The 71,833-nt window shown below is 41.3% G+C and overlaps 1 protein-coding gene across 8 annotated transcripts; it reads left to right on the top strand.

The window, feature by feature from the left end:
- The first annotated feature begins 21,675 nt into the window (after positions 1 to 21,675).
- On the top strand, positions 21,676 to 65,263 carry Zfx (zinc finger protein X-linked). Of its 8 annotated transcripts, none has more exons than XM_038316055.2 (10): positions 21,762 to 21,941; positions 30,437 to 30,504; positions 34,166 to 34,240; positions 41,993 to 42,081; positions 43,924 to 44,493; positions 56,909 to 57,058; positions 57,399 to 57,542; positions 57,924 to 58,073; positions 58,932 to 59,072; positions 59,808 to 65,263. In XM_038316055.2, the coding sequence occupies exons 4-10, from the start codon at positions 42,021 to 42,023 to the stop codon at positions 60,989 to 60,991; spliced, it is 2,400 nt and encodes a 799-aa protein (XP_038171983.1). In that variant the 5' UTR covers positions 21,762 to 21,941; positions 30,437 to 30,504; positions 34,166 to 34,240; positions 41,993 to 42,020; the 3' UTR covers positions 60,992 to 65,263. The 8 variants fall into 8 exon arrangements, with proteins under 8 accessions (XP_038171990.1, XP_038171983.1, XP_038171986.1 ...); XM_038316057.2 differs by lacking the exon at positions 21,762 to 21,941 and adding an exon at positions 23,798 to 24,074; XM_038316062.2 differs by lacking the exon at positions 56,909 to 57,058 and having other exon boundaries at positions 21,676 to 21,941.
- The last annotated feature ends 6,570 nt before the right edge of the window (positions 65,264 to 71,833 follow it).

Genomic DNA, 71,833 nt, shown 5'->3' with positions numbered 1-71,833 from the left:
TATTTATAGCAACTTTATTCATAAAAAATTAGAATCAATGCCAAGCGTGGTAGCATATGCCTATAAACCCAATTTTAGGGAGGCTAGGGCTGGCTAATCAAGGCCAACCTGAACTACATAATGAGTTCAAAGCTAGCCTGAGCTACTTACCAAGACCATTAAAAAACCCAACAGAATTATGGACAATCATGTCTTGTTGGCCAGGAACTCTCTGTGTAGAGTAGGCTGGCCTCCAACTCACAGAGATCTACCTGCCTCTACCTCCTGAGTGCTGGGTTTAAAGGCATGAGCCACCATGTTCTGTAACATGGATAAATTTTAAATGCATTCTGTCAGGGTAAGAAGCCAGACATAAAAGAGTTAAAATAATTGTAAGTTTCCTTATATGTGACATTTTGAAAAAAAAAAAGAGAGGACACTACAGGAATGTGTGTTCATTTCCTAGTGCTCCGTAACCAAGCACCACCACAGACTGAACAACATAGGTGTGTTCTCATGCACTTCTGGAGGGTGGAAGTCCAGGATCTGCTTTGTTAGGCTTAAGGCAAGGTATAGGCAGGGGCTTGCCTTTGCTAGCTCGGAGGCCATCTGCATTCCTTAGCTGAGTCCTTCCACAACTTACAAGACCCTCTGGTACCCAGCCTCACATCTCACTTCCTCCTTCCCCTTCTCAAGTCTTATTTTTTTAAGGATTTGTGTCATTATATTTAGGGCCTACATGGAAAGATAGCACCGGATGACTTTTTTTCTCAATGTCCTCCACATCCTGTAAAGTTCTTTTGCCATATAAGGCAACTCTCCCAGGTTTCTGATAATAGAGTGTGGGTATCTCTGTGGGCCATCATTCAATCTAAAACGGGAATGAAACAGACCAGTGGTTACTAGGGCTTGGGAAATAAGGAAGAGTTGAAGCTATCATGGACTTTACTAGAACAATGGCTGATACATGACAAGTGTCAAAACCCAGAGAAAGGCACACCAGACAACTAAAACAGAGCAAATGTTACTGCCTGAAATTTAAAACACAAAACAACAGGAACAAAAGACCCAAGCAGGCCATCCCTGATTCCAGGACAAAATGCAGAGTTCAATGAAAGAACAGGAAAATAGTATCATAGGAGGAATAAGTTGAAGAGACCTGCTGTCCCGTGTGGGGAGTGCAATAGCTAAATACGCTACTAAGAGAGGGAGGGGGTCGAGAGCTCACTCTGCTTCTTACAAGATGCCCAAGAAATATGGTGTGGAGGTATACCCTTGTAATTCTAGCACTCAAGAAGTGGAGGCAGGAGGATAAGACCTTTAAGGTCATCCTCAGTACAAGTTTGAAACCAGCTTGGGGTATGGGAGGTCCTGTCATCTTGTCTAAAAAAAAAAAAAAAAAAAAGACAGCACAAAGGAAGGAAGAGGGAAGTAGGGAAGTAGATTCTACAGAAGCTGAGTTTCAGGCAATGGCAGAGGATGGGAGGCCATTTCCTTCCTCCTCTACCTTTGGACAGAAGTCCGAATGTGTGCTTGGCAGACAATGGTACTCAACCCTGACCACTCCCACTCTAGCCTGGTTTTGAGGTGGATTCCACACCAGGAGAGACAAGACAAGCCAGGAAACCTAGGGCCTGACAGCCCTCTCAAGGCCCATCCTGTAAAGCGAATGTGTCCCTCTGGAAGAGGCGGGCCACTGTTTCTCTGCCCTCTACCCAGTTTAAGCGTGGTGATCCAGAGGAGAGAGATAGCCCAAGAGGAGAGAGATAGCCCAAGAGAATGAAAAGCTTTACCATTTGGTTTTCAAGGCCTGCATTGTGAAACAAAGCATGGTCATTAGGGAAAAGATGGTCATCTTGGCGAAGAGCAGTTAAAAGAGGGCCTGAAGCTCCACGGTGTTCGTAGTGCCAAGTGAAATGATATACCTTCTAGAAGGTTAAAAGAGATAATGTAGGAGAGACAGCAAAGAACTCTCCTGGCATAGGAGCAAGCTTCAAAGTTGGTCAATATTGCTGTCCCCAAAAAGGAGACTGCTCGGATTGTGGCATTTATGCTTCGTGATGTATCAAAAATAGAGCAATCAGCTACAAATTAGCTGAGCCTACCGCCTGGGGTTGAGCCCACCAGCTGGGGTTGAGCCCACCGGCTGGGGGTGATACCATTTCTGGTAGGGCAAGCTAGATGGGTCAGAGAGAACCTAGCTGTAATGCGGGTGCTTCTGGAGACTGTGATGTGTGTCCAGGGTTGTAGCCTCTGAGGAAGACATCAAAGGGCTCCGTCCTGTGCAGGAATCTCAGACTCACTGAACTAAGCCAGTCAAATGACCAAACAGCGGGCTGTGGGAGGTAGGGGAGAGTCAGCATCCAGATTTGCTCCAATATCTCTAAAACATCCGGTTGTCAACAACAAAGCACAAGATACACAAACAAAACAGAACAGGACCCACATGGGGGGAAAAGCCAGTCACTAGAAATTGCCTTTGTGGGTCGTCTTAGTCTGTTTTCTTTTCTTATAATGAAACACCAGAAAGTAGATAATTTACAAAGAGCAAAAGTTGTTTGGCTCCTAGTTCTAGAAGGTGGGAAGTTCAAGACCATGAAGCATCTGGTAAGGGCCTTCTTGCTGTACAATCCTATTGTAGAGAGCCTCTCAGGATGAGACATAAACAGGCGTCAGCTGAAGCCTTCCTAACTCTTCTTACCCTGATGACTTTACCTAACGCTGGTTTACCCGCAACATGCATTTAGGCATTACATTTCCAGGACAGAAGCACATTGGCAAGGCAGGTCCCCGAGAAGCAGCTTTTTCTGCTGCCTTACAGGATGGTTTCCCCTTGTAATAAAAAAATTGTTAGCAAATGTAGCTGTGTGTAGGCAGTCAGGTCTCCCTGGAATGTTAAATCTTTCATTCTGGAGAGACCACCTTCTGAAGCTCAGGGCGCTCTTCTTTGTAAACTACCATTGCTGCTCTGAGCCGGAACAACAAGTGCCCCTAGCTATGCTGGTGCCGGCTCTGTGTCTCCACATCATCGCTCATCTCTTTCACCATCATCTCCCCTCTGCCTCTGAAGGCTGCAGCTCCTCCAGGTTTGGCCTTAGGCAAAGTATTCACAGGATGAGGGACTCCTTGTGCCCGGCCCAACATTCCTGGGTCTCTGTGGCACAGGTGAGGCAGCTAAGCAGCCCCAGGCCACATGAGGGAAGGGGTTCTGGTCCTTTCCAGGCTCCCATTATCTCTGTAGCAGCAGCTGCTGGCAGGTAAGTGTGTGTGACTCACCGGTGACAAGAATCCATGCTTGGTGGGGTGGGAGAGAAGCCTAACTCTGCAGGTTCCCAGAACCCCGTGCTGCTCAGAGCAGCAGCTACCTGGGGCCTCTCTGTGGGAGCTGGCTACAAGGACACACCCACCCTCAGGCCCAGACCTGGACCCTCTGCGTTCCAAGAGGCACGTTTACAGTGGCCCAGGACTGTGTGAGCATCGAAGTGTGTGGCCATCTGCTCCAGAGACTTTCCCTTCCTGATCCTTGTTTTTCTATCCAGCCAGTTATCTCCCGGTAAAATCTCCAAGGGCCTTGCAGACCAAATCGTGGACTGCTTTCTCTTTCTCTCTCTCTCTCTCTCTCTCTCTCTCTCTCTCTCTCTCTCTCTCTCTCTCTCTCTCTCTCTCTCTCTCTCTCTCATCTCCTTCTCTCTCTGTCGATTTTCATGTGAAATTCCCCCTAACATGGTGGTACTATCGAAAACCGCTCCGTTGCCAGGCACCTAGGAGTCTTATATGTCACTTCAGACTTCATTGGAATTTTAATTTTGCTCTGTCAGACTCCTACTGTGTCCTTGGCTTGCCTCACCTTTGCCAGAATTACAAAACTTTCCACAGTTCTGCCAGCTGCTTCTTCCTGTTTTGTTCTCAATTTGGGGGTGTTTATTTCTTTTGCTTAATGTCTGGATGCTAAGAGAAATAAATAAGCAGAAGACATTTGTGGTTCATTCAAGACAGGGCACCATCCAAATTTTTTCTATATGATACTCTCTGACTAAGAATTCTTATGTCTTATAATTAGTGACTTTTTTGCCTTAAAGTGTAATGTTAAATTATCACTTACTTTAGCCTTGTTTTTTTTTTTTTTTTTTTTTTTTTTTTTTTTTTTTTTTTTTTTTTGACCTGCTATGTGTAGTCTTTAGCTGTCCTGGAACACTATGTATATGTAAGACCAGGCTAACCTCCCACTCACAGAGATCCATCATCCACTTGTCTCTGCTTCTTGGATGAAAGGTATGTGCCAATCACGCCTGGCTTTACATGCTGGGCTTTATTTTAGCATATATGTTTTGACTATATCAGGTGCAGGGATGGAGGAGTCTTTCTTTAAAACCTAGTTTAATTTTCAAGAACTGATTGGGCCAAAGTTGTTAAGTGAAGGGTCGTTACGTAAGTTAGTTAAATATTATGCTATGCTGTGCACACTGTGTGAAGGCATGCTGTCACCTGTGTAGCTTCTGTAGTGTGCCTGCCAGTGGATTCCTTGTTAGCCGAATGTGACAAGATAAAAGGGAATGTGTTTTAAAACTTATTTATTTTTGAGATGAAGTATCACTGTATCTCCCCACTGATCTCAAACTCCAATTCCAGAAGGGCCAGGTGACTCAGCAGTTAAGAGCACTAATTACTCTTCTGGAGGTCCTGAGTTCAATTCCCAGCAACCAAACTCCGATTCCTTTGAGTGGTATTATATTCATGTGCTGCCTGGCCCAAGACTGTTTTCTAGCATTTGATGAACATTTTATGCCGCTATCTTGAATAGTAAGATCGCAGCCTACTGTTTTTTAAATGTCATTTGAAAATATCACCTCTCAGGGCTGGACAGACAGATCAGCAGTTAAGAGCACTGGCTGCTCTTTCAGAGGACCTGGGTTCAATTCTCAGCACCCACATGGTGACTTAAAACTGTCTATAACTCCAGTTCTAGGGAATCTGACAAGACCACACAGACATACATGCAGGTTAAACAACAATGTACATAAAAAATGAATCATTAAAAATACTTTATAAAGGGCTGGGGAGATGGCTCAGAGGTTAAGAGCATTGGCTGTTTTTCCAGAGGCCCTGGGTTCAATTCCCAGCAAACACATGGTTGCTCACAACCTGTAATTAGATCTGGTGCCCTCTTCATGCCTGAAGGCAAACATGCAGAACTTTATAAAAATAGTACCTCTCAAGGATTTAAACTAATGAAAAGCAAATAAGAAAAAAAGTAGATTTATATTCTGGTCAAAAAATAATTTATCTTGAGGCTGGAGAGATGGCTTAGCAGTTCAGAGCACTTATTGTTCTTGTAGGGGACCCAGGTTCAGTTCCCAACATGCACATCGTAGCTCACGAGCAGCCATACCTCCATTTCTAGGGAATCTGCTACTTATTCTGATCTCCACAGGCCCCAGACACACATGTAGTGTACATAAACACATTCAGACAAGAGACAACATGAAATAAATATTTTAAAAATTACCTTAAATGATATTTTTTTCTAGTGGTCTATTTTTTATTCTAGTTTATACAAATAGTGTATAGTAGATTGGGGTTTTGTTTTGTTTTGGCTTTTGTTTTTTGTGCAAACCGCAAACTCTGCATTGCTTTGTCTGATGTCAAAGAGCTCTTCAGATCTCCAACTCCTTCCAGCTTTGTTGATTGTGATACACTTCTTTCTCTTGGGCTGGTTCCACTCCCTGTTAGCAGCTTTCCTGGGTAGGTGCCCCACAGCTTTGGCGTCTCCAACATCTTGGGGGTCTCCAAGGCAATCCAGGCTTCACCTTCATAGCTTCATGCAATGGCTTTTCTGGGCCTCATGCAGGGGCAGCCCTGACACACACATGATCTCAGTGACTTCCCTTAGTTGCTGGGGAAGATTCCATAGCCCTTTTCTTCTGGTCTTGACTCTAAAGCCAGAGCCACAAGGCTAAACCCTCCAAGTTCTGCTGCCTGCTGAGGCTGGAACATTACCCGCTAGTTCGATTACATCTTCCCCAGCTTCACTTTCTGGTTTTGATGCCTTCCTTCACTGCTTAAACTTTCCTTAAATTCCTTTTCACTAAGACTTAAAGGGAATATAATATAATAAAAGGGATTTTCTTAGGTGAGTGGGGGTCTTGCCCTGACGTCACCATTCCCTTTATTCCATTTAGCATCAGGATTTTCATTAAATGCTTTTTGTCCTCAGGCAATGGACTTAGCGCCAGTACACTTCCTGGTGCTCCTTTTCTCCTCAAACTGTACATTTTGAGATTTTTTTGGTCCAGCTTGCTCCTTTTCATTGTAGACCTGCATGAGAGGGACCACTAATAACTATATGATCCTGCCAACACTAGCCTGTCTTGAAATCTCTTCTGCCAGTGATACTCATCCAAAACTCTTCAGTTTATCCTCAGGCAGAGTTTTAGGACAAGGGCAAACAGCAGCCACATTTTCTGCCAGAATATCACAAGAATGGTCTCTAAGTCACTTAACTAACACTCTTCCCCTCTGAAGCCTCTTGAGCTGGGTCCTCCTAATCTGCATTGCTCTCAACACCACTGTCTTCCACACTCCTGCTAGGATGGCCCATTAAGCAGCACTGAATGCATTCAACTGTGTTCCTAATACAAAGTCCCAATGTTCACGTTCCACCAACAAGCAGTGTGTCAGGCCTGTCACAGCAATACCCTTCTCTCTGGTCCCAACTTCTGTCTTAGTCAGTGTTCTTTTGCTGTGAAAAGACACCATGACCATGGCAACTCTTTTTTCTTTCTTTCTTCTTTTTTTTTGGTTTTTCGAGACAGGGTTTCCCTGTAGTTTCTAGAGCCTGTCCTGGAACTAGCTCTATGTAGACCAGGCTGGCCTCGAACTCAGAGAGGCGCCTGCCTCTGCCTCCTGAGTGCTGGGATTAAAGGCGTCCGCCACCACCGCCCGGCATGGCAACTCTTATAAAAGGAAGAATTTAGTTGGGGGCTTGCTTAAAAAGTTTCAGAGGCTTAGTCCATTATCATCATGGCAGGAAGCATGGTGGCATGCAGGCAGACATGGTGCTGGAGAGGTAGCTCAGAGCTACAAGCTACATCCAGATCCTTAGGGAGGGAGGGAGGGAGGGAGGGAGAGAGAGAGAGAGAGCGAGAGCGAGAGAGAGAGAGAGAGAGAGGGAGAGAGGGAGAGGAGGGGGGGAGAGAGGGAGGGAGAGAGGGAGAGATTGGGCCTGGCATGGGCTTTTTGTTTTTGTTTTTCAAGATAGGGTTTCTTTGTAACCTTGGCTGTCCTGGAACAGCTCACTCTGTAGACCAGGCTGGCGTCTTAAGTCACAGAGATCCACCTTCCTCTGCCTCTCAAGTACTTTTAGAAAGTCAAAGCCCACCCCCCAGTGACCCACTTCTCCAACAAGTTCACATCTCCCACTCCTTATAATCCTTTCAAACAGCTCCAATCCTGATGACCCCGTGGGGGCCATTCTTATCCAGACCACCATACAAGATATCACTATGTGTTCCTGGATGGCCTGGCACTCTCTCTGTAGTCCAGGCTGGCCTCAAACTCACAGAGCTCTGTCTGCCTCTGCCTCCTGAGCTCTAGGATTAAAGGCCTGTGCTACTACTCCTGGATGGATTTTTTTTAAAACTAGTCTTTCACTACAGGTGGTTTAATTAGGTCTTGTGCCAAGTACAACCTCTGGTTCAAAGAAATAAATCATATTTGGTATGAACAATATGCAAACAATCTTGGCCTCCCTTGCTGGGCTCTCTTCCTTTTCTCCGCGCCCAACCCCCCCCCCGCCCCCCGCCTTCCTCTGCCCTGTTCTCTCTTTTCTTCCCCCCAACAGGATCTGGATGGCCTCAAACTACTGGGTTAAAGCTCTATTTCTGCTCCAGATTCTTCAGTCCCTGTAACTACTGACGCAAATCCAATATCTGGCTTCGTAGGGACGCTTTAAAACACGTCTAAATAATGACGTTAAAAGAAAGAAACTCAAAGGTCTGTGAGATGGTTCATCAGGTAAAGGTTCTTGCCGCTAAGCCTGACAGAGTTCAATCCTGGGACTTAAATAGTAGAAAGGAGAGAATCAACTCCTGCAAGCAAGTTGTCCTCTGGACTTCCTCATGTGCACTATGGTGTGCATGCGTCTCTCTCTCTGTCTGTCTGTCTCTCTCTCTCTCTCTCTCTCTCTCTCTCTCTCCCTCTCCCTCTCCCTCTCTCTCTCCCTCTCTCTCTCTCCCTCTTTCTTTTTTGTCTCTCTCCCTCTTTCTCACATACATACACCCAACACACACACACACACACACACACACACACACACACACCACAGTTAATTAAAACAGGAAACACTTATGAAATGTTTAGCACTCGACAGCAACAAAACAATCCGTCAAAGCTTGAGTGATACAGGTAGTGTACTGAGAAGGAAGTTAGTTTTACCTGTGTATTTTAGAGAAGCGAAAGTGTAATGAGTCTTCTTCTGTCCTGCCAGCCAGCTCCCAAATAATGACACAGAGAGTTCTTATTAATCATGAAAGCTTGGCCTGTACATTAGGCTTATTCCTAAAATAACTGAAGTTAACCCATTTCTATTTGTCTATGTCTTGCCATGTGCCGTCACTTCTCTTCCATCTTGCACCTCCTGTTTCCTCTCCTTGTCTCCTGACTTCTTCCCGTGTGCCTAGATTCTTCCTCTTACTTCCTCTCTCTCCCTGGAAATCCCACCTTTACCTCCTGCCTAGCTATTGCCATTCAGCTTTTCATTACCTCAGTCACAGCAACCCACCTTCACACAGTGTCCAAATATCCCACAACCAGAAAGCACTTAGAACATATGCTCTAACTGTTCAGAATAAGAAGATGAAAGGGAAGGCTTAGTCCTTTTTTTCAAAGAGCCCTCAAAATACACACATTTATTACTATTTAACTGTATTTCCATCCCACAAAGTAATCCCATGGTGGCGGAAGGTGCAGGGTTGGCAGGAATCCATGCCAAACTCGACACGTGCTTCTTATCTGCATACCCCAAGTAGCACTGTCAGGCTGCTGTCATGTCTAAGCCATCAGGCAATGGTGAAGAGCCCACGAGAGCCCAGACATCGTGTTTTAAAGAGCCCTGAAGAGGCACTTAACCTATCTTCCCCAGTTCTGTTGGTAAGAACGCAGTCTATCTGGTAAGCTGAGCGGCTGCGTTCTCATTGCCTCACCCCCGCAGGCCAACGAGTGGAGACAGGAACCAAATCTTGAAGTTGTGCTTTATTCAGAGAGCAGGAGTTTTGAGAAGGCAGCAGAGCAACACATTTAAGACAAGACAAAACAAAAAAACCAAAACAACCCCTGTCCTCCATCATCAGGCAGCTGTGGGCTATACGGGGAGGGGAGACAGAGGCAGTCAGTGAATCTCTGCAGACCTCAGTCTTGGCCCTCTGGTCAGGCGCTTAACCACACTTTGGAGACTTGCGCTGACCACGCTTCTCTTGTTATCAACCTGTGTGCTCTTCCCTCGCCCTGTGGATGTCTGAGCTCAGGCACTTGAAAGGCTGAGTCCACTTAGGTTCTCCTGATATCAACCTTATGCTCCTCCCAGGACATCTGGGTTGGGGGAGGTGGGGGGGAATAATGCAAAACAAGCTAACAATGAACAGCGGATAAGCTATTAATAACATGTACGTGCAGATTCCTTTTTATGATATTGAGTACAAATGTTTCTTTATAATACAGAATACAGCAGTGCTCCCTCCCTCCCTCCTGTACTATATTAATGTGGTGACAGCTAGTGGCAAAGGGGACCAGGAAGTGTATATTTTAGCTAAAGCCCTGTGTCTAATTAAAATTCCCTTATTATGAAGGAAAGGGAGAAATACACTGGGGAATAAATTCAGACAGAATTGAATAAAAGCAGAATGGCGGAGCTAGAGAGAAGGCTCACTGATTAAGAGGACCCAGGGTCACTACCTAACGCCCACGCGGGAGCTTTTAACTAACAGTAACTGCAGTTCCATTCAATCAGACACCCTCTTCTGGCCTCCCTGAGCTCTAGACGCACACATGGTGCAGAGACATAACGGCAGGCGAAACACCCACGCACGTAAAATAAAATACAAAAAAAAAAAAAAGAATTAAGGCATACCTTGCTTCTCGTTCTCGCCTGCAGGGTATTTACAACACAAAGACCCTAAAGACAATTCAAGCCTATTTCCTGAAGGCTTATTTTTCTCATGAAGGTGATGTATTTGAGCTTCCAATCCCTGGGAGGTCCAAGGTGTGTGTGAGTGTGTTGATCTTTTGGAGGCATCTGCATGAAAACCATGGAAACCGCACCCAGCACTCAACTTTCTCCACTTGCCCAGTCCCAGTTCTTATGAAGCGTATATTAAAGAAAAGAACAGTTAGGTAATGGGAAAACTAAGTCAGCAGTTTGAGTTTGTTCCTTCTTGATTTTTGAGACATGCTCTCATAGAACCCAGGCTGTCTTCAAAGTTGCTACGGAGCTTACGATGATCTAGTGCTCCTGATGCTCCTGCCTCCACCTTCTCAAGGCTGGGATTACAGGCGTGCACCACCATGCATGGCTCAGGAAATGGAAAAGTTCCATCTGAGTGGTCTATAAATTCAATGTAGAAAAAAAAACCCACCATCAAAGTCAAGGGTGGTGGTGCACACTTGTAATCCCAGTGAGCAGAGATGATACTATAATTAAAACCTGCATCATCAGTAAAAGTACATCAGGGCCTTGAGGGCACCTCAGGTCACTGAAAGCATTTGGTAATCATGCTTTAGGTGATTAAGCACCAGGCATTTTGCACTAAAAGCCTATCTTGCTGTGATACTTTTGATCATTGTTTTAGTGTTAGAGATGATACAACCCTGGGCAAAAGGAATAACAAAGATCAGGTGTTTGCCCTTGGGGATGTCAGTAAAGGGGCTGTGGATCAGAGAAAAATAGTCTAGAAAGTCTGGTATCCTGCTGCAAGCTGGCAGTTCTAGCACTTGAGAGGATGAGGCAGGAGGATCATGAATTTGATGACAGCCTGGGCAAAATTCGGGCCAAAAATAGTGAGACCCTCTCTGTCTCGACAAACCAAATTAAACCATACCAAGCCAAACCAAAACACAAGCTTTTAGAAACCATCAGGATGTACTGTAAAATTTGATGAAGTATTTTAGTTTGTTTCTGTTTTTATGTGTGCACCGCGGGCATGCAGTACTGATAGAGGCCAGAAGATGGAGGGAGTAATATCACCCTGGAACTAGAGTACGGGTGGTTGGTTTTGAGTCTCCACGCAGGTGCTGGGAATTGAACCCAGGTCTTCTGGAAAAGCAACCAGTGCTGTCTTCTCAGGTCGTTGGTGAGCTATTTTTAAGTTTTACATAGAAATTTGTAAGATGATCCAAGATGATCCTGAAAAATTGACAGTGAGATTGAGGTGGCGAGGGACCTGATGAAACAGAATAAAGGTGTAATAACCATATAGTCATCCTGACCAGACAGTTTTCATGTAGGAATAGATGAGCAGGTTATTCTGTCAGAAGAGTGAGCGCAAGCTCATTCTCACATGCAGATGATGAATAACAGAACTGAGGACATGGTAGAATCCCCACTTAGTTTGCACAAGGCTCAAGGTTCACTCCTCAGAACACAAACACGCAACTCCAACAACAACAAAAAAACATATGACACAGTGGGTGCTATAAACCAACAGGGAAAGGATCTGTTTAGTGATTTTTATAGAATTGATTTTATACCTAGAAAAAAACTGAAGTGGAATCCTTATTTTATACCATACACAAAAATAGATTTAAGGTAATTTTCTTTATATTTATACTTCATTTATTCATTTATTGCGTGTGTGCATGCACGCACTATCATGAATGCCATCTCAGACATGGCATGTTGTTGGCCACAGGGCAACTTGAGAAAGTTGGTTCTTTCCTTCTACCACATGGGGTCTGGGACTGAATTCAGGTTGTCAGGCTTGGTGGAAAGGGCCTTGTAGATGAAACAGCAGGCTGTGTCCCGCCACCCGGCTAGCTTTACCCAAATAATTACACGGAAACTGTTTTCATTTAAACACTGCCTTGCCCATTAGTTCTAGCCTCTTATTGACTAATTCTCACATATTGCTTTAACCCATATTTAATAATCTGTGTAGCACTACGAGGGGTGGCTTACCAGGAGAGATCTTAACCTGCGTCTATCTTGGAGAGGAGAAGCATGGTGACTGTCTATGGTGACTGCCTGAAGCGTCTGCCTTCTCTCTCCCAGAATTCTGTTCTGTCTACTCTGCCTACCTAATTTTCTGTCCTATTAAAGGGGCCAAGGCAGTTTCTTTATTAACCAATGAAAGTAACACATAGACACTCCTCCATCATTTCCCCTTTTCCTGTTTAAACAAAAAAGAAATGCTTTCGCTGGGCGGTGGTGGCGCACGCCTTTAATCCCAGCACTCGGGAGGCAGAGGCAGGCGGATCTCTGAGTTCAAGGCCAGCCTGGTCTACAAGAGCTAGTTCCAGGACAGGCTCTAGAAACTACAGGGAAACCCTGTCTCGAAAAACCAAAAAAAAAAAAAAAAAAAAAGAAATGCTTTCATTTTAACATAGTAAAATTACATATAACAAAACAGTTATCAAGCAAGAATTACAGTTACAATATTTAGATCTATTTTATCTTTTATCATAACTAAGGAAAGCTATAACTATCTATTTATTCTTCAACTCCATCAAAGACTCCAGAAGGATATAATATTACCTAAGTAAACAAGAAATATGCAACTTTCAAACTCTAGAAATGACAGAGACAACTCGCTGCCTGGACAGTCACCCAAAGTTCCTCTGTACCGTTGGGCATCCATCTTTGGCCTTCAGGCCCATAGTATCCAGCAGACATTTCCATGAAGCAGGAAATTTCAAAAACAGTTCAGTCATTTTCTGCTGTGTCCTGCAGAATGTCTCGCAGACTCTGTCACGAACCAGGAACCCCGAAAGATCATCTCATCTTTAGGCAAGTTCAGCAGTCCTCTCTCTGAGGGTTCTCTGTGTCCAGTTTATGCAATAGTTCAGGCAAGAGCAATTTCTTGCACAAATGGCTATCAAACTCCATAAGGAGCCTCTTCGATGCCCATCTTCCTCTTGAAGTAGCTGGTGCTGCCAGGAGCAGACGTGTCTCATTGTCATGAAAAGCCCTAAGTTATTAAAAATCTTAAATGCCATGTTTTGTAGTCTTTGAAAGATATAAAGAATGCCTATTTAACTAAAATATATCTTTATATATCTAGAAAATCTAACTAACATGACTACAAGCTTGACTATTATTGATGATTATCCATTAACAACCTATAGGGCCTTAACCTGACAAGCCATCTTATTGACCCAATAGAAGATATTTTAAGGACTTAAAAAGTTTCTTTATTTCTTTGCTTTGCTTTTTGCTTTTTGAGACAGGGTCTTGCTATGTAGCCCAGGCTGGCCTTGATTTCTCTGCCATTCTCTTGCCTCGACTTCCTAAGTGCTAGTATTACAGATATGCACCATTATGTCTAACTTCAAATATAAATTTAGGGGTTGGAGAGATGGCCTAGTGGTTAAGAGCACTGGCTGTGTTACAAAGAACCTGGGTTCAATTCCTGGTACCCACATGGCAGCTCCCAGTTGTCTGCAACTCTAGTTCCAGGGCTTCTGACATACTCACACAGGCATACATGCAGGCAGCACACCAATGCACATGAAATAAAATTTAAAAATGTTAAGTTTACTAGGAGGAACAATAAGAGTCAATACTTAACGATCCTGTGAAAGATTTATTAGAGAAGACACAAGAGCACAGGCTCTAAAGGAATATTAGCAAATTGATGATGAACAATGTGTACTCTGCTACGATGCTATGCTTCACCTTAAAACCAAAGCAATGAAGCCATCTGACCATGCACTGAATGAAGCCTCTGAGAGCGCTTGGCATATGTATATACATCTCTCTATATATAAACATATATTTATATTATATATGTACATATTTTATATATGTATACATCCATACACACACACACACATATATATATATACACAAACATATGTTCTATTTTTTGTGTATGAATGTTTGCCTGCATGTATATATGTGTACTACGTGCATGCCTGGTGCCCAAGGAAGTCAGGAGAAGGCATCAGATCCCCTGGATCTGGAGCCATGGATGGTTGTAAGCCACCATGTGGGTACTGGGAATAGAACTTGGGTTCTCTGCAAGAGCAACAAATTGTGTGCCAGGCAGTGGTGGTGCACACCTTTAATCCCAGCAGTTGGGAGACAGAAACAGGTAGATCTGTAGGTTTGAGGCCAGCCTGGTCTACAGAGCAAGTTCTGGGACAGCCAGGGCTACACATAGAAACCCTGTCTCAAAAAGCAAACAAAAAAAGGAAAAAAAGAGAAAAGGAAGGAAGGAGGGAGGGAAGGAAGGAAGGAGAAAGGAAGGAGGTAGGGCTTTGAACCTACTGTATAGCCAAAGATGACCTTGAACCTCTCATCCCTCTGCTTTGACCTCCCACGTGCTCCAAATGTGAATTTCTATTCTTTTCCTTCTTTCTTTTTCTTTTTTTCCTTTTTTTTTAAAATACAGGGTCTCTGTATGTGACCACTATGTAGCCTTGACTGGCCTGGTACTAGCTCTGTAGACCAGGCTGGTCTTAATCTCATAGAGCTCTTCCTGCCTCTGCCTCCCGAGTACTGGGATTAAAGGCATCCACTATCATACATACCAGGCTGGATCAGTTTTTTTTTCTTTTTTTCAAGATGGGGCTTCTCTTTCTCTGTGTATCCCTGGCTGTCCTAGAACTCACTTTATAAACCAGGCTGGCCTTAAACTCACAGAGATCCCCCTGCCTCTTGCATGCTGGCATTAAAGACATGCGTAGCAGCTGTCACAGCCACCACTGCCTGGCAAGATCATAATTTCTAATGAGACCCTGTCTCAATGAAAGAACCAAAATAAAACCAATTAGGAAGCTGGGGCTCCAGCTCAGGTGGACTCTTAGAGTTCCTGGGATATGGGCCCCAGGCTTCCTCCTCTTTACCGAAGTGATCCTTTACAAATTTGGAGAACATTACTGTTTCCCCTTTCTCCTTCTTGTCCTTTCTAGGCTGGAGATTGAGCCCAGGGCTTCACGCTTGATAGGCAAGCACTCTCCTTCTGAGTTGCGTGCTTGATTGATTGTCATGTTCGTTTTGGAAATGGGCAATGTTCACATGGCCCATAGAAAAGTGAGAAAGGAAGCCATTATATATGCACTGCTTCACCTACTTCAAAGATGCATTGCCACTGGCCGCTAGCCCCTTCCACCGTGTACACATGCATACAGGGGTTAAACTCGCTAGGGAAAATTTCCAGTTGGGTATGGAGGCTCACACCTGTAATCTCAGCACGTTCGAGGCCGAGGCAGGGAGCTTGCCATGAATTTGAGGACAGTCAGAGCCACACAGTGAATTCCAGGTCAGCCAAGTCTACATGGTAGCTAACACTGTCTCAAAAGAAAGGAAGAAAATTTCAGCTATATACACGAGGAAAATAAGATAAGAAGCCCTTTTCTGTCTGACATCCAGCTTCAGTCTGCTTGTGCCCCGCTTTCATTGATGTCGTCCAGCCACTGACTTCACCCTCAGTCTTTGTCTCATTCTTAACCACCCCGTGTCTTTTGAAGGCCACCCTGATAGAGTGTTATTTCACCAGAAAAACATTTTGATCTTGTACCTCTCAATGATAAGGACTAGTTTTCAGGTATACTGATGTCATCATCATCATCCCTAAAAGAGTTTATAACTTGTTTCTAGCAGCTGTTTATCACCTTATTTTTCCAATTCTCTCATCAATTTTCTCATTTCTTTCTTTGAATCAATATTGAAATGAAAAGGCTGGCTATGGTGACACACGCCTGTCATCTCAGCCCTTAGAAGATCAAGGCAGGAAGATGGCTAGCGGTTCCACGCCAGCCTGGGTTGTGTAGCAAGACGTAGTCTCGAAACCAAAAAGAGATGCAAATTCATGTATTGTAACTAGTAGACATCTTTTAAGGCCTTTCCTACTTTTACTTTGCTTCTTTGTTTTGGAGATAGGGATTTAAGTAGTCCAGGCTGGTCTCCATAGCCTAGGATAACCTTGAACTCCTAATCCTCCTGCCTCTACCCAGTGCTGGTTACCTTATTGGTTTTCCCCTCCAATCGTTTCTTTAGAATTTATTCTTAGAAGAAAGCAGACAACTTCATTTCTAGACTTTCACAATAATATCATGTTGTTGGTCACACAGCTGACTTTTCATGTCTGTCTTCCCTCCCTCCCTCCCTCCCTCCCTTCCTCCCTCCCTCCCTTCCTCCCTCCCTCCTTCCTTCCTTGTTTTGTTTTTTGAGACAGGGTTTCTCTGTGTAACAGTCCTGGCTGTCCTGGAACTTGTTCTGTAGAACATTCTGGCCTTGAACTCGCCGAGATCCGCCTGCCTATTCCTCCCAAGTGCTGGGGTTAAAGGTGTGCGCTGCCACTGCCTAGCTTCATTGATATATTTCTTTGTTCCCTGTGTTTCCTGTAAATTGGTAGTTAAAGCAAGTGACACTGTGTGTGTCCGTCGTGAGTCATACATCGGGGAATCCTTTTGCTTAGCAGCCATTGACTATTGTTGCCAAGATCTGGTTTTTTTTTTTTTTTTTTTTTTTTTTTTGGTTTTTCAAGACAGGGTTTCTCTGCAGCTTTAGAGCCTGTCCTGGATCTAGCTCTTGTAGACCAGGCTGGCCTCGAACTCAGAGAATCGCCTGCCTCTGCCTCCCGAGTGCTGGGATTAAAGGGGTGTGCCACCATGGTCCGGCTCCAAGATCTGTTATTAATCTGGTGGTTACAAAATGGTGATTTTATTAAAGCCTTCTTCGTGTATTAGCAAGAATACTTCTATGTAAAGGTAGTTCCCTAGCAAAGCATTTGGTTAATCTGAGGAACAGTTCTTACGTGGCAAATGGTTCATCTTCACCTTTCACTATTTCTCAAAATAATGAGTGGATTTCTTAGCATTCTCCAAAGGTGATTATTAAAAAAAGATATAATTTACATGCCATTGAAATCACCATTTTAAGGTGGTAAACCTAACATCATGCACCTGTAATCCAGGAGGTAAAAACAGTCAGGTTGTGAGTTCCAGGCTAACCCGGGTTATCTAGGGGAACACTATCTCAAAAACCCAGGGGCTGGGAATGTAACTCACTTGTAGAGGGCTTGTCTGAGGATCTAGGTTTGAGCCCTGTCATTGAAAAAGAAAACCTCCCCAAAGTCACCTAGAATTTACTAGATTTTTACACTTTTACTGAGTTGTGCAAGCATCACCACTAGTTGGAAGGCCTTATAAATTCATGAACATATCTGTAACAAGCTTTTTTTCTGTCCTACCAGTCAGATCCCAAACAATGACACAAAGACTTTGTAACTTAACCCATTTGTATGAATCTATGTTATAACACGTGGCGTTACCTTTCATATCCAGTCTATTTCAATCTACAGAAGTTAGTATTCTTTTGGTGTTCAAATTTTCTGAATTTTAGCCGGCTAGAATCTTTGGACTGGCCCCTGAGAGTTTTCTCCACACAGCTGCTAAGCCTGGACACTTCCTTTTCATGCTTTTCTGGTAGAAGATGTTCCTGGCACATCGTGTGCTTTTCTATTCTTCCGTCATTTCTCTGAGCCCAGATTTCTCCAGTGTGAAAGAGCAGCAGTTGTAATCTGGGCTCCAGGGCTCCGGATCACTGCCTTTTGTCTCTAGGCCGCTGTCTTGGTCTTTCCTTCTTCAGTGGGGCTAGTTGGTTTGGCCTGCCCTGCGATTTAGAATGCACAAGGTAGAGTTTAGGCATTGGTGAGGTTCAGGAATTATGCGTCTTAGTTAACTAATGATTCATATGAGAAGCATTGCTTGAAACATCACCTGCTTGTCAGTCATGATTTTAAAATTCCTTTCCTTGAGGAAGGCACACAGCTTGGAGATCTAAAAATTCTTACTTGGCATTAATTATAGCCAATTGCTCGAACTCTTACAGAAGATGCAACTTGCTCATGTTCAGCATAAGGACAGTATAAATAAGTTTAAGGATCAAGTGTCAGAGAAGCAGTTCTTTTTTATAGGGCCCAATCAGATAGAAATATAGCTTTTCTAAGGGAAGTTTAAAAAATTGAAACACGGGGATCTAAAATAAATGCATCATCACAACTTTATTCAAGCAAGTCTATATTTACTCATAAGCCAGCAATATATCATTTTCTGTTTGGATTTCTATTAGTGATAGACGTGGGGTGCAAATCAACAGCTTCTTGTTGCTCTAATCTTTCTCTGGAGAAATAATGAAAGGTCTTGTGTGGCTTCTGGCTCAAGCACCTATAAATATGTCAGAAATTCTATGATTAAACCATCCGCAAAAGCTTGAGTGGATTTTTAAAAAAACGTCCATGAACAGCTTTGAACGAACACATATGTGTTAGCACACTGTCAGAATCCTTTTGACTGCTTTGAAATCGGCCATTTTCCATTTCTACTATAGGCTCCCAGTTTCTCCAGAGAAAATGTCCTCTTATTTTGTGTTTACTTAGCTGAGAAAAATGAAAGCGCTTTGAGACTGTATTTTCGTTAGTTGTTTGAGACAGGGTCTGTCTAGCTATGTATCTAAGTCAGCCCCTTCCTGCCTCAGCCTCTGCATTTCTTGAGATTATCAGTCTGCCCCACCATGCTGGGCTTTCAGGGGCGTTTTCATCATTCCACACAGCCTCCTTTTTAGAAGTTCTGCAAGGGTAACCGGTGCATCCTTGCTGCTCCCTTTCACCAATATCCTCCGCTCCCCTTAGCCAGAAGGCAAAGAAGTGATGCCCACGAGTCTATAGTCACTAACACCATTAAAAAGTAAGTATTAGGTGTCTGCTGCTTAATCACCCACGGCTGGAGTAACAGATTCTTTCAGTAATTTTAGGTACGCTCAAGGTTGGAGTGTACTTTCAGGAATGATGGAGTTTTTTGATGATAGCTCACCTCCTCCTTCATTTTTGGATGCGATTCTGGCTACCAAATCCAGGCAGGACCTTGCATATGATAGACAAGTACTTTGCCATTGAGTCATACCCCGTTACTTTCCCTGTTTTGAAAATTCAAATATGCACACACACACACACACACACACACACACACACGCATTTGACTTTATTTGTGCAATCATTAATAGGACTCTAATTGCACTTTAATAGAAGTATAGCTAATTTAAACAATAAACTAGGCTATCCTTTCCCTTTTTCCATCTAAGTTTCTTTATACATGCCGATCAATCAGAGGACTCTTTGAAACTGTCAGTACCCAATAACTTGTGTGATCTTGTAAATTAAGGTGGCATCTTTTCTTCTTTATTCTCCTTGGACACTCCTTTCTTAAGTGCTTAGCAGCTTAGAGAGTAGTTGCTGGTAATAAGGGCAAACCTGAGAAGAATGCTGACCTACGCTTTCTGTTTTGAACCTGATGTTTATGGTTGTGTGGCTGATGTAGAGATTCCCTTCTGGGCGAACCTAGTATTAAGGGGAGGCCCTTATAAAGTCTTTAAACACTGGTTATCATTTTTAAAAACTATATTAATGTGACCCCATAAGCTACCTTACTGCCTGCCCACCCCCCCGAAGATGAGGTCTCTCTATTGGCGAGGCTGGGCTCCAGGACGTACACTGAAAGAATCCTTCCTTTTCAGTTTCCGGAACATCTGGAAATGCAGTGCCTGCCTGCCAACTTTTTTTTCCCAACTTTTTGAGATGGTCTTCCTGTGTAGTCCAGACTGGCCTGAACTTTTGATTTTCCTGCTTCAGACTCCTGAGTGCTGAGATTAAAGGTGTGTGCCGCACCCGATCGTTTCTCACTTTTTTTTTTTACTTGAAGTAATCTTGCTTAGTTTTATTTTTTATGTGGCTACAGCCTGTATCACAGCCTGAAGGAATTTTCTGTAAATGATGAAGATGGTGTCATTTATATTTGAAAGAAAATTTGTGTGGTGGCAGGAAGCTAAAACCCTGAGAAGAAAATGACTATCTGGTTACTAGATAGATCTACTAGATTCTAGTAGACTTTCAGAAAAAAAATTTGATGGAACCCTTCACAAATTTATGCCATTCTTGTTCAGGGTCCATGCTAATTTCTGTTCCGGTCTTAGTACAGTTCTACCTATGAGAGTGCCTCCACCAATAGTCCAGTCTGGCCTGGAACTTGCCAAAATCCTCTTGCCTTGGCTTCTAGATTTTGAGGATTACAGGTTTGAGTTACCACGCCTGTCTCTGCGGTAGTTCTTAGACTACACGTTTTCCCTTTTTAAAGCTTTTTATGATTGTAAAATGGAATTAAAATATATGACCTCGCCGGCGGTGGCACAGGCCCTTAATCCCAGCACTTGGGAGGCATAGGCAAGCGTATCTGTGAGTTTTAGCTCAACCTCGTCTACAGAGCCCGACCTGCTACACAGAGAAACCCTGTCTCGAAAAATCAAACCAAACCAAAACAAAAAACCCCAATCCCCCCAAAACAAAGCCCTCCATGTTTAAAGACATTTCTCTCAGTATGTCAGTAAGTTATAGCATGTTAAATTCTACATTGATGTACACCGTTTTCTGGAAACTTTTAAGTGTCCTTTTAGTCCATATTTCAGTATAGGACTGTAACATAGGTTGGTGTGGTAGCACACGCCATTAATCCTAGTGCTGGGAAGGAAGGCAAAGATTAGCAAATCTGAGTTCGAGGCCAGCCTGGTCTACAGAGCAAGTTCCAGGTCAGCCAGGACTACACAGAGAAACCCTGTCTTGAAAGGGGGAGGAGGGGAGAGGGGGGAAGAAATGTACCATTGCAAAATTCTTATTTTATAAATATTTTGTTGAATCACATACATTTTCCCTTCTCTATCTTCTTAAACTTTAAGAGACTTGTTTACGAATTTTATTTAAAAATCTTGTTTTCTAGATATTTATGGAGGAATGTATGACATGAGCACTGCCACATAAAAGTAAAAATTTATACACTCCAAACAATGTAACACACGTGTCCAGAAACTATACCACTAAAAATTCCTGTTCACCGCAGTGTGAGAAAGTCTTCAAAATGCACCCCCCCCTCAAAGACCAATGTGGCCTCCTGACAGAAAGCTTATTTATTAAAAAAAAATCCAGGGTTTGGTAGTTGTTCTAGAGACCCCCCCCCCATTCAAATTGGCAAGCCCATTTTCATTTTGTTTCAAAGTTGTTTTTAAAAAGAAGACAGGAGACGGCGGGGTTGCTAAATTTATCTTCTTCCCCAGGCACCGGGAATTGAAAAAAAAAAAAAAAAAACCACATTTACGGCGGGAGGGGGTCTGAGGGCCTGCAAACAACTCGAGCCACCGCCTCAGGCCAGGACCCTCGCGGAGAGGCGGTAGGTCTCCCTGGAGGTCCCCAGGGGTTGGTTGCGGCCCACAAACATGGTGGGGGGCGGCCCGGGCCTCCCACCTCTCGACGGGGTCGGCGGACCACGGCCTCGTGCGGACTTTACAGCCGAGGCGGCGGTGGCAGCGGTGTGTGTGTGGCGGCGGTGGCGGGCGGGAGCGCGGAGGTGGAAAGAAGGGGGGCGCTGTCACGGAAACTCGGGCCGCCGGAGACCCCGCCGCAGCAAGGCCACTGGGCTCCCCGGTTGTGGGGCGTGAAGGGCGCCGAGCCGGGGTTTCCGAGGGACCCACCGGGCGGAGGAGGGGGTCCCTCTATCCTTCCGCATTTTCCTGGGTCTCTCTCCCGGCGGTGACGTGACGTGCTGACGGCGGGCCCGTGCCGGGGAGCTGGGCCGCTTTTTGTCAGCTCCGAGCTCGGCCCCTCCTCCCTCCCTCCGCCCGCCCCACCAGCCGGAGCCCGGCCCAGTGCTCCAGAGAAAGGCCGGCCTGCAGCACCCGCCACCGTCGCCGACCGCCGCACGCCCGTCCGGTGAGTCCGGGTTGCCGCTGCGGCCGTGGGGCCTAGCGCGCGCGCCGGCGGCCTGGTCCCGGCCTGGTCGGCGGCCCGCAAGGCGCCCTCCCGCGCTAGGCCGGGCGGCGTGGCGCGCGACGCCGTGCAGGCCCCGAGGAGGCCGCAGTTAGGCCTGGGGTGGCGCCCGGGTGTGGGGAGCGACGGTTGAGGCGCGCTCTGTAAACGGGCGGCGGCCGGGGCGCTGTTGCCCGGAGGTTGGGGAGGCGGCGGAGGGGTCCTAGGTGGGCGACGCGGCCGACCCGGGGCACCGTGCGGGGGCGAGGCCTGGCGAGGAGGCTAAGGCTGCAGGCGTGAGGTGAAGGCCGCAGGCCGGCCCGGCCGATTTTCGCTATGTAAATATGGGCGAGGGGGGGGGAAAGACGGACGGGGGACAAGATGGCGGCCACTCGGCGCCTGCTGCAGGGGACGACTGAGGGGGTTGCCGGGAGGGGGAGCCGCCATCTTGAAGGCGGCGTCTGAGGAGAAAATTCCGCTACAGCCCGTGAGGGGGGGTGGGAGAGCGGCCGCGGCAGCGCTGGCAACGGGCACCGGAGCCCGGGCGCGGCGTCGAGTGTGCGCGGAGGGGCGTGTTCGCTCCCCATGGCGGCCATTGCCCTCGCCGCCATGATGAGCACTCGGATTCCAGGCGCTTGGCGGCAGCGCCACCTTCCTGCCCAGCCTCCCACAGCCCCGTGACTGGCTGCTGTTTCCGCTGCATTTCGGCTCAGCAGCCGCAGGCGGCCATCGCGGTCGCTTTGGCGCCGGAGCCACCTCATCTGTTTCGCTCCGGGACTTTGAGCCGTTCCCTGGCTCTTGCCGCCGCCGCCGCCGGTGAGCTGCACCGGTGACAGTCGCGAAACGGGAGACGTTTTATTGTTTTGTTCCCCCCCCCCTCAGAGATAGTCAGCCATGGCCGTTAGGGTGACCCCACTGCGGGTGTTCTCCGCCAATCGTTGCTTTCACGAGTCCGTGAATAAAGAAAGAAAAATCATGGGAAAGTTCTCACCACCCTTTTGACCAATAGGGGGAAAAAGGCGTCCTACGAAAGCGGAAGACTGAGTGGCGGAGGGAAGTTTTGGTATTCCTTTCCGTGGAAACAAGTTGCTGGGGAGGCTGCCTTTGAAATTTTGGTATCTCCTTTATTTATTTTAATTGAGGGAACTAGGAGGGAAGGGAGCGAGTCTCCTGGAGCAGCGAGAGCCGTACCCCCTAGCGCACCTCACGTGCCAGGCTAGCTAGGGTGTCCGTGAAGTTGGGGAGCGGCACGCGACTCGGGGAAAGTTGTCTCCATCGCACCGCGCCCAACTTTCCTGGGAAGCTCGGAGTGAGTCCCGGCTTAGCGGTGCCGCCTTCCGACGGGGCGCCCAGGCCGCAGCCCCCGGAGGTTCGCGGACCGACGTGCCGGCTGCAGGTTGGTGGAGGCAGGTGAGCGAGGGCTGGCGCGCACCGAGCGCCGCCGAGCTGAGCCGAAGCTGCGTCCGAGCCCCGTGGGCTCCCACCGAAAGCACGGCTTCCGTTTGAGGCATCGGGAGGGGGTGCCTGGAACAGGGGACGCTTTGAGGTTCCGAAACGGGCCGTTTTTAGGTGGTGGCCCGGACAGGCAGAGGGCGTTTCAAGGGTGAAGTTTCTCCAGAGAAGGGCTAGTGTTTTCGCTGTTGACTTGAAGTGGACCGCCTAGGTAGGAGTGGTGGGAACGGAGGCTGGGAGAGGTGGGCCGCGCCTTGGGGCGGAAGGTTTTGTGCACCGCGGGGGGGGGGGGACGCAGCAGGGGCGCCCTCCCTTGCGGGGTCTGTGCTCCGGAGCGCTCGGATCGGCTAGGATAAGTTGGAGAGAAGTAGGTGGTAGGTTGATCAGTGTTTCTGGCGATGATGATGCCAGAGTGGTCAGAAGCCAGATTTTCTTACCCTCCTAAGAAATGTTTATTATATTTTGAATGATGTTTTCGTCAGACAACTGCCCTTTTCTTTACTCGCTGTGAATATCGTTTTGCTCAGAGCTGTTAATATTTCCGTGGTAAACTGAAAAGGGTTTCCTGTAATCTCATTCACCATCGCTGAAAATTAAGACTGGTGCAACTTGAAGATGAGAAATGAGCCTTCAAGTGTTTCTATGGTAATTATTTTTAAGAAGTCGGTTTTGAAGAGTAGCTGGAAGGATGGTTATTAAAACCAGTGGCCTTCAGGTGCCCTTTGCAATCTGTTTTTCTCCCTGCTGAGAGGAACCACCGTTTTGTTTGAGAGGCTAAGGTTATTTGCTAAGCCAAGCCTCCCTGCGGTTTTTTTTTGATTAATATTTGACTTATCTAGACGCACATGTGGGAAGTGTGAGTTGCTTCGTTATTGATTGTCAGTGTTTCCACTTTTGTAGACAGCAACAGGTTGGAAATAATGCTCCTGGAGAGCGTGGAAGGCCTGGGACAGTTTTATCCCTAGAGGCCATAGCAGACTTATTTAAAAAGTTATTGTGAGCCTGACATGCCATTTGCCCTGGCACTGGGAGGTAGAGGCAGGCAGGTGTACTTCTGTGAGTTCTAGGCCATCTTGGTCCACATAGTGAGTTTCAGTACAGCCAGAGCTACATAGTGAAGCCCTGTCTCAAAAAAAAAAATCACATTTGAAAAATTCTCTTAAAAGGCATTTTAAGATGCAGTTTTTGGGTGTATGGGGGGGAGAGCAGTCAGAATGTGTAATATATAGTGTGCAATTGTTCAGTTTAATTAGTACAGTCAAGCAGTTCTTTATAGTGGGTGTTGAAGATTGAGATGAAATTAAATTCAAATTGTATAATTAGGAAGAATGGGAATGTAGTTTTCATCAGGAATGGTTACACACAAAGTCCTTTTCCCTTGCTAGTCCAGAGAACTGCCTGCTGAGACACTTGCTACCTTACCCACCTTGGATAAACAAGATGCTGCTTTTTTATTTATATGTACTTTTCAGATAGATGGCTATTTTCTTTCCCTTTTTTGTGATTTCCATTTTCAAAAAAAAAATGTGCTGGAGTGTCCTTTCAGAGACATTCCCTGTATTACTGCTGTCAGTGTTAGTCACCAACATTTGGACTTGAATTGTCACTAATAATGCACTGTTTGTGCTTGTGCACATGGGCAGTTCATTTTATTTTAAACCTAAAAAACCCTTAACTGGCTCCTGAAATCCTTCAACCACATCAAAGGTTTAATTTTTGTTTGTTTTGAGACCCAGTCTAATTAAGTAGCTTAAGCTAGCTTCAATCTCTCAATTCTCCTGCCTCAGCCTCCCAAGTGCAGGGATTCAGGCTTGTGTGTTGCCACAACTGGCTTAGATTCTTTTTTTTATAACTTAACTGAAAAGGCTAACCCAGTTATCTGGTTGCCAGTGTGTCATCCTGTTCATGATTTTTTTTCTGTGTAGGCTTTTCTCCTTACCTTTTGTCTCAGTAAGGATTGCCTTACCTCTGTCTAGCCTTGCCGTCTGCACACACCTTGGCCTGCCTCCTTTGGGGTGGAGCTCTGCTGATTGAGTCCCTTTCTGGTTTATTTTAGCCTATTTGTTTGAGACAGAATCTGTCCTGGGACTCAATATGGTAGCCCAGGCTGGCCTCAATCTCAGAGCTCTACCTGCCTCTCCTTCCCCGTGCAGGGATTAGCCTTCCAGATACAGTCTCCTGCAATTTAGCTGGTGCCTTCCTACTCCTTCCAAGTAGTCTTGGTTTTGCTTACTGCACAGAAGCCTCATCTGTCTTTCTCCTTTATGCAGTACTTTTCACTTCACCTTTTCCTAAATCCAGTAATTCCCGAGTCAGAAAATTTCTTAGGCATGCCAATGGGTTTGTCACATGAAATAGTTCTGTTTTATACATTACTCTGCTGTCTTTGTCTCCTCAACGCTTACCAGCTAGCTTCTCTCAGGAATCTTCTCTGCTAGTTCAGTGTCTGTTACCTTGTCCACATACTTAGTTTCTCATCCAGCATTTGAAGTGTCTAATGTGTCTTAACATAGCTGAAACCAAACTTATCCAGCACAAAGATGACCAATACCATTTATAGGAATTTGGTTTTTTCGAGACAGGATTTCTCTGTGTGTCCTGGCTGTCCTGAAACTCTGTAGACCAGGTTGGTGTTGCACCCACAGAGATCCTCCTGCCTCTACCTCCCAAGTGTTGGAATTAAAGGCTTGTGCCGCTGCCGCTACCCGGCTTCTTACTATTTCTGTTAGCACCACCAGTTTTCCCGGCTTGTTACACTTTGTTCCATAGAACAATGTGGACATCTTTAATTTAGCATTTAATTTTTTATGTTTTAGTGGTATATTTGTATTTTTGTCTTCTAAATAGAATGTAGAAGAGACAGGTTCTCATTTGTCTTTGTCCCTAAGCAGTACCTGGCAGATGATCATTATCTCCCCCCAAACAATTACCTAAATTATTGAGCGCAGTAAATTTGGTTTAAGTTGAATAGTTTCCAGCTATTCAAATTCAGTTATCTATCTAGCATGTCCTTTGACCAAGGGATATTCATTTTAAGGCACACCTATCTTGTTAGGACAGCAGGTCAAACCCAGGTGCTGAGTAACCTCTATCCCTATCCCATATCTGATTGGAATATGGCCAGCAGACTCTTATTCCTGCCAAATTGTTTTTCCAGGCAGCATTTTTTAAAATCCACGTAATCTTAACCCCCCCTTTTTTTGCTCAGCAGGAAGTACACTTAAACTACATGGCCTTGATGTATGTAGACATTTGCCTTTTAAAAATTAAAGTTTTAAATTATGAAGTATTTCAGAATTACTAAAAGTAAATATTAATGAGAGTTTACAAATTTTAGTGTGTTATTTGATACATGTTTGAGGAATAGTCTAACAGATTCAAGGGTGCATCCCCCTTCACCCACCCCCATTCCTCTTTTCTACTTGTACCATTGTTCTAATATGTGTGTAATGAAAAAAATTTCAAATATGTGTTTTAGCTATCTATTGTGGATTGTTCTACATACTATTTTCATTCTTTTCTTTTTGTTTTTTTTTTCAACACAGGGTTTCTCTGTAAAGCCTTGGCTGTCCTCTAACTTGGTCTGTAAACCAGACTGGCCTTGAACTCAGAGATCTGCCTGCCTCTGCACCACCATGCCCTACCTATTTATAGTTTTTGAGATTCAATTTATTGGCTTTCCAGTGTGCTGTAGGGATTTCTGGGATCCCTAATAGTCTTATGGGGGGGGTCTGTGAAGTCAAATTTTCATAATACCATTATTTGCTCTTTTTACCACATTCATCTGTACATCATACACGTATTAGAGAATTCAACAGTGTCATAATGGAGTAAGCACAGAAACGGTTGACATTCATCTTTTCCTCTGTGAAGTGAGTCATTAGATGTGCAGAATTGTAAAAGTTTCATTTTTACTTAAAAATTTATTCTAAAATTATTTATGCTTATATATAATAAGATTTTTAATGCATTAATGTTTTTAAATCTATCTCCTCGATGGTGGTGCACACTTTTAATCCCTGTGCTCAGGAGGCAGAGCCAGGTAGATCTGAGTAGAGGCCAGCCTGAACTACCAAGGGAGTTCCAGGACAGCCAGGACTACACAGAGAAACCTCTCCAAAAACCAAACCAAAACAAAACAAAAGCTCACTTCAGTTTCAGAGGAGCCTGAAACTTAGCAGTCCTGCTTTTAACCTCCCAAGTGCTTAGGTGTCACCAGGCTGGATGGACTTGTAGTTTCAAGTTCTTTAAGTATGAATGACATAAAAAAAACTTCTTGTGGTCCTTTATTTTTGAAAGCTTGAACCAGTCCTGAAACCAAAAGGTTTGAATGAAAACTACTGTTGTAGTTCATTCATGGTGTTTGGGGCAAGCAGTGCTGGGCTTCAGAGCCAGTCTTCGAGTGCTAGGAAAGCCCTCCCCATGCTGTACTTGAACGTATGAAAACACTGCGATCTGTTTCTTTCTGCGGGGCACATGAGGCTGTTGGCAGTTTTCAGCAATTTCTAACAGTGCCGCTGTGAACATCCTCAAACAGCTCTCTGTCCCAAGACTGTAGTAGAGGTGTAGTTGCTGCATTGAAGAAGTCTGCATTGTCAGTTTTACTGGGAATTGCCAAAAAGCCCGCCCAGTTGCATTTGACAATCTTACCAGTTGTTTCTGAGCTTGTTTCTCCAGATCATTGCCAAAAGATTAGATTTTGCTATTTTTGTGAAACTGTTGGGTATAAATGCAATCTCCTTGCTGTGCTTATTTTGCATTTCTTTGGTAATTATTGGGGTTGGTTGGACCACCCCCTCCAAATTTAGTGCCCATTTGAGTTTTCTGGGAATCATTTGTCCATGGATCCTTAGATCGACTTTTATGTTGGCCTACCTGCCTGCCTGCCTTTCTTTTTTGTTTTTCGAGACAGGGTTTCTCTGTAGCTTTAGAAACCTGTCCTTAAACTAGCTCTTGTAGACCAGGCTGGGCTCGAACTAACAGAGATCCGCCTGCCTCTTCCTCCCGAGTGCTGGGATTAAAGGCGTGAGCCACCACCACGCTGCCTGTTGCCTTTTTTCTTATGGTTTATGGATATTTTTGTATTCTGGATCATAAAGATTTGTGATTATATATGATGAAAATATCTTCCTACTCTGTGACTTTTCTTGTAGTTTTGTTTACTTTTTGTGTAGGTCTTAATGTGAAGGTAGCCAGGTTTGGCTGTGTGTGTGTTACCACTCCCTGGCTGTGTGCTTCCCACCCCCACCCCCCCACAGGGTTTCTCTGTGTAACAGTCCTAGCTGTCCTGGAACTAGTTGTTGTAGACCAGGTTGGCCTCGAACTCACAGAGATCCTCCTGCCTCTGCCTCCCTAGTGCAAGGGCGTGTGCCACCACCGCCTGGTGTGCTTTTTCTTATGTACAATTTGGAAATTTTTTTTCTAGTGTGTGATATAGGGATCTCATTTATGTTTGCATTTGAATTTCTCAAATAACTGAGCCTTGTTTCCCCAATCCCTGAGGTATACCATATTCCACTCATCTACACATCTGTTTTTATTTTGTTTAAATTTAATTACATTGTGTGTGTGTGTGTGTGTGTGTGTGTGTGTGTGTTTGTGTGGTGTGAGGTTCTCTATCATGTGGGTCCTGGGGATTGAATTTAGGTTGTCAGGTTTGGTTGCACGTTCTTTTACCCTCTGAGCCATCTCATTGGCTTCACATCTGTTTTTAGTTTCTCTTTCTGTTTTTATTACCCTGTTTGGCTAGCTCTATCACTGCCACTTTGATTTAATGATGATAGCTTTATAATTAAGTCTTTGTATGTTCCTTTTTATCTTAAGGATTATTTTAGCTGTTTTTGTGTCTCCTTTAGGGTTAGTTTTTCAATTTCTGGGAAGAATGATTGGATTTTTATTGGATTTGCATCTACCTCTATTGAAAATTCTAGTATTGGTTTATAATCTTGGTTGTGATTTAAGTCAGGTCTTGTCTTAGTTTGTTTTCTGACGCCCCTTTTGTGGTACTATGGATTAAACTCAGTAATTCACACATGCTAGACTAGTGTTCTTCTGCCAAGTTGTGTTTCTCCTTTTCCCCCTCATGTTTCCCAGACTGTTACTAGTTGTATGTAGCCAAGGATAACCTTGAACTTTGGATCTTCCAGTCTCCTCCAGAGTGTCAGAATTACAGACATTTATTACCATTATGCTCAGTTCCTTGGTAGCCTTTTAGATAGCATGGTGTATGCAGTGCTGGGGATTGAACCTAGGATTTCATGCATGTTAGACAAGCAGACTACATCCTCAGTCCCTGCAGTCCTGTTTTTTTTTAATTTTATTCTGTTTTCATAAGCAGCGTGGTGAATTAATCTTACATTGCTTGAACTCTCATGACGTATGTCATGGATTTCCTTTCTACATTTTAACATCTTAAAATAAAAATAGAGCCCTGTTGATGGTATTGTACAATTAATTGTGTGCCCAGGCAGGTGTCACCATATAGTTGCAATTGCTTGCACAAGCACAGGCTTGGTCAGGACTCTTAATTTTGTTACCACTTTAGAGAATATGTGCATTGTTTCATACTATTTCATGCCAAACAGTGCAACAGAACACAGAAGCAGTTGCTAAATGGGTGTCTGCTTTCAAAGAAAATCCCACAGATAATAGTAAAGTGTTTTAGGGAATGCTGCATCACCAACATTTGCTGACAGAAAATAGTTTTGTTAGGAACAACTGAACAGGTCTGAAGAGTTAGAAGAGCGACTCACAGAAGCCTGAATGTAAATTAGGAATGCCCTGCTAATTTCTTTGATGCCTAGAGCCATGCGTGTGTGTGTGTGTGTGTGTGTGTGTGTGCGCGCGCGCGCGCGTGTGCATGCATGCATACATTCATACATGTACAACATAGTATAAAAGTCCTACCTACAAAATTCCAAAAGTTTTTATTTTGGTAAGTCTAAATGAAAATCCTAGATAATAAGGAACTAGGATATTCTATTAATTGATTGTTTTTCCCTCTACAGGTGTGTATCACTGTGCCCAGCTAACCTTGTAAGATGAATTGGGGAGCATTCCCTCTTTTTTGAAACAGGTCTGTTTAATAGAAGTGATCTGATTATTGAAAGTTAGACAGATCTCCATTTGTAAAACTGTACTTGGTTTCTTTTTCCTTTTTTGGTAGGTTTTGGATTTGATTGATGATTGATTGGATTTTGGAGACAGGTTTTCTCTGTGTAGTCCTGGCTGTCCTGGAGCTTGCTCTGTAGCCCATGCAGAGATCTGCCTGCTTCTGCCTCACAAGTGCTGGGATGAAAGGTGTGTGCCACCACCACCCAGCTGGACTTGATTTAGCCGTAGCCTCTTCTCTCCCATGGTATGGCCTTTTGGCTTTTCTTGAGTTTTTCTTTTCTTTTTGGTGATTTATATAAAATAAAGTTTCCTTTCTTAGAAAAGTATAAATTCTCAACTGTTTTGATAAACACAGGTTTTTGTTTGATGATGTTTAGGAAATTGACTTTAATTACCATTTTTTTCTTAGTGTTGTTTGTAAGTTAGTAACCTGTACTTTTCAGACTTCTCCAGCTGTTCATTTTATGGGTGCTTTGTGTTTCTACTCTGGGAACTAGTATTGCCTTTCCTTCTGCTTTGTTTCTAAGTGTGTTCTGACATTAAAACAAATTCAGTTGGAGGCTTGCTTATTTTTCTTAATTTTTTTCCCTTTTTTTTTCAAGGCAGGGTTTCTCTAGTTTTGGAGCTTGCCCTGGAACTAGCTCTTGTAGACCAGGCTGGCTTCAAACTCACAGAGATCCCACCTGCCTCTGCCTCCCAAGTGCTGGGATTAAAGGCGTGTACCACCATCGCCCGGCTATTTAACTTATTTTTGAGGTACATGTATTGAAATTTGAAAACTTTTCTCTGATAACTAGGTCTTATGATTTTGATGCCTCTTATTTTTGTTATTAAGTGGTTCTAAATATATTGCCCTTTTCTTTTTCTTTTTTCCTTTTTTTTGGTTAAAGATGAGGAGGTCTCATGTAACCCTCTCTAACTGGCCTGAAACTTGGTGCTCAAACTTGCTGTTAGCCACTGTAGTTTTTGGTGCCTGTTCTGGAACTAGCTTTTGTACACCAGGCTGGCTTCGAACTCACAGAGATCAGCCTGCCTCTGCCTCCCAAGTGGTGCGATTAAAGGTGTGCGCCACCAATGGCCAGCTGTTTTGTTTTTGTGTTTTGAGACCAAGTTTCTCTGTGTAGCCCTGTCTGACCTAGAACTTGCTTTGTAGACCAAGCTGGTCTAGAATTCAGAGATTTGCCTGCCTCGTGAGTGCTGGGACTAAAGGCATGCATCACACTACGCCTGTTTCCTTTTTGAATGATTTAATTTTGACTATTATTTGGCTCCTACCTTTAACACTGCAATGATTGTATTGTATTAACGTCTCTCTCTTTGTGGAGTGGGTCTGTACTATTAATTTTTTTTGAAAGAGGGTTTCTCTGTGTAGCCTTGGCTGTCCTGGAACTAGCTCTTATAGACCAGCCTGGCCTCGAACTCAAGAGATTCACCTTCCTGATAGGTGTTATTATAAATATTTAACTTGGAATTCATAATAGCAAAGTGTCTAGTTTGGTTAAATTGTTTTGTGTTTTTGTTTTAAGTGACAAATCACTTTTGTAAAAATAATTGACAAAGCTTTCTTTGTGTTCTGGCATAGTTCATACAGTTTGGAAAAAACTTGATGATTTTTGAGTGTTATACCTAACAGCTGTATTTATTTTAAAAATCTTTATGGTGATTACACTCATTTTTTTCCTTCCTCCTCTTTCTTTCTTTGGTGGTAGGATTGAGCCCAGGGTCTTGTACATGATAGATGAGCATGTTACCACCAAGCTGCATCTCCAGCCTAGGTTCTGTGGTTAACAAAGTTACTGCTGGTAATTTGCATGTCCCCTCAATGTGGTAGCATTAACTTACAGTCTTAGAAGTTTGCCATTTTTTTCTATATCAGCCCCCCCAACTTTTATTATTAGGTTTTAGTTTAGTAGTATTTTATTGTCATTGTATTTTCTTTTTAAAAAAAGCCACCCTTAGATTATTCCTTTAAATTAGGTGGTTCGTTAGTTTAGTTCCAGGGAAAGATTGAAGTTTAAACGCTCATTGATAGTCAGCTTGGAACATATTTACTGCTGATCTTGTAGGGCAAACCCAGCCTGTTCTTTTGTTTAACAGCTCAAGGATTTATTAAATTATTTGTGCGAAATTTAATTGCTAATTGCATTAACAGAAGATCAGTGAAGAAACACTACACTTCTGCAGCTGCCAATTTAAAAACATTGTTCTAGTTATGGAAAAGCCCAATATTCTTGCCAGTGTTTAGGACATGTGGAGACCATTACTGCAGCATCTCCGAGACCTAGCATAGCATATTTAGGAAAAGTGGTAATAGAAGTCGTGTTCATGTTGGTAAGGTATAGTAGTTACTTTTAGTGTTGGTGTTGTGGTAGGACAGTGATAACTGTTCATAGTTTACCATGGTGGCCCATGCCCTTAATCCCAGCATTTGGGAGGCAGAGGCAGGTAGAATCTCTAGTTCAAGGCCATCTGGTCTACATAGGAGTTCCATGACAGTCGGGGCTACATAGAAAGACTAATTCTCAACAAACAAATAACCCCAAGCAAAAATAATTAATAAAACCATAAATAAATGTTCAAAGTTTCTATTTGTGGTGTTGTATAGAACCCAGTTTCATAATGCTGGGCCAGCACTATATAAAAGTACAAAGTGGCTATATGTAATTTTTTTTTAAAAAGTAGTTACCAGACAGTTAAGAAGAGAATTAGTTTGAATAAAGTAGTTGAAGTTGAGCCTACAATAAACTATAAATGGAAGGCATATAGAGTAACTCCACCTTTCATTCCAGTACTCAGGAGGCTGAGACAGGAAGATTGTTGTGATTCAAAGGCAGCCTGGGCTATTGTGAGAATTCTTTTTCAAAATATCAAAACCTAGCAATAGCAAATGAGTCACCAGGTGAGGATGCCTGCTGCTAAGCCTGACTACCTGGGTTCAGTTCTTCGAGACCTCATGATAGAAAGGGCAGGCTGACTTGGAGGCTGTCATCTGACCTTCACTAGGATGTGAGTCTTGCGAATGTACACATCCACATGCATCTACTCATAAACACTAAATAAAGAAGTGTAATGAAAATTAAAAATGACACAATACCTGTTAAGTTCTAATGTAGTAGAAAGGCTTTGTTTTGTTTTGTGGGTCTCTTTGTGTAGTCCTGGTTATCTTTGAAGTTACTTACTATTTAGACCAGGCTGGCCTCAGTCAGACTCATGAGTACCCTCTGCCTCTCCAGTGCTGGGATTTAAGGTATTGCACTACCATGCCCAGCCTAAATTGTTGTTTTTTAAATACAAGGTTATATATATATATATATATCATTGAGAAAGGGACTGTGTAAGAAAAACACTCAGCTAAGTTAACAAATTATCAGATGACTAGGATAGCAATTAACTAAATGTTCAGTTTGGTAAAAGATGGCTGCAGGGATTAGAGGAACAAAGGAAATGGACAAAACACTAACATTTCTTTACCCTTCATTGCAGTTGATGGGAAATGTTTTTTTTTAAAGTTTTACCTATGGATGGTTTTATTTCACATATTCTTGTCCGATGTAGATTAAATTAATCTCTCTATTTTATGTTTAAATACTGTCTTCATCCTCGTTGTACACATTCCACTCCAGTACTGCACTTACAGCTAAAGACAGAATACTCTACTTGAGGAGACGCGAGTAGGACTTTGAAAATCTCAGCAAAAGGTACAAAGCAACTTAAAAATCAGTAACAGTTGAAGTGGGAGAGGGTGAACCAGAGTTGTTACGTTTGTTCCATTATGATAAACAGTAGAATGTTATATGGCAACAGTGGATTGGTAAATTACTGCATGAATTTAAAGGACATTGTTTTATAAATGAGTTAATGCTTTCTATGTCTGAAAACAAGTGCAAAGCCTGTACTATTCCTACCATCGAGCTAGTCTTAAAAGCATTTAACACAGCGTGGTATTGTTAGCTTTCAAATGCAGCTAAATTTAGAGGATATTTTTGGCAGTTCTTAATCTGAACAGGAATAGGGGTTTTGGAAAAATAAGGGTTTTAAGTTTGTCATTTTAGGGCCAATTTTTAATAGATTGTGAAAGTTCGGACTCACACTTTAAACAAACAAAACCTTGAAATTACCAGTTGGCACAGAATGGTTTTATGGAAAAACTAGTCTAACAAAAACTTGGCATTGAATTCCTGAGTGAAGCATACAAAAAGTTCCAAGTGGGACAGGGCAAAGAAGGACAGACAGAGTTCTTCCATTCACAGCAGCAGGCATTCTCTCTGCGTGAGGGGCTTGGAGCCTGGACCTCACAGCTGTGCGCACCGTGTGGGTGCTGGGAATTGACTCTGGGTCCTCTGGAAGAACAGGCAGTGATCTTAACGGCTGAGCCATCTCTCCAGCCCCAGATTTAATTTTTAAAAATTTCTGTTTCATAGATGTTTGTAATTTTGTTGTTGTTGGTTTTTTTGTTGTTGTTGGTTTTCTGTTCTTTTTTTTTCGGGACAGGGTTTCTCTGTAGCTTTGGAGCCTGTCCTGGAACTAGCTCTTATAGACCAGGCTGGCCTCAAACTCACAGAGATCTGCCTGTCTCTGCCTCTCGAATACTGGGATTAAAGGCGTGCACTACCACCACCCAGCTTTTGTGTTTTTTGTTTACACACTTCCATACTAATTTTTTTTGTACAATAAAATCATGACTTTGAATTTAACATAGAATGAAGATCAAATACCTTTGCTTTTCCTTTCTGCCAAAATCAAATTGAGGATAAAAATAAAAACCTGGTGGTGGGGGGAACCCTGAAATGTATTTTTCATCAGAATACTGTGATTTTCTTCTTGAATAAAGCAATTTAGAATCTGTCAATGGCAAAAACCAAGAGTTTTAGTGAATCTATGGCTAAAAAGTGGTATCCTGTAAGAGCAAGCCGTGGATGTAGCCAGGTGGTGAAAGCAGAGCCATTTCCCTGTGGATGTAGGTAGGGCTTATCTTTGGTGGTTTTGCAGCAGGAAATGCATTAAATTATCTTAGGTGCACATTTGCAAAATGGGTGTTGTGGCAAGAAAGGTTGGGGTATCTGGGCAGGGGTGGCACACACCTTTAATCCCAGCCGTTTGGAAGGGGCTTCCAAAACAGCCAACTGAATAATAGAACACTAGAGAAGAAAGTGTAATGCCGGCCATAGAATAAGCATTGGGGTCTCAGAAATATCTGGAAAGATGTTTGTCTACCAAAAAAATTTAGAAGATAACTATGGGGGAAAAACACCTCAGTTTGTTTAGGAACTCTTGCTAGGTGTGGTGGCATACTCCTTTAATTCCAGCAGAGGCTGATGAATCTCTAGAACCCAGGGCCCTCTGGGACAGCCAGGGACAACATAATAGACAGACCTTGTCTTAAATTCAAAACAAAACAAAGCATCTTATTTGTGACTGTCCAGGTAGCTAGTATAGAAAAGTTAGTAGAAAAGTAGATACAAGAAGAGAAATTTGGGGGTCAGAGAGACAACTCAGTGGGTGGTGGTAGCGCACGCCTTTAATCCCAGTATTCGAGAGGCAGAGACAGGCAGATCTCTGTGAGTTTGAGGCCAGCCTGGTCTATAAGATCTACCATTTGTAACTTCAGCTCCAGAAGATCCCACACCTTCCGCCTCTGTGGATACCTGCACTCACATGCACATACCCACACACATAAATACATAAGTCAGAGGCAAATAAGAGGGAAGTTAGTGATAATAGAGGACAGATTTAGGAGTATTTATCCTATAATAGGAACTCTAGTAAGAGTGAATAGAGAAGCCAGTAGAGTGGCACTCAGGAGTTTGAGGCAGGAAAATAGTTACCGATTTGAGACCATCCTGGGGCTGCATGAGTACAAGCCAGCCGTTTCTGAGACCACAAAACAAAAAGAAGACTAAACAGAGAAAATAGAAGGAGCTGGCTGGGGTTCTATCTATCTAGTTCAGTGGTAGAGCACTTAACCTAGCATGTACTAGGTCTAGAATCAATCTCTAGTTCTGAAAAAATGTATTAGCAATACCTGGAAAAACAATAAGAAAATGTCTAGTATGCAAGAACTTAGCTTGACCTTATGGCATAGATAGTGTATGTAATACCAGTGGGAAAGACTGAGGCAGGAATTGCTTCAGAAACTGAAAAAGAAGGCTGAGATTCAACTTCCTGGTAGACTACCTGCTCTTTGTTCAAAGGCCCTTGAAACGTCTAGTACCAAAAAAAACAAGAAAATGTCCTTTGTTTCAGAAGGGGTCAAATCTTCATTGAAGGGCCCACTGAGCATACGTGTGAGTTGAGAAGAGCTTGTTAGAATGATAACAGCGAAAATAAATAAAAACTGATGAGATTTAAGAATATCTGACTTTAGCCAGGCATATAGTGGCTAATTTAGTACCAGCACTTGGGAAGCAAAGGCAGGAGGGTGAGTTTGAGGACAGCCTGATCTAATAGTAAGTTCAGGCAGCCAGGGCTGAAAAACCCTGTCCTGAAAAACAAAAAGAATAGCTGACTTTGAGGGTTAACCTAGAAGAAATAAAATGAATCTGGATTTGAGACTATTTGGAGAAATAAATATTGAACAACGTGGCAAAAAATTGGGAAAACTTACTTTGGAGGGAAGATATTAGGTTTTCATAGCTGTAAATTTCTACCATTTTTACTTTCTGAAAATAATTCTGGACAGGCTTGCTTTTGTTACTCTTGGGAAGTTTGAACCATTTTATCTACTGTATATTTTACAAATTAGTTCTCTGAGTGTGACAGAAATGATGGTAGTCAGCCATTTTATTAAATCAAAGTTCTGGGGGACCACAGGCAAAAAAGTGGTTTTGGTATATGTATATTGGCCGAAGAAAGTAGTCAAAGCAATGTGTGGGTATACAGAACTAGAACTCAGCTGGATTGCCGTAAGTTTGAAGCCAGTATGGACTGTGTTGTAAGACCCTGTCTCCCTCTCCACCTCCCCAAAAGGAAATTAAAGAAATATAAAATCAGCAAATTATCCTAAATTCCAAATTTAAGAGATAAAATGCTATTGCCCTTCCTACTGAGTTGGTGGGAGTCTTTATTGCTCTATTTTAAAAATTGGAAGTAAGGAAACGTGGGAATTTTGTGGATTTCTCCCAGTTCAGTATTTCTCTTAAAACTTCATTTTTCCGGGGCTGGAGAGATGGCTCAGAGGTTAAGAGCATTGCCTGCTCTTCCAAAGGTCCTGAGTTCGATTCCCAGCAACCACATGGTGGCTCACAACCATCTCTAATGGGGTCTGGTGCCCTCTTCTGGCATGCAGGCATACACACAGACAGAATATTGTATACATAATAAATAAACAAATAAACAAACAAATAAATATTTAAAAAAAACTTCATTTTTCCATTGTGACTTCTTTCAGAATCATGACTTATATACCAGGAGGGAATAGTTTTCCAAACTAGGGTGAAGGAATCTCAGAGGTGCTTTGAGGGTGCTTGAGAAAAGTAGTAATAATTTGGTTCTTTGTTCTTTTTCATTTGGATTTCATCTTGGTGCTCTGAACCATTCTGTTTATTTGGCTACTTTTGGAGGTTGGTTCCTGCTCCACAGCACACAGACACTTCCACAGACAAATCCGTGTCATTGTTGGCCCACCTTTTGCAATGACCCTTACTTGATTATATTCCAGAGAGTATTTCTAAGTTGTTTCCATTCTAACAACACAATTTCATTTTGATTGTCAGAGGGAATTAACAAGTCTAACCCTGGAGGGGTTACAAAGCCTTCAGTATAGTCATTTCTACTTGTAAGTACAAAGTGCATTTTTTCCAAACCTATTTGAGTTTTGCAATGGCCCTCTTCCATGTTTGCTAGAATATGTTAGAATATGTATATGATTAAAAGATGAAAATAACAGCAGATAATTCTCTCCTGGCACGTCAGGTTCATATTGTAGAACCTCTGAATGTTGGGAGGGTGCTGAAGTATTCTGAGCCCAGGGGAGTGCCTTGATCAAAGCAGTGGTAGGAGGATTAGTCTTCCACAGATATCAGGAATGCCTCAGAATTTGGCACCTATTCAACTTGTGCTGGGTTCCTAGTCATTTGTTATGGGAGTGGCAGTAAAGAGCAAGGCCACTTGAGAAGCTATTTTAATGCCTCAGGGATCAGGAAGTATGAAGCTGAGAGGCAGTAATAAGACTGGAGATAATAAACTGGGATGGATTGCTGAGAAGTTCTCAAAGAAGTAGTTGACAAGATCTGGCACCCCGGACTGACAGTGAGTGGGGAAGAAGGAGAAAGGAATAGTGGCCAAGAGTCATCAGTCTGGTTAGAGGCATAAGGTTCTGCTTTGAGTATATAAATTTTGGTGGTCTGTGCAAATAGCCCAGGGGAGTAGAGAGAAAATAGTAAGAGAAAATAGTTAAGTGTACCAGACTAAGATTAGGCTTCAGTTTTAGTGTGGTGAGGGGAGTCAGGGCAGCTAGCTGTGTAGAGAAGGGGAAGAGTCTTAGGATGGCACTTGGAAAAGCAGGCAGGAATGAACTTCAGAATCAGTGGAATTGATTGGAATTGATTACCTGTTAGAGTCTAATAGAAAAGCCAAGAGAGATAGAAGTGGAGCAGAGTAGTTGTTAAACAAGTTGAGAATCTTTAGAGTTAATGGGAATTAGTCTTATGTAGGGAGATTTGAGGAATGTGAAACCTAAGAACCTTAATGTATCCCCTTAGTTGGCTGAGTTTCATGTAATATTTCATTACGCTTAGAAGGTTAACTTAGCCTGGAAGTGGTAGCGCACACCTTTAATCTCAGCACTCAGGCGGCAGAGGCAGGCGGATCTCTGTGAGTTAGAGACCAGCCTGGTTGCAAGAGCCAGTTCCAGGACAGGCTCCAAAGCTACAGAGAAACCCTGTCTCGAACCCCCCCCCCCCAAAAAAAGAAAAAGGTTAACTTATATTTGTCATTTCATAGTTAGAATTTTAAAAAGGGAAAAGAATTCTAGCCAGAGGTAATTCTGGTAGGGAGTGGGTGGTGACAGCTTAGAGCATGTACACTTTGTTTTTCATGGTTGAACAGGTTTTTTGTTTATTAATCTAGCTATCATTTGTTTTAATTTCAAATTGTTTTTAACACAAAACAGCTATTTCTTGGAAGTGAATAGAATCATCGCTGACACACTGAAAAACATTTGTTATATAAGTTTTGGGTTTCTCATGATATTTCTTTAAGAACTTTATGGCCCTAGTGTGTCAGGCCAGGGTTGCGATGTTCTGTCATTTTTGTTTGCTGAAGTGTGTGTGCCTGTGCGTTGCTGGGAGGTACTTGGGAGAATGGTAGGAGAGAGAATGGTGGAAAGACAGTTTGGAGTTAGAACTTAAGATTAAACAGGAATGATGCTTAGAAAAATTACTCTGTTAAAATTTTCATGAGTATATAGTATTTACTAACAAAATTAAAGGCCAAAGAAAGATGCATCTAATAGCTCCATTTAGATTGAATTAAAAAGTGAGAAAATAGAGATGGGGAAACCATTGAGGAGGTTTACGCAGTACTTAGAAACAGGCAAGTAAAATCTTTGGTGTCTGATCTTTTGAAATAGTAGCCAAATAGTACTTGGTAATATATTACTTGATGTTAACTTTTTGTTTTTGTTTTTTGCTAAGTAGGCGAGATAGAATTAAGGTCATTGGGGGGGGTGCCTTGCAAAATCCCAAGGCAAGAGAAAGTGGGGCTTCAGGGAGTTCTGGGCTCAGAATCCAAAAATCAGTTGGTAAGCCTCCTCTTCCCCCTTCGTCTACTTTCTCAGGGCATTCACTTGGTACTTTTTGTTGATGGACTTTATTTCACTGGTCTAAACCAAAATGGGAAAATGACTTCTCAGTTCCTCTGTTCTAGCAGCCTAGACTGAGAGATGGAGGTAGGCAGAGAGTGTGAGCAGGATGAATGGAGGAGATTCTCATTCTTGATCATGGTTGCAGACTTAAGAGTAGGAAGTTGATTTTATTGTGCTCATAAATGAACTTTAAAAAATTTCATAGCTAGTACTAATCACCTATGGCCAAAAGAATTAAATACACTGAAAAATTAACTTGCATAAATCACGGGTTAGGAAAGGTGGTGGCACACACCTTTAAGGCATGGTCTGCGAGCGAGTTCCAGGACAGCCAGAGCTACACAGAAAAATCCTGTCTCGAGTTGGGGGGGGGGGGAAGAGAGAGGAGTTACTCACTGTAAAATGGAATTCCAGAGTGTTCTTATTACCATTACCTTTGCTATAATTATGTACTTTGAAGTTCTATGATTGTTCAATATAGTGGTTGAAAGAGAGGGTATATAAGTTTAGAGAAGTAATGCAAAAATTGTGCAGAAATTTTCCACAGTAAATTACAGAATGAATTTTTAGTTGAACCTTAAAAAAAAACTAGTTGCCAGGAAGTGGTGGCATGCACCTTTAATCCCATCACTTGGAAGGCAGAGGCAGGTATTTTGATGTCAGCCTGGTCTACAGAATTGAGTTCTAGTATAGCCAAGGCTACACAGAGAAACCCTGTCTTGAAAAGTCAAAACAAACAAACAAACAAACAAAAACAACCCAAAACAAAAATAAAAGATCATTGACTGCTTTTCCAGAGGACCCAGGTTCAAATTCTAAAACACATGTGGTAGCTTATAACCATCCATAACTCTACTTCCAGGGAAACTTGGCATCCTTTTCTAGCCAACGGCATGAACCATGTATGTTATGCATTCACATAAGGTAAATCATTTTTTGTTTTTGAGACAGGGTTTCTCTGTGTGGCCCTGGCAGTCCTGGAACTCCCTCTGTAGACCAGGCTGGCCTCAGACTCAGAGACCTGCCTGACTCTGCCTCCCGGGTGCTAGCATTAAAGGTATACTCTGATACCACCACCTGGCTGAAATAAATCTTTAAAAGAGATGTGTATATAGGCAGTATCCCAACCTACCAAATTTGTTTGTTTATTTACTTTTGGGTTTTTGAGACAGGGTTTCCTCCATGTACCCCTGACATTCTGGAGCTTGCTCTGTAGACCAGGCTGGCCTGGAACTTAATGATTGACCTGCCTCTTCCTTTCAGGTACTGGGTTTAAAGGTGTGTATCACCACCACCCTGCAGTGAATTTATTTTTATTTTATTGATTTATTTGAGACATGGCCTCACATGACTGTTTCTGTGTAGCTGTGTAGCTGAGACTGATTTGGAGCCCTCTGTGTAGCCCAGACTGGTCTTGAACTTGTGAGTCTCCTGCCTCAGCCTCCCAAATGCTGGGATTATAGGTGTATACCTGGCATGTATCTCAGTTAATAATGGGCCTGGGTAAAGGTGATCCTTTTGATTTATATGTTTATGTATTAGATAGATATTTGTTGGTCATAAAACTTGAGTGCTTAGGAATGAAAATGTGACATTAAAAAAAAGGATACCCAAACTAACACTGACTTCACTTTTCCCCTTGATTTAGGAGTTGTGACTGATGAGAATTGAAGGCCATGGATGAAGATGGACTTGAATTACAACCACAGGCGCCAAACTCATTTTTTGATGCAACAGGTATAATGACTTATAATTGCATTGTGCTTTTTATCTACCAAATTGATAGTTTGTTATGGACCCAATTGTTAAACTCTCACAGTTAGCACAGTTAGTCACTCTTGGATTTTAGTATCTACAAATGGGAAAGTGAACACATTATCATCCCTCTACCCAAAAATTTGACTTCTTCATAACCGCCTTTAATATTCTTGTCAGTACAAGTTGAATATCCTTAATCTGAAAATCCCAAATGCTCCAAACCCCAAAACTTATGCGTGCTGACAGGACACCACAACTAGAAAGAAAATTCCACACCACATTTCATAGCATGGGTTGAAGTAAAAACACATGCATATGAAGAATGAATGACCTTTAGGCTGTATATGTAAGGCACATATAAAAGAAATGAATTTTGTGTTTAGACTTGGATCTTTACTTAACTCATAAAACTTAACTTTTTCTGGACTGGCAGCCAAGATACTGGAATTTTAAAAAAAAAATTTGTTTGTATTTCTCATAAGGATGTATAGTTGTTCCATTTGTAGCATTTGTTGAGAACAATATTTACTGAGCACCATATGCTGTGCAAACTGTGATCTCAGTTAAGTCATTTAATCTCTTTGGGCAAAAATTGATTCATCTCCTGTCACCCCTTTAACTAAAACGGACTCTGGAAGAGTTTCCTGTATTATGAGCTGCTTTCGGGAGTGACACTGGGGAGGAGGCTTAATAGAATCCAGTACTTATCCCACTGTCCACTGTCTGTCAGTAGAGATAGACAGCCTCAAGCAGATTTTCTTCTGGCCTTCGTTTCACTTATACCCCAATCCTTTTAAGTTCTAGAATAAAGGTCAAAGTCTAAGATCCCATAGTCAGATGGAGACTTGGTGGTGCCAGAACAAAAAGGAGAAGGATGTGAAGGAAGTGGGAAAAAAATTCTTGGGAAAGATGGAAAATAAAAAATACAAGTTGTGGGAAGGGAGAACAAGAAGGAAAATGCGTGAAAAGCATATCAACAGATGCATTTGCCACCTGTAGTTACATTACTTAAGTTTTAGAACCATGCCTTAAGTAACTGAATGTGTTTTAGTGTTCCTAGAATTTTACTTGTCTCAGTTGTATTATTATCAATAGTTTTTCCTTATCTATTGATTTGGGGTAAGTACTTAAAAGAGTATGCTAAAAAGTGTCTTTTTAAATTTTATTTAGCACTCGGAAGGCAGAGGCAGGCGGATCTCTGAGTTCGAGGCCAGCCTGGTCTACAAGAGCTAGTTCCAGGACAGGCTCTAGAAACTACAGGGAAACCCTGTCTCGAAAAAAAAAAAAAGATTATTTTTCCAAGGCAGAGAATCCAAGGGAATCTAAATATTTAAGAAAACTGATAACTTAGTGTATTTTGGGAGAAATTGAATAATAATTTTGCTGATTGGAATATTTATTTAGTCCTCAAGTTGATAACTTATTTACTTACTGTCTTAACCACTGTTGTGTTGCTGCGAAGAGACACCATTTAGAAGAGAAAGCATTTAATTGGGGGCTTGCTTATAGTTTCAGAGGTTTAATCTGTTACTACTGTGGGGAACATGGCTGGAGAAGTAGCTGACAACTACAGAGTTTTATCCAGATTAGGAGGGAAGGAAAGATAGACACAGAGAGACTGGGCCTACCACATGGGCTTTTGAAAGATCCAAGTTCACCCTCTGTGACACTCTTTCTCCAACAAGTACCCACCTCCTAATTCTTATAATTCTTTCAAACAGTTCCACTCCCCGATGACTAAACATTCAAATATATGATCACTGATAGGGGTCACTTTTATTCAAACCACCACACTTGCTTAAGACTTTGTTTATTTTTCAGGAGCTGGTGCTACACACATGGATGGGGATCAAATTGTTGTGGAAGTACAAGAAACGGTTTTTGTGTCAGATGTTGTGGATTCAGACATAACCGTTCACAACTTTGTTCCTGATGACCCAGACTCAGTTGTAATTCAAGATGTTATTGAGGACGTTGTTATAGAAGATGTCCAGTGTCCAGATATCATGGACGAAGCAGATGTATCAGAAACAGTCATCATCCCAGAGCAAGTGCTGGACTCAGATGTAACTGAAGAGGTTTCTTTAACACATTGCACAGTTCCAGATGATGTTTTAGCTTCTGATATTACTTCAGCCACGATATCTATGCCTGAACATGTCTTGACAAGTGAATCTATACATGTGTCTGACGTTGGTCACGTTGAACATGTGGTTCACGATACTGTAGTAGAAGCAGAAATCGTCACTGATCCTTTGGCCGCCGATGTTGTTTCAGAAGAAGTGTTGGTAGCAGACTGTGCCTCTGAAGCAGTCATAGATGCCAATGGGATCCCTGTGAGTCAGCAAGATGACGACAAAACCAACTGTGAGGACTACCTTATGATTTCCTGTAAGTCTCGGGGTACACTGTTGGGGTATTGCTTTTCTAAATTAAGCCATGTTAATTTTCTTAACAATGTTAAGAAAATTGAGTAATAATTGCTTAATGTTCATTAAAATTAAATGTGTAAAAATACCTTGTCCAGGTATGGTGGTGCACACCTTTAATCCCAGCCCTTGGGAAGCAGAAGCAGGTGGATCTCTATGAGTTCGAAGCCAGCCTGATCTATATAGTGAGTTCTAGGACAGCTAAGGCTACATAGTGAGACCCTGTCTCAAATAAAACAAAATAAATGTGTAAAATGAGTTTTCAGTTTGGAGTCTGTAAGGTAATTGAAAATTGTGAAAAGTAAAATGCTTGACTTGTTTCTGTATAAAGGTGGGATAGAAAGAGGTGGTTTCTTCAGTTATAGAAAGATAGTCTATGACTTTGTAAAATCATGAAGAATGTGATTTAGGACTCTTTTAGCATTAGGAATCCTCCTCAGACAACTTGGGGAAAAAAATGTTTGACCAAACCATTTATTTTCCTACATGCTTATAGGTACAGGAAACAAACCACTGGACAGAGAAAATCGGAAGTATGAACTTATGTTCATACTTACATACTTACGTACAGTAATACATACTTGAATTGTGTATAAAATACTGTTTATGGAACAGAATGAGAAAGTGCATAGTACTGAGACATAAGTTCAAGCATAACAAATTTATTAGAGCACTGAACCAAACTAAGGTGTTTTGGGGATAGACCTCCAAATGTTTTAAGTTGGCATCTGAGGACAGCTGTTTCTTCTTATAACATACTTCCTGATTCCACTTTCAGATACAAAACTCTGGGTTGGGTAGAACTGTTTCTAACCCAGTATAAGTTCTTAACTCCTTAAGGCACTAAACTTCGGTAAATAAAAACTCACACTATTTTTAAACTTGCCTAGTTGTTTTCATATATGATACCATATAATAGAGTCCACCAGCATTTTATAGGAAATATCTTTTAAAAGTTATTGAGGCATCTAACCTAGGTGTGCTGGTGTATGCATGCCTGTAATCTCAAAACTCAGGAGGTTGAGGAAAGAGGACTTCTCAAAGTTTGAAGTAAGCCTAGGCTGCAAAGTAAGATACCGTCTTAACAAGTTATGATAGAACTTTTAAAAGAAATTGTCTTTGTAAAAAGGAAGAAAAACATCCATTCAGCATGTTTTTATGGAACTTGTGTGTTTGGCATTGCTGTAGGTGATCCATTTATTGAAAACTCATAAATATGTAAAGAAAGCCATTGTTTCTAGGGAGAACAAAAATCCTCTTCCACATATGTGCCCGCTACACACATGCACACACACACACACACACACAATAATAAAAATTTAGAATAGAATATGTATATTTACGTGTGGCTATAACATCAAGTGTTTTGCATAATATAATTCCTCATGAAGTTTGAGATTATCTATTTTTCGAGATTCTAACAAACACACAGTATTTTCCTTTTTAAGTTTCTGCTGGTCTGTAGGGGAATATGAGATGTAGCTTATTTCAAGCTTAAATTTATTTTGAAAGATAATCCTTGTAGCAGTAGAGAGTAAGAATAAGTGAACAAGAGACAATAGTTCAAATGGTTCGTGTATAAGGAAAACTACCTCAAGTTGGGGTGTGGTAGTGGTGTAGTTCTGTAACCCCAGCACTCAGGAAGATTGAGTTCTAGGGCCAGTAAGACCTGGCTCAAAAACAAAACAAGCCAGGTGGAGGTGGCACCTGTCTTTAATCTCCAGACTTCTGTGAGTTCAAGGCCAGTCTGGTCTACAGCCAAAGCTGTACAGTGAAGCCCTGTCTCAAAAAACCAAAACAAAACAAGAAAAATAAATATCCCAAAGACTTTGATAATAAAGAGGATTGAAGACAGTTGAATTTAAGAGATTAGAAAGTAAAGTGGATAAGATTTATTCTTATTAAAGATAGGTGGGACTTGAATGGGGAAAGATAATGCAGAGATGACTGGCATTTGACGCTAAGATTTCTGTCTTGGAAGATTTGGTCATGATAATCATTCAATAGGAGGAGTAGGTTTGGTGGGTAAAGATTATGTAGGCTCTGTTAAAAATTTGATTTGCAGCCGGGCGGTGGAGGCACTTGCCTTTAATCCCACCAATGGGGGGGGGGGGGTAAAAGCAGGCAGATCTCTGAGTTCAAGGCCAGCCTGGTCTACAAGAACTAGTTCAGGACAGGCTCCAAAGCTACAGAGAAACCCTGCCTTGTAAAACAAAACAACAACAACAACAAAAAACTAAACCAAAGATTGAGGTGGTTGATGATTCCATTTCTTGGCAGTTGAAAATGTAAATTTGCTATTTTGGAAAGAGGAGAAATTGATAAAGTAACAGAATATAGGAAGTGTCTCACATGGAAATGGCTGGCATTTCCCAGAGTGTTTGCATAATAACAGTATCAAGTATGTGATGTAGCTACTATGGAACCAGTATGGAGATTTCCTTGAAATGTAATAGAACTAATATATGATTCAGCAATCCCACTCCTGAGTATCTACCCAAAGGAAGGACTCTTGAGTCAGCATATCACAGAGAAATGTACACACCCAAGTTTACTGCTACATTACAAGAGCTAAGAATAAAACCAGCTAGGTAGCCACCAGCAGATAAATGGAAAGAAAAGAGGTAGAGTATAGTAGCACTTTTTCAGCTGAAAGAAAAACAAAATAATTGCAGGAAAATTAGAGACTGTCATGTTAAGAGAAATAAAACTCAGACATACTGTATGTTTTTACCTCATGATGACTCTAGATTTAAATTTGTGTTGGGGGTAAATTATAGGTCATAAAAGTAGAAATGGAACCATGAGAGAGGGGAAAAATTTTTTAAAAATATTTATTTATTATGTATACAATAGTCTGTCTGTGTGTATGCCTGCTGGCCAGAAGAGGGCACCAGACCTCATTACAGATGGTTGTGAGCCACCATGTGGTTGCTGGGAATTGAATTCAGGACCTTTGGAAGAGGAGGCAATGCTCTTAACCTCTGACCCATCTCTCCAGCCCCAGGAAAAAGAAAATTTAAGATTTATTTTGTATGTATGAATGTTTTGCCTGCATCTATGTATATGTAACGTGTGCCTGTAGAAGTCAAAAGAAGGTGTTGGTTCCCTTGGAGCTGGTTGTGAGCCACTGTGTGGGTACTGAGAACAAAACAGTTCCTCTACAAGAGCAACTAGTGCTATTAAGCACCGAACCATCTCTCCAGCCCCAAGGAGGAACTCTTAAAGGAAAGGGAAGGTGCAGGGTGTGGTGGGGGGTGGGGGGTGGAGTAATGGAATACATATGGCATGAAAGCAGAAGTGGGGAGAGGAAGGCAGCCAACAATACCCGGTCATGAGGGTGAGTTGAATAACAGTATATAGCACATGTATGAAAATGCCACAATGAAACCTATTAGTTTGTGTGCTAACTTTAAAAAGTGTCAAGTATAGATATTTTGGGTGTAAAATGATGTAGACATTTAAAGTTAGCTTAAGCTACAAGGTGAGACAAGGTCTCATCAGAAAAAGGAGAAGAAAAAAGAGGTAAAATGAAAATTGGAGGTTTGCAGAAGACAAAGTGACAAACTTTCAAAGTCCTTTCAACACTATTGAGGCTACAGAGGATTCTTTAAAAGTGTTAGTCCCTGGGAAGAAAGGCTCTTGTTGGGCAATTAGAATGTTGTTGGTATTTAGATTAGTTTCAGAAAACATGTGTGAGTGGCTAGGAGAAGGAAGAAGTGAACTATAATGGGTTGAGAAATCAGTAAAAGTGGTATTAGGGTGAACCACTTTTGTGTAAGCCATTATAGTTGAGAGATAGGAAGCAGTAGTATGGATTTTGCTGGCTGCTGAAATGGTGAATGTATGTTGAACATTCTTATGGGTACAGGGACAAACCACTGGACAGGGCCACTCTGACAATAGAGAAAAGAAAGCTAATGAAATAGGTGGAGTAAGGTGCAGAGAAGAGGAAGGGACTGAAGTTTAGGGTCATAGTGGATAATTGTTGTGTCCTAGGCAGGGACTTCAAATGTTAGTAGAATGAGGATCCTCGCTAGAGACAGAAGGTTAGAGGAATGTTTGAATGTCATAACTGCTTTTCCAGTGAGGGAGCTTCATCCCCATACCAATACAGAGTAAACACGAGGTTGGGTGGAAAGGCAAAGGATGGTGAGAAAGGGTTGAAAAACTGGGATCTGATGGTGATGGGCCAGGGTCAGAGACTTATAGATGGATGTCTTTGATATATGGAATGTAATTGAGCAGCCAGTGGAGAGTAAAGGTAGTTAAATTTATAAGATACTCTAGTATAAAAAATGGTATTTATTTTATTTTTAAAGTTGTAGTTTTATATTTAAGGAGTGTTTTGTCTGCATGTACATAGTGCATCAGGTGTGTACTTGGTATGTACCAGAAGAGGGCGCCAGTCTCCTGGAACTAGAGCTATGGGTGATTGTCAGTGTGCTGGGAACTGAACCTGAATTCTTTGCAAGAGCAGCAAGTGCTCTTAACTGCTGAGCCATCTCTCTGCTCCTTTATTTTGTTTTTAAAATTACGTGTGTGCTTATGCCATGGTGCCTGTGTATAGAGGTCAGAGGATGTCTTGTGGATATCTGTTCTTTCCTACTGTGTAGGTTCCAAGGATGGAACACGATTGTCAGCCTTTGTGGCAGGCTTTGCCCATTAAGCCATCTTAGCCCAAAATGCTGTTTTTAAATATGAATGCCAGCTTTTCTATAATAAGACTAGACAACCCAGCACCAAGGCCAGAGGAAATAGTTGGCTCTGTCCCAGACTGTGAAGGCGACAGCACACTGGCTTCTCTCTGCTTTCTGCCCTTCTGACTTCCATTCTTCTAGCTTTCAAAGGGCTTCCTAAGGAGTAAGGCTTAACTGTGCACCAGCCTTTTGCCTTTATTGCTCTTAAGAAAGTTCACCTCTCTGGTAGACTCATTTAAATATATAGAGATAGATTTAGTAGTGATTGACACCAGCATACCAAATGTAGTATTGTAGAATCCAGACTTTAAAAATATTTATATTTATCTTTCTTTGAGGTACTGGGGGTTCCAATTTAAGTGAGTTTTAATGGTCCTGAAAATGTAAATATGAACAGAAGTAAGCTTATTTTCACATATTTTAATGTATTTTATATATAATATATTTTAATGTGCTATTTATTCCATTCCTTATCAGAGAAATTCAAAGAAAGCAAAGGTGCATTTAAACAGGTGTATATGCTCATGTTATTGGCCTATTTTGCTATAATGAAATAGGTTGTTTTAGAATTAGATTTAGAGAACATGGTGTACTCTATTGTAGACATTTTTGAACTTTTTCTCCCTTCCCTGCCATCATCTTTTTTTTTTATCCTAAGTAAAGATTATATTAAACAATCCACTTTATTATCTTTGGAATTAAGCCATTGTAGTGTGTTGGAAAATCATTAGTTGTTTTCTTGATTTCCGCCATTCACAAAGATAGTTCATAAAGCCAAATTTTAATGTAAAACCTATATTGATTTCAAACCTTTAAGACTGGCAAAGGTTTTGTTGTAAATGAATAAGGGAACTGTGGAATGGTTACATTGAACAACAAACATGCATTGCTTTACATATTTATTTTCTTTGTGTTAGTAGAACTTAAAATCTTATTTGTAAAGACTTAACATTTTTTATTTTCAAGCATGCAGAACATTGTTATTATTTGTAGTTGCCTTAAAACTATTTTTAAAGCTTGTTCAGAGGTTTTTTTGCTTCTCCATCTAAAATTGTATAGGTGAATTTCACGGATAGAGCTGGTCTTAAGTTGTTTCTATAATACATACACGTGCACACACATGCACACTCACACAGAGAGGGAAGGAGAATATTGTTGTGTAGGCATTCCAGAATAATGAATGGATTAACAACTTCTGTATAATGTAAGTTTAGATGCCATAGTATTTACTGTCACCTCAAGTAATCATTTCTTAGTTTTCAGTCTTCAGGTGGTTTACCGAAGCTTCCTTGGAGCTGTGTAAAGTGCGCTTATGTTTACTGTAACTCTGTTATTACTAATGAGATTGTTCACCAGCATCTCACTTCAGTTTTTAGGTCAAATGTTGGGCAAGACTGTATGAGGCTTTCTGGTTTCATTTTTTAGAGTGCAAAGTGCGAAAAAGTAACTAAAATGGGAGAATTCCTGGGTGGCTTGGGATTATCAATAATTTTTTTTAGATACTGAGTTTTAGACACTGAACATTTCTTTCTTTAAAAACAAGTAGATGAGAAAAAGGCCTGGGTTCTAAAGATGGGCGTGTTCTTGCACTTTCACCAGTCTTCACTGTAACTGACTTTGACCAAGTTGCACACTGTCTCAGTGCCTTTTTTTCTTTATCTGGAAAATGAAGTAAGAAACTTACATGGAAACATGAAGGAAATTGCAAAATGCAATGCAAATGGTAGTTATTATTAGAAATAATTTTAATTTAAAAAATCATGCATTTCTATTTTGGAGAAGCCTTATTCTAAAGTACTAGTTCTTCATCACTGCAGAAGGCACTTACTCAGAAATCATACATATGATGACTCAATTTTTTGAAGCTTTCTTTGTCTGTTTTTAGAATTCATTTTTAATAGTAGCTTTAAAATTATAGTGAAATTCTGAGTACTTAACAGGACCATCAGAGTGTTCTTTTAAAAAATCTCTTCTGTAATATTTTATATTCAGAATAATTTCGCAGGTTGAGTAAGTGGGGCAAGATCTCAAGGTGAAACTCTGAAGGTGAATTCTACTTTTGTATAATAATAGAATAGCTCTATATCAGGGAAGTCAGTGTATTTAAAATGTGTTTTCCCATGTATATATGAAAGCGAACAGGTTTTTAAACTCTGAATTATAGGTAAGTGTATGTATGACACTTTGCATGTTGTAACATGATTAGATTTCCTAGTCATTGAAGGTTTTATAAGTGCACTGACTGAAAACTAACATGTGAGAACAGCAAGTTTGCTCTTGCTCTGTGGAACCAAAGGGGCATTGACTTTTTAGTACCGGTTAGAATCAGGTGTTGGCACTTTTTTGTTTTTGTTTTGTATGTGTATATCTTCTGTGTTGTGTGTGTCATATATGTACCTTAGAAGTTAGAAGAGGGTGTTGGATCCTCTGGAGCTAGAGTGAAAGGCAGTTGTGAGCTATCTGATGTGAGTGCTAGGAATCAAACTTCTGACTTGGGAAAGAGTGGCAATTGCTCCTAACCACTAGACCATTCCTCCAGCCAGGTTTTGTTCTTTTGCTTTTCACTTTGGATTTTTTGAGTTGGGGTTTCTCTGTAACAGCCCTGGCAGTCCTGGAACTCATTCCGTAGACCAGGCTGACCTCTGTCTCCCAAGTGCTGGGATTAAAGGTGTGCGCCACCACTGCCCGGCTGCTTTTGATTTTTGAGACAGAGTTTTGCATTATGTCGTCTCAGCTTTCTGAGTGTTAGGATTAGTGCCTGGCTTAGGATCAGTTTATTAAACTTTCCTCAAAGTTGAAGCCAACTTCATCAAACTTGAACCGTTTAAAAATAAGGACTCCAATGGTAATCCCCATGTATTCTAGACTCTTCTACATAGATTGTTGGTATTGGCATCCTTCTGGTGCTACCCTCTGTTTGAAATTTGAAAATGAGGGCTGGAGAGATGGCTCAGAGGTTAAGAGCATTGCCTGCTCTTCCAAAGGTTCTGAGTTCAATTCCCAGCAACCACATGCTGGCTCACAACCATCGCTAATAGGGTCTGGTGCACTCTTCTGGCCTGCAGGCATACACACAGACAGAATATTGTATACATAATAAATAAATAAATATTTAAAAAAGAAATTTGAAAATGACAATTGATTCAGTTATCTAGATTGTGACAATATTTGAATTATCATAAGTAACCATTCACTTCTGAGTGTGTTGGCACAAGCTTTTGTTGATTTTTGAAATTATATTTCTCTCTCTTCCTGTGTGTGTGCGTGAGCACAAGATGTACTGCAATATATGAGGACACTTGGAGGAATTGGTTCTCTCGTTCCACCATGTGAAGCCCAGTGATCAAAATCAGCTCATCACACTTGGTGGCAAGCATTTTTACCTGTCAAGTAATCTTGATAGCCTAGCATAGACTTTTAGTGCCAGTATTTTTGAGGATGAAGCAGGAAGGATGCCTCAAATTCAAGGCCAGCTTGGCCTATAGCATGAATTCCATACCAAGCTGGGCTACACGAGTGAGATATGTCTACAAACAAAAAAGATCCTTCCTTTTCCTCCTTTCTCTTACATTCTTGCCCACTCAGAATCAAACCCCTGACTTGGTTCCTTGTTACATTCTTCTTTAAGTAGGGTATTACCCAAATTCGCAAGTCCTGCTCATCCCTAAATAGGTGTCCAACCCAATTCTTTTCCTCATTCCTACTATCTATCTCTTGTCCTTATTGAAGGCCTTGTCTCCTGTCACTTGCCACCTGCCAGCCACATGTCTGCAGCAGACTCATAAGGGCTCTCCCTGCTTTGTGTCTTGATCCATTTCAGCCCATCCACTTTCTGAAGGCTAACAAGATGATAGAGTAAATGGGCATGTGATATCAACATTGCTTGAAGATCTCCCATCACTTACAGTAGATGCTCTCACACTTCTGGTCAGGGTTAGGGTTTAGGGGCCCGCTAAATCTTTTTTTACTTTCTAGGCCCCATTTCCCTACATTTGGATTATATAAAACTGCTTGACTAGAGACTCACCCCCACCTCAAATTCCCCAAGAAATTTTGATGTCTGACCTGATTGAGAAACTTGCAGCTTTCCAGGATCAAGTCTGAGCCTCTCTGCCAGGTGCAGGAGGTCCTTTGTGATCTGGCTTCAGTTTAGCAGTTGGCTGTATTCCCCACCATGCCTTGTGACACACTTTCTGCTCAGTCCTTTCATTCCATTTCTTGTCTCTGTACCTGTGTACGTAGTTTGTCCTTCACCAAAACGGGAAGTAACTTCTCTTTTCCTTTAAGTCTGAGTGAGATATCCTTTTTGTATACATAGAATCTGTTAGTGTACAATAAAACACTATCATTCTGAATATTAATCCTCTTTCATGTTCTGTATGAAAACTTAAAGATTGCATTAGACAGCTTAGCGTCTCTGTTCTTGTAATGTGACTAAAGTAGACATTTGCCTTTTCTCCATAAGAGACCTTTATGTTCAGTTACTTTAAATTTTGCAGGGAAAAGTAAAATAGTTCATCAACAAATTAGATATTTATAAACATTTTGGTGGTTTTTGAGGCAGGGTCTCACTATGTTGCCTTGGCTGTGCCGGAACTCATTCTGTAGATGAGACTGGCTTGGAACTCAGATTGCCTGCGTCTGTCTCCAGAGTACTGAGACTAAAGGTGTGTGCCACCATCGCTGGGCTGGCCTTGAATTTGCAGCAGTCCTCTTGCCTTTTATTTCTGAATGCTGCGATTACAGTGCCACTCTGTCTCCCAGGAAGTATATTTTTAAGTGACATGTTTGGTTTTGAAGCTGGGTGTATGTTAAAATATCATTCGCTATTTAATAATAATATCCTGAGTGTCAGAAGTAGACTAAAATGGCTGAGAATGTGTACTTCAGTACTAGGCCACTTACATACCATTCACAAAGCCCTGGGGTTTGATCCCCAGCACTACCAAAACAGTCACTAAAATGTTTGTTTCCAGTGTTCTAGGCATGGTTTAGGATCCATGGCACTTTGCATTTGAATGATTAAATTTTATAATTATTTTGTAAATGACAGATTAGAAGAGTTTGCAGAAGCTGTTTGCCAGCAGATCTATGCAATGACGTATTTAGAATTTGAATGATTAGGGCTGGAGAGAGAGTTCAGCAGTTAAGAGCACTGGCTGCTCTTCCAGAAGACTCAGGTTCAATTCCTAGCACCCACATGGCAGCTTATAGCTGTCTGTAACTTCAGTTCCAGGGGACTTGACAGACAACATGCAGGCAAACTCAATGCACACAAATTAATAAATAAATAAATAGATCTTTTTAAAGATTAAAAAATAGTTTAGATTCTCGGTAAGTCAGAAGTCAGGTAGACAAACTGTCAGTATATTCTTGCCTTTTTTGATTTTTTTTTGTGTGTGTATGTATGTGTTTGGGTAAGCACACACTGGCACACATGTGGAAGTCAGATGACACCTTCAGGGAGTTAGTTTTTTTCCTTCCATGATCGTTTGTTTCACAGATCATGCTCAGATCTTCAGACTTGGTGGCAGGTACCTTTACATGCATAACTATATTGTTGGCCCAATTCTTGCTTTTTACTGTTGGCTTTGAAATACTGGCCCATCTTCATGTTCTTTATAAGAATTTTGCCTAGGTAAATGCAGTTTTGAACCGAATGGAGGGAGAGCATGACAGGACTTTTTGACATCGCAGTCTGAGTTCTGTCTTGGTTTAATATTGGTTGCAAACTACAAAACAGATGATCGATCTCCTCTAGAGACTAAAAGTTAACAAACTTGGACCGGGACTTGTGTGGCTTGAGATTTAAATTCCATGTAATTCCAAATAGTCAATGTTTCTAGACTTACATTTGCTCTCTTATAAAATGTCAACAGTACTGTACTCTTCTTCATGGGGTTGCAATATGTATTAAATAGTACTTAGTCAATAAATGGTAATCACATTTATTGTTACTGCATTTAAAATAATCATGTGGGCTCTCACTGGAGTAGTCTTACTTTGTCATACTGGTATCTCCCAATATCTAATGTAAAGTCTTTTTAACTGTTAGTCAAATATGTTTCAGAAATTTCCTATAATTTATCACTTATTAAAGACAAAATCAAATTTGCACACTGAGATGGATTTTTACATAAATAATTAAATTGGCAAATATTTGACACTAGATGAGTATCTTCAGGATTTTTGTTTGCAGTATTAGGGATTGAGCCTAACACGAAGTCTTAAAATAGACAATTGAAACTTACCGTTTGATGAAGTAGTTAAAACATAAATGCCTAGCTAGAAGGAAAACAAATATATGTGGGAGGACACTTGCTTCCCGGGAGCATTGGGGCTTCTAGAACTTGTTAAGGCCTTGGAATGGTTTCCCTCTGCTTGTGGCAAGCTAGCCCAAATAGAACTAGTTGGGCTTAGAACAAAAAGAACACTTTCGTGTTTCTTTGAGAGACTTACATTAATGAATCTAACTTTTCTGATAAATTGTTCTAGGTGCTGAGTTCTCATTAACCTTTACCATACTTTCTGTGTTGCTGGAGATGCCCCTAAGTAATGTGTGCTATAAGGTTATTTACGTAGCAATTACATTTTTGGTCTTTGGTCAAATAATTTTTTCTTGTTTTATTTTCAAAATAATATATAACACTGATTACTTCGGTGATTTCTGTAAAGCTTTTTAAAATTGTAGTGTTTGGCTGGGTGGTGGTGGTCCACGCCTTGATGATCCCAGCACTTGAGAGGCAGAGGTAGATAAGTTTGAGACCAGAGAAGGCTATGACACAGAAAAACCTGTCTCAAAAACCCAAAACAAAACTGTGGTGTTTGCTCTGTAACATTTTCCTGATTTTTGCCCTTTCTCTCTTACATTTTCCATATGGCCCTTCTTTTTTTCTTTAAAACAGAACAAATGCACATTTCAGTTTGTTTGAATTTATATATTGTATTTGGTTTCCACCAAGGACCTTGACTTAAAGTCACAAGTTAAAGTTGTATATGTGTTACTTACATAGAAGATATATGTTGTAATTTTTTTTTTTTGGTTTCTTTGGGCAAGGTCTCCCATGTAGACTAAATGGGCCTTTAAGATCTGCCTGTCTTTGACTCCTGAGGGCTAGTATTAAAGGCATGTGCTATCGAGCCAGCATTTGTAAGTTTTAAGCAGATTGAATTAGAGTTTGCATTCCCCATCTCATGGCGGTATACTTCTCTGGCAGTCATGTTATTTTTTTAAGCATATCATTCTGATGAAAATAGATCATATCAAATGTGTTCAAGAATATTAACCATGAAGTAGTGCTTAAGAAACATTCGTATGAGGACCATGCTTTTTCATTTTACTACTGGAACATTATTTAAAGGTTCTTGCCTTAGATACTCAAAGACTATTTTAAATACAGGATTGCTTTTATCTGTGGTTTAGCAAAGGCTAAATATATTCTTATTTAAACATACGTTATCAGGCATTTTTTCTATAGTACTGGTTTTAATATCTGATCCCAGTTTAAAAGTCTCTAGAAGTGTATTTATTAACCTTCTACTTGTCTAGCTTAAAAGCACCCAATTTTATGTGAATCAAGTTAAAGAGAACGTTTGTTAACAGGACTCTCAAAAACAGTAACTTTCTATTTGAGCATTTTCTATTATTATTTGAGATGTATTTTTCTCCTTGTTTAGTGGATGATGCTGGCAAAATAGAACATGATGGTTCATCTGGATTGACCATGGACACGGAAACTGAAATCGACCCTTGTAAAGTGGATGGCACTTGCCCTGAAGTCATCAAGGTGTACATTTTTAAAGCTGACCCTGGAGAAGATGACTTAGGTGAGAGGGAAGCCTTAGCATCTTTTTGTTGTTGTTTCGGAGACAGGGTTTCTCTCTGTAACAGCCCTGGCTGTCCTGGAACTCAGTTTGTATTTGTAGACCAGGCTGGCCTTGAACTTGAGATCCACCTCCAAGTGCTGGGATTAAAGACTTGTGTATCACCACTAACCTTAGCATCTTAGACATCCTGATCAGTGCTTCAGTCTGTTTTTGGCTTATTTAGATGTGAAGTTTTTTATGAAGATAAAATAATATTAACAGTGTCAGAAAAAGGTGTTTAAAAAAGAAGTGGAAATGAAATTTTAAAATAAATTATTGGAGCTGCTGTTTTCCTTGATAGGTGGAACTGTAGACATTGTGGAAAGTGAGCCTGAGAATGATCATGGAGTTGAACTACTTGATCCAAACAATAGTATTCGGGTTCCCAGGGAAAAGATGGTTTATATGACTGTTAATGACTCTCAGCAAGAAGAGGAAGATTTAAGTAAGTAGGTGGCCTTTCTGTGGGAGAAAATGTGTTTCTAAGTGTTTTCCCTTGTCTCTTAAACGGTCAGTATTTGAAGGAAATAGTAGCATTGTTTTAGAAATTATTTTGTTGGCATGTTCTGAGGGAATTGTTACTGACCCATTTTATTTGTGTGTGTGTGTGTGTGTGTAAGTGTAAAGTGTTGTTAACTTTAAACTGGTAAAAACCAAGAACTGAGTCATTCAAGTATTTGTTGAGTGTTTCTTACATAAAAGCTGTGTTCTAGGTATGTAATGTTTGGACTTCTTTCTGCTTGCATATTAACTGAGTTCAAATAAAAGTATCTTTCCTTTGATCTCTCTAAGCCTGATCAGAAAAGTTCATGTATTTTCTACTTAGATGTTGCCGAAATTGCCGACGAAGTTTATATGGAAGTGATTGTTGGGGAGGAGGATGCTGCAGCTGCAGCTGCAGCCGCAGTGCACGAACAACAAATAGATGACAATGAAGTGAAAACCTTCATGCCAATTGCATGGGCAGCTGCTTATGGTAAGTCACAGAGCAGTTCTTTAGACATGAATTTGTGATTGAAAAACAGTTCTTGTAGCTAGGTGATGTCCGCGCATTCCTTTATCTTAGCATTTGGAAGGCAGAGGCAAGCAGATCTCTGAGTTTAAGGCTGGGCTGGTCTACAAAGCAAGTTCCAGGACAGCTAGAACTGTTATATAGAGAAACCCTGTCTTGAAAAACAGTAACAACAGGGGCTGGAGAGATGGCTCAGAGGTTAAGAGCATTGCCTGCTCTTCCAAAAGTCCTGAGTTCAATTCCCAGCAACCACATGGTGGCTCACAACCATCTGTAATGGGGTCTGGTGCCCTCTTCTGGCCTGCAGGCATATATACAGACAGAATATTGTATACATAATAAATAAATGAATATTTCTTAAAACAACAAAAAAATCAAAAAAACAAAACAGTTTTTGTGGTTTTAGGTTTTCAGAAATCTGAAATGCTAGTACTATATAAGGATTATTTGATTTAAATGAAAGTAGAGGAAGATTATAAAGTCTACTTTTTGTCCTGACTTTTAACAGGCATTTCCTTTATGTATATATTACTTAGAAGGAAATAACCTGTATGAAGTATACAGGTTTCAGGCTGGAACTTTTCATCTTAACTGTATCAGGCCCATAACTTTAAAATCTTGGGAAACAGCATGGGAACCCATGGGGAAAATACATGGGGTTTTACCGTAATGAATGTGCTCATAAAAACTCCATTACCTAGAATGGGATATTTCTGTCATTCATGAGTATCATGGCTTTTCATTGTTGTGATTAATAAAGAATTCCTAATTTTTTATAATTTATAATACTGTATGATTTTGTTTTTTAATACACATTGTTAGGTAATAATTCTGATGGAATTGAAAACCGGAATGGCACTGCAAGTGCCCTCTTGCACATAGATGAGTCTGCTGGCCTCGGCAGACTGGCTAAACAAAAACCAAAGAAAAGGAGAAGACCTGATTCCAGGCAGTACCAAACAGGTGAGGGCGTGCGAGTTCCACGGTGCAGCGTGCTCCGCAAGCTCTCAGGAAATGCTAGTGTTCATCCACAGGGGTATCGTGATGACATCTTAGTGGCTAGACTACATGTAGCTTTTTTATATTGAATTTTAAAACATAATTTTCAGAATTGAGTGATATTCATGAATGATTTTTCTTGATTAAAATGAAATGGGAATTGGATCAAAGAAGGATGAAAAAAGTTAAAGCTTGAATTGCATGAAAATGAAAGGCAACCATGTTGGCAAGTGTTAATTTTGGAAAAAATAGTTAAAAAATGATTATTTCAGCATTAAAATAAGCATAATTTATAGAGCAGCAGGATATATGCTTGAGTTTATATGATGTAACTTATTTCTTATACCTATTTGCATATTAAAAATCTTACTGATATATTAGACTATTGTAAGTTAATATAAGTTAATGGTTTTTTAATAAAGCAGAAATTATAATTTAAAAACTATATGAATATGGGTTTCTAAATTTTTAAGGGTTCATCACTTGTCAATATAAATTACAAATTTATTCATTTTGTTAAAATGGAAGAGGTTAGTGTAGACGAAGTTCTTAGGGCCAGGTTGCTGTATCTTGTAGATTGAAAATGACAAATCAGTGTGTAGCTTGTTACCTGAATTAGGAGCCCCTGACTATGCATTCAGACTTTTGAAGAAACTCAAATTAGCATGTTTTGATCACTTATGTTCTTTCCTTTCATAGCAATAATTATTGGCCCAGATGGACATCCCCTGACTGTCTACCCTTGCATGATTTGTGGGAAGAAGTTTAAATCGAGAGGTTTCTTGAAAAGGCACATGAAAAACCATCCTGAACACCTTGCCAAGAAAAAGTACCGCTGTACTGACTGTGATTACACTACCAACAAGAAGATAAGTTTACACAATCACCTGGAGAGCCATAAGCTAACCAGCAAGGCAGAGAAGGCCATAGAATGTGATGAGTGTGGAAAGCACTTCTCTCATGCTGGGGCTTTGTTTACTCATAAAATGGTGCATAAGGAAAAAGGAGCCAACAAAATGCACAAGTGTAAATTCTGTGAATACGAAACAGCTGAACAAGGCTTATTGAATCGCCACCTTTTGGCAGTCCACAGCAAGAACTTTCCTCACATTTGTGTAGAGTGTGGCAAAGGTTTCCGTCACCCATCAGAGCTCAAAAAGCACATGCGAATCCATACTGGGGAGAAGCCCTATGAATGCCAGTACTGCGAATACAGGTCTGCAGACTCTTCTAACTTGAAAACACATGTAAAAACTAAGCATAGTAAAGAGATGCCGTTCAAGTGTGACATTTGTCTTCTGACTTTCTCAGATACCAAAGAGGTGCAACAACATGCTCTTATCCATCAGGAGAGCAAAACACACCAGTGTTTGCATTGCGACCACAAGAGTTCCAACTCAAGTGATTTGAAGCGACACATAATTTCAGTTCACACAAAGGACTATCCTCATAAGTGTGATATGTGTGATAAAGGCTTTCACAGGCCTTCAGAACTCAAGAAACATGTGGCTGCCCACAAGGGTAAAAAGATGCACCAGTGTAGACATTGTGACTTTAAGATTGCAGATCCGTTTGTGCTAAGTCGCCATATTCTCTCAGTTCATACAAAGGACCTTCCATTTAGGTGTAAGAGGTGTAGAAAGGGATTTCGGCAACAGAGTGAGCTTAAAAAGCATATGAAGACACACAGTGGCCGGAAGGTGTACCAATGTGAGTACTGTGAATATAGCACTACAGATGCCTCAGGCTTTAAGCGGCACGTTATCTCCATTCATACGAAAGACTACCCTCACCGCTGTGAGTACTGCAAGAAAGGTTTCCGGAGACCATCGGAAAAGAACCAGCACATAATGCGCCATCATAAAGAAGTTGGCCTGCCCTAACAGTAGTCTTCACCGATGTTTGCAGAGAAACTGGCCTTGAAACAGAAAATTCATTTAAAAGCCAATCAGTCTTGTTCACATACAATACTGTATCAAATTGATTTATGCTGTGTACAAATAGAAATATTGCTTCTAGTTGACTTTTTTGTTTTTACATTTCGTTCAATAGTGTGTTCTGAATTCTATTCAGTTTGTTTAATACATGGGGAAACGTAGCAACAAATTAGTTGCTTTTACTAAAGTAATCCCTGGTTCTATACTGAAGTTTTCTATCTTAGAAGTTTTATATTTATTTTAAAATATTTACCTTGCTTACCTTGATGGTACTCTTCTAAGACCATTTAACTCACGGTAACTTCGCATTGGTAACTGAAGGTCTTCATGTTGACTTAATTTTTTTCTCACAAATTTCTCACAATAAAATTGTCAGAGATATCTAATAGGAACGGGAGATTTTTACAGTGAGGTCTCATGATCATAACATGGAAGTCATTTCCTTGTCTTGCTTAGTATTTGCAGGCTATATGACAGTGAAAGTTTTCATATGAACTTTCGTGTCCCTGGCATTGCTGAGTAAAAGAACAGTGGCTGGGTTTGTGTTTACTTTTTTTTTTCTTTTTAGTGGAGAAAATATACTTCTTTTTTCTTTAGACTATCTTTTGTCAGTGTAGTAAACTTTTAGAAAACCTTGTTGGAAATTTTTGCTTGATCCTGTTGTATTTTGATTATTCTGTCTGTGCTGCTTTGTCTTGGAATGGTTGTGTGCTACAAATGAAATTTAACTGAGGACTGCATTTTGGAATCTCCTAGGGGTAACTTGTGGCTCATAGGATCTTTTGCAACTTTATATATGTAAATGTACCCTGAATTATATATATCTATCTATATATACACATATATATGTAACATGTATCTGTGTGTATTGCTTATTTTACATACTTATACACACAACCCCCAGTAGTAGTTGCTTAAAATCTATAATGAAAAGTATTAAATTTACAGTAACGTGAAAGATCCAGGGATGCGAGAGAGCATTTTGTAAGTCTTGCTCTCCAGAGAGACTACTCAGGTGAAGAATTAGAAGGAAAATAAGGACACTAGTATTTTTAAAGAGTAAAGGTATTTTCTTTTAAATATCTTTGGTAATTGAAAAATAATTGAAAAAATAGAGGTTAAGATGTTTATAGATACAATGTTTTCATACAGTTTCAACTCCATGCCTTTATATTTTTCTGAAAAGCTAATGGGTATCCAGACAGGAATCCCTCAGTTCTCTCTGAGAAACCGGAGAGAGAACTCTTGTCTGACCAAGCGAGAGGGACAGAAAGGGAGTGATGGCTCCATGGACCAGAGAACGGGTGCTAATAAGGACTTAGACTTGGCAAGTTGAGCCTGCTCTGTTAGTTCTTAGTTAACCTGAAAAACCTTAACACTCGGTTGTCTTGGATTACATGATAGCGGTGTGGTCCAAGTGTGTGAACAGCTTGAGGCCTCATGTGGATCCTCACCAAGTCTTTCACAGTTTTGTTTTTGAGAGCTGGCAGTTTGTAACATACAGGACTGATGGCTGATAAAATTTGTAAAAAGAAGTTGGTTACTGAGATTTTGTTAAGATGTCTTTTGGAAAACAGTTTCTAGAGTCCCTGGAATTGGCTGTTGGCACACGGGTCTGGCACATCATGGGGAGACTTAGAAGTTTTCTTCCCACTCGATAGCTGCCTTGCCGCCTCATTATGGTGCTCCATCCCTTTTGTGCCGTTAGGTTTTTACCTTTCATCTTTCTCTTAGTCATCAATATTTGTATTCAAAAGTTTATATTTTTGGGGTTAGATGTCTTGAATATTTGGTGTTTGGCAAACCTCTGAAGTGCTAGATTGATTTAGTCTAGTTCTAAATCAAATTCTTAAGGCTGGTATGAACTCCATCCTCAATGCCAGTCAAAGCCAAGGCGTGGATTCCCTAGCCTTTCCATCCAATAGGGAATTCTTTCGCCTTTGTAGCCTCTGCAACGTGCTTTAAAATGCATCACAACTCAACTATGATTTGATTTATGCCCTGTTATTCTTGAAAGCTCTGTCTTTTTTTGTGAGAACTTTAAAAATCTACTTTATTATTTTCCCCAGAAGTAATTTAAACACCTAACATTGAAATTTATTAAATTTAAAAATCATCTACAATCAGTACAGAAAATATAAATGATTGGATCATTTAACATATTTTTTTAATAAACTGAAAGATAAGGAACACAACACTTTACACACTTTATATTTCTCTTTACATGATCTGGAACCATACACAGTTCTTTTCTTTTTTAAAGCACAATATTGAAGCCTTTAAAAGGTATTTAAGGGTTTGGTCAAGTGAATATAAAATGTGTTTGTCTGTATAAAGAGAAAATGAAGTAGTCACTGTTATGTACTGACATTAGTTACAACCTAGTTTTAATTCTTAAAACAATTTTGATTAGCAAAGCTAAAAAAAGGATGTTTCAGTTAAATGTTTTAAAGAGGTACAGATTTTTACAAGGACATAATATAAGTTATTGTTCTGTAGAAATATCCTATTAAATATTGTATGTCCCTCCCTCTGTATACTTTGTAAAAAAAGTAAAATACATAAAAAGAAAATCATATAGGGGATGTGTGACATTATTGTAATTGTGTACTTGAGAATAACGTGCAAAAATAAAAATCAGAATATTTTCCTGTTAACGAATGTTCAGTCTATTTGATACCAGTACTAAGTTAATGCTTTTTCTTAAGAAAAAAAATGTACAGTTTTTGTAAACCTAATAAACATCAAAAGCAGTGGATTATTTTCATCCCCCTATTTCTTAATTCCTTTTATGCAGCAGTGGAATGCAAAATGCTTGATTGCTTTGAATTTTGTGACTTGGATGCAAATACTGATATTTCAGTCCTGTGAATTTGCAAGTAACATTACAGAGAAGTTAAGAGGTGATTGGTGAGTCCTTTGATGAGCATGTCCTTGAAATTCATTTTTCTTTTATCTTTGTAAATGATTTGTTTTATTAGCATCTCTGATTCCTGTTAGAAATCACCTGCGCATAAAGTGGGTTTTGAAAGCACTTAAAATTTGTTTTATTATCAATTCGCAACATATTTAGTCTGAGGGAGACTATCACTATTCAGAAGCCCTACCTTTGAGTTGCCCATTTGTGCCCAGGTTGGAGGCCTCTAGTAGAACCCAACATGCTGGAGGATGGTCACTGTAGTAGTGAAAATTGCAAGTTGGGTAAAAATTGTCAGGATTCATAAGAAAGATTTGCAGCACTTTTGAATTTTTTTCAATGAGATTCTGTGATGTAGAACCAGCGTTGGCCTAAGAAGAGGTAACAAATAACCAAAAACTTAAAGTAAATGTCCAAGAGAATGGTGGGCATCACAGTCAGAGTCTTAAGTCTGACAAAACCAGGACTTGCTAGAAAATGTGATCCCACTCATTCTGCTAAAATATGCAGCCCTATTATTGCCCAGGATGTCGCTATTAATTTCCTGCAAAATCTTAGATTTGTGTAAGGAAAAGCAGGATCAGTGAGCATTTTAAGGAGGAACAATGTCAGAGTAAAGCCTTGGCAGCATGGTAATATCCTGGGGTGTGGTTAAAGACGCAGGTTCTCTGCCCTAAGCCAGCCCCCAGTGAACTGGGACAAGGCACAAGCCCCAGCAGCCTGTGTTTTAGGAAGCTGTCCCAGTGATTCTGTTGCATGCTCAAGTTTAGTGAAAGTGAGCTTAGAGCACTTGAGGAACCTAAAAATTGCTTAGTGTGATGTTTTTGTCTAGTAGGAAGCTCACAAAAAAGCAGCTAGAGATGGCACAGTGAGAGTAAATTAGGCCTCAGAGACTTTTGCTTTATCCTTTCTGTAAAAGTCTGAGCCAGTCACTAAGTATATCCTTCAGTGCACATCTGAATAGCTTGCACCTCCTATTCTTACATAGCCCCAATGTTGCATTCCTCAAAGGTAGGAAGACTTGATAAGTAAAGAGGACTGAAAATTGTGCGTTCGTGTGTGTGTGTCTAATTGGCCCAGAGTTACTAAAGTAATTCATATTAAAAAGGACATTTCGCTGCATTTTACAGCTTTTTAGGAGGTCAAAATTAAGTTTGCCCTATTAATTTTGTTTTATCTTTTGTTTCATGTATATATTGTTTGCCTTTTTCATAAAATAATTCTTGGATTTGTTATATATTGTTCCTGTTATTTTTGACATCTTTGCTATTGTAAATAAATTCCTATTTTGTTTTAAGTTACCCTAGTGGAGTGTTGGCTATAGACAAGGCATACATGGACACTTGTGCGCACATCACACACATGTAACAGAGACGGGACTTGAGTCACACGAGAATGCCCATCTTGTTCCAAGCCCCTTTACTTTAGTCCTCTTCACCACCGAGGGAACCACTGTTGCTTTAAAGCACAGCTCCTGCAACTACTTGGGTTTTATTTGGCTAGACAGGCTGGCCAGCAAAGCCCGGAGGTGCTCCTGACTGCTTCCCCCTTGCTGAGAGGACAGGCATGTGCCGTCATGTGACTTTCCACTGGCCTTGGAGATTGAGTTCCTGTCCTCACGAAAGCACAGCAAGCATTTTACTGCAGCCATCTCCCCAGCCCTACTTGGGTTTTAACATTGTATTCTGACCTCTCATGGAAATATTTGATCCACTTGAGGGTATAAATCAAGAATTATTTTCTTTTGCTTGGCTTTCCCTAACCAGCTCCCTCTCATTTTACCTGTCTTGCTGGTGGTATTGGAAAAGAAAGAGTTTGGCACTAGTGGCCTGCTGATACTGTAAGATCATTAGGATATCTTACTACCAAGGCCCTTTGTGTGAGTCTTAGATGGCATACAGCAATGGGGACTGCCACAGAAGTATCTGAACATAGCAGTGAACTAGACTTGTGTAAATTATTTTGCTTTCTAAGAAGAGTCAGTTTGATTGCTTCATGTTTCTGTTTGACTTAATGCGGAGTCCATTTAGCAGTGATACATTTTGGGGTTTGAGGGGTTCTGTTGTTTCTGCCCTCATCTCTTAAGTTCTAATCTTGTTGGGACTATGCACAAGAAGCACCCGTTGGGCTGGAGACTCTTGCTCGGTGGTTAAGCACACTTGGTGTTCTTCCAGATGACCTGAGTTCAGTTCCTAGTGCCCAGCTGTTATTCTGGCTCCAAGGGATCTCTGGCTCCAAGGGTACCTCACATACGTGCCATCCACTGACACAGATGGACATACATATACATACATAAAAATAACCAAATGAGTGTCAGTATGGTAATGCCGAATGGGAAGACTCGAAGCTGCAATGTGGTTACTTAAAAATTCCACCCAATAGAAAGAAGCCCTGCTTGCAGCCGTCACATGCAGGAATGGAGCCTACCCTCTGCTCTGAGTCACAAGATCTATTTCCTACAGAGCATGCTCTAGCCACCCTGACTGGGACCTGGAAAGGCGGAGAAAGGGTTGTCTTGGCCATCCTAGGTTGTCCTCTGGCACTAGCACATGAGTAACTGTAAGCTTTTTCCTTTTGACCATGTATGTTTGTTTACAGCAAGTACCTTTATCCACTGAGCCCTCCCGCTGGCCCAAGGCTGCCTTCAAATTTAAGAACACACTACCTCTGCCTCTGGAGTGCAGGGATTACAGGCATACAATACAGTTACTGGCAGAAAAACAAGTTGTTTTACTCAGAGCAGCTGCAAGCAAGTTGTTTACAGGAAATTCAGGGTCTTGGGGTCCACAGCCTCCAACAAGAGAGCAAGCTTCTCAATAGTTCTCGTCTTCCACGTTACTGAGACAGGGCCTGTTTCTGCTGTCCTGTGTACATACTCTAGGGCAAATTTAAAGCTGAGGATAGCATGGGTAAGGTCCTGATTTCAGTCTCTAGCAACACACACCTTTAATACCAACATTTAGAGGCTGGGGTACGATTGCCCTGAATTCAAGGCTAGCCTGGTCTACGTAGCCTGTATATGAGCAGTGATGGCACATGTCTTTAATCCCAACAGTCAGGAGGCAGAGGCAGGTAGATCTTTGCGTTTGAGGCCAGCCTGGTCTACAGAGCAAGTTCCAGAACAGCCAGAGCTACACAGAGAAATCCTTTCCCAAAAAACCAAAAAGACCTTGTTCCTTTTTGCCTCAGCCTCCCAAATGCTAGGATTATAGATATGTATCACCATGCCCGACTGCTGGGTTTTTTTTTTGTTGTTGTTGTTGCTGTCAAACAAGTGCAGATTTCTGAATTTTTAGACACTTAAAAATGCACTTCTTTTGGGGGAAAATACAGAATGATATAATAAAAAAAAAAAAACAACCAACAAAACCCAAAACAACTTGTCTCCTTAGCTCCAATACCCGGAACACAATTGTCCTTTAAAAATTCCCTATTGGGCCAGGTAGACAGCTCAACATGGTAAAGCACTTGCCGTGTGTGCCTAGTAACCTGAGTTCAGTCCCCTGAACCCATAATTTAAAAATCTGGATACAGTGACATGCACCTGTAACCCCAACTTTTACAGCAAAATGAGAGGTGGAGACAGGAGACCCCTGTACCCACCATTACGCCTGTGGGCCAGCTAGCCTGGAGTATGTACCTGTTTGTCTCCTGGGTGCTGGGATTACAATTGTGCCACTGGCCCACTTAGTGCTGCCATCATGTGTAAGACCATCTACCAGAGCACAGGCAGGGTCTCAGGGACCTCAAGAAGCTTGCTCTCCCTCTCCCCACAGCCATGGATTGCCAGTAGCTTCTCAGCTTGGGGTGGGACTTTGGGAACCCCACCACATCAGCCCTGGGATTCTGTCTGACACATCTGCTAATTCATGTGTTTAACTGTGTTGAATACCAATGACTACATCGTAATAGTGATTTCAAGGCTTATTGATAGATTACCTTTTTAGACAATCTCTCTCTGTAGACCTTGAACTAACAACTATTTGTACCACTGCACCCAGTTAAGGTTTTGTGACAAACACGAGATTATGCATCTTTATATATTTTATCCATTCTTCTGGGGCAGTAGGCCATGCTTAGTTTCATTCTTCTTAACAGCTAAGTGACTTTTCTTACATCGAATCTACCATAATTTAATTAACTAGCTACCTTTTGATAGACATTTGTTTTCAGTTTTTCTCCCCTCCCCCCCCCTTGAAGAAGGTTGAAGCAAGTTTCAGAGATGGCTCAGTAAGTAAAACTGCGTCCTGTGAAAGCAAGAGGACCTAAGTTTGGATTCCTGACATTCACATAAAGTCTGGACATGGCTACATGTTGTGGAATAGAATATTTGTTTATGCAAAGATGTGTTGCAGTTGTTTAATTATGTAAAAATGTGTTGCTGTTTTGTCTTGCCTGTCTGAGGCACCTGATTGGTCTAATCAAAAGCTGAATGGCCAATAGTGAGTGAGGAGGTATAGATGGGATTTATGGGCAGGGAAAGTAAGTAGGAGGAGGAATTTAGGCTCAGAGAAAGAAAAACTGACACCAGGGAGACGCCCGGGGTCAGACAGACACAGAGAAAGCAAGAAAGCAGGACATGCAGAATAAAAGAAAGGTAAAAGCCCCAAGGCAAAAAACGTAGATGAATAGAAACAGGTTAAATTAAGTTAAAAGAGCTAGTGAGACAAGCAAGCCTAGGCTAAGGCCGAGCATTCATAATTAATAAATCTCCGAATCTATGGAGGGGGGAGGACTGTGGACTTCCCACAGGGCAGGGAACCCTTACTGCTCTTCGGACTGAAGAGAGAGGGGGAGGAGAGGAGGGGGAGAGGGAGGGAAATGGGAGGCTGGGAGGCGGAAAATTTTAATAAAATAATAATAATAATAATAAAAGAATAATTAGACCCTTATACAAAGTGATGTAGACGTGTCAGTTCAACAGACTGAAATGTAAGATGCCAGGTAATAAAGTTTCTAGAAGAAAATTTAAAAAAAAGTCTCCGAATCTTTATTTGGGAGCTGGTTAGTGGGCTAAAGAAAATTCCACAGGAGGCTGGGCAGTGGTGGCACATGCCTTTAATCCCAGCACTTAGGAGGCAGAGGTAGGCAAATCTCTGTGAGTTCAAGACCAGCCTGAACTACTGAGAAATCCAGTCTCAGAAAACAAAAAAAGAAGGAAGAAAGAAAAAATTCCACAGGAAGCTGCGGGGGCTTGCAGGAAGCTGTGCAGATGCCCAGTGGGGTGACAGCAAGGATGGGTGTGGCAGGAGAGGAAGCTAAACTGGGGCGGATGGGAGCTGGAAGTGCTAGGTGCATCTCCCAAACCCAGGTGGTTAAAAAGCCTTGGGTGAACAGCCTTTTTGTGAATTCATGCCCCAAAAGTTGGACACCAAAATGAAGCACGATTAATAAAAACTCAGAGAAATTGGGGTTCAACCTGAAGACCAGAAAAGCAAAACAGCCAGCCACTGGCTCTTACCTCGACCTCAGTCCTAAAATGGCCATCCTGCCTCCAGGAATCTCAGAATGAGACTGAGACAGAGCTGTCTCCTCCCATTTTATATTCCTCTTTAGAGCTGGGATTAAAAGCATGCACCACTGGGATTAAAGGTATGCACCTCCCGGTTTCTATGGCAAAGTAGTGTGGCTACTGGGATTAAGGCGTGTGTTAGCACTGCCTGGTCTGTAAGGCTGACTGACTAGTGGGGCTGTTTAATTCTCTGATTTTAAGGCAAGCTTTATGTATTAAAATACAAATAAAATGCCACCACACAGCCACATGTACCTATAGTCCCAGCACTGGGGAGGCAGAGTTAGGATCCTGGTAGCTCACTGGCCAGCCAGTCTGTATGAAACACCATGCTTCAGGATCAGTGCAAGATCCTGTCTTGAAAGAAATAAGGTGGCGGGTGAGTGATAAAGATATTTGATTTCCTCTCACCTTCCCATACATGTGCATGGGTGTGAAAACACACACACACACACACACACACACACACACACACACACACACGAACACTGAAATGTTGTACGTATGATCCATGCATACTTGAACGCTTCCCCCAAGATGGGACTGCCAGATAAATGGTTGGTATCCTGTTTTAAAATGTTACTAGATGTTGCTGAGTTATTTTCTTCTAGCTTGTAAATATTATGAATGCAGAGATGTATGTTGTTTTGATTGTTGCTGTTCCTGTAGGACAGAGTGATGCGGAGTAGGTGCTGAGGAAATCTGTTGGGTGGAGTTTCCAGGTTTAGAACAGTTCATCCTCTCCTAGCCATCTTTGGGAGAGTCTGTTCCCTCTGTTTTACTGAGAGTGCTCTAACCAGTCTCAGCCATTACACAAGCTAACTCTGCTTTCATGCTATGGAGGTCAATACTTTTTTATATCTAATTGTCCTGTGCATTGTCTCTCTGATAAACTGCCTGTTCGAATCCTGAGTCCTATTTTCTATTTGGAATCTTTAGTGTTCTTTGAATGGCCTATTAATTTTCCAATACATTTGTTGTACATTCAACTTTTTAAAGCTGGGCATGGTGCCTCCTTATGCCTTTAATCTCAACACTTGGGAGGCAGAGGCAAGTGAGATCACTGTGAGTTCAAAGCCAGCCTGCTTTACAATGTGAATTCCAAGCCAACCAGGGCTACCTAGTGAGATCCTGTCTCAAAAAAACTTACTCCAGTTCCTTATTAAGTGTGTATGTGTGTTTGGCATGTGATGGGCTTGTGTGCATACACACAGGAGTATGTGTGTGGGAGTAGAGGTCAGAGGACAGCTTTCACGAGTTGGTTCTCTCCTTTTGGGTGGGTCCCAGGGATCAAATTCAGATCATCAGCTCAGCAAGCCCCTTCACCCAGTGAGCCACCTAGCTGACCCTTCTTGTTGCACATTTTTATTGTCTAGTTTATCTTGTTTCTATGATTTTATATAGATCTAATATTTGTGGGTTCAACTATGTTATTATTTTATTATTTCATTGGGTTCTTAGCCTGCTTAAAAAGGGTTCTTTTCTGCTTTTAAAATTCTACAAATACATCCCTCGATTTTTTTCCTGATTTTATTTTATTTCTCATTTTTTGAGACTGGGTCTCATATACTCCAGACTGGCCTAAAATTCTATATGTTGAAGGTGGATTTTTCCGTCCTGCTTGTCAGCTCCCAAATAATCATACAGAGACTTATTATTAAGTATAAAAGCTTGGCTGATAGCTTAGACTTGTTACTAACTAGTTCTTACAGTTTAAATTAACTCATTTTTATCAATCTACTTTTTGTTTCGTGGCTTTATTCCCTTTACTCTGTACAGCCCATGCTTCTTCTTCTCTGCCTGGCTGGTGACTCCACAAGACTCCAGCCTTCTTCTTCCCAGCATCCTCTATGCCTGGAAATCCTGCCTGGCTATTGGGCATTCATCTTTTTTTTTTAAACCAATCACAGCGACATATTTTTACACAGTGTAATAAAATATCTTGCAAGAATACGTAGCCAAAGATGACCTTGAACTTCCTGACTCTTTTTCTAGGGTATACTACCATACCTGACTTTTAATGTTTTTGTTTTTTAACTTTAAAGTTATTTTTGAAAAATTATATGTATATGTCTGTGTGTGGCTATGTGCACATGAGTGAAAATATGCCTACAGAAGCCAGAAGAGGGCATTGGATGCCCTAGGGCTGGAGTTACAGCCAGCTGTCAGTAACCCAAAATGGGTACTGGGAAGCGAACAGTAGTTCATCACAAAAACAGTGTAATTGATTAACCACTAATCCTTCTCTCCAGTTTAGTTATTTATTTAGTTGTAATAGTTGGAGAAGGCTTGTCTCTCTTTTCTCTTGACAAACAGCTGATCATTTCAATGCTGTTTAAGAAGTAAATCATTCTTTACC

This window comes from Arvicola amphibius, chromosome X (assembly GCF_903992535.2).
Source record: "Arvicola amphibius chromosome X, mArvAmp1.2, whole genome shotgun sequence".
NCBI classification, from domain to species: Eukaryota; Metazoa; Chordata; class Mammalia; order Rodentia; family Cricetidae; genus Arvicola; species Arvicola amphibius.
Note: the sequence above shows the minus strand (reverse complement) of the source record. Positions and strands in the feature narration are given on the sequence as shown.

Excerpts from the sequence above, each read along its gene's own strand:
- Zfx (XM_038316059.2), top strand. The coding sequence starts at position 42,021 with ATGGATGAAGATGGACTTGAATTACAACCACAGGCGCCAAACTCATTT. Across the intron at positions 42,082-43,923 it reads CTCATTTTTTGATGCAACAG|GAGCTGGTGCTACACACATG; the intron begins GTATAATGACTT and ends TTTATTTTTCAG. Across the intron at positions 57,059-57,398 it reads CCCTGGAGAAGATGACTTAG|GTGGAACTGTAGACATTGTG; the intron begins GTGAGAGGGAAG and ends TTTCCTTGATAG.